The sequence below is a fragment of the Caretta caretta genome, chromosome 13, assembly GCF_965140235.1.
Source record: "Caretta caretta isolate rCarCar2 chromosome 13, rCarCar1.hap1, whole genome shotgun sequence".
NCBI lineage: Eukaryota > Metazoa > Chordata > Testudines > Cheloniidae > Caretta > Caretta caretta.
Genome location: NC_134218.1, coordinates 4960758 through 5032553, shown reverse-complemented (window position 1 = coordinate 5032553; position 71796 = coordinate 4960758). Strand labels below are relative to the sequence as shown.

The following is a 71796-nucleotide window of genomic DNA, read 5'->3' as shown; positions in this document are numbered from 1 at the left end:
ACTACCCGTATAGCTAGAAAAATTTTCCTTATTTCTAACTTAAATCTGCCTTGCTGCAGATTAAGATCAGGACTTCTTATCCTCCCTTCAGTGGACAGGGAGAACAACTGATCACCATCCTCTTTATTACAGCCCTTACCACATTTGAAGACTGTTATCAGGTCATTCCCCTGCCTCAGTCATCTTTTCTCAGGACTAACCGTGACCAGGTTTTTAGCCTTTCCTCACAGGTCCAGCTTTCTAAACCTTCTGTCATTTTTGTTGCTCTCCTCTGGACTCTCTCCAGTTTGTCCACATCTTTCCTAAGGCATGGCACCCAGAACTGGACGCAGGACTCCAGCTGAGGTCTCACCAGTGCAAAGTAGAGTAGGACAATGACCTCCTTTGTTTTACATATGACTCTACATAATAACGGCAATACTGGGTCAGACCAAAGGTCCATCTAGCGCAGTATCCTGTCCTCTGACAGTGGCCAATGCCAGGGGCTTCAGAGGGAAAGAACAGAACAGGTAATTATCAAGCGATCCATCCCCTGTCGCTCACTCCCAGCTTCTGGCAAACAGAGGCTAGGGACACCATCCCTGCCCCTCCCTCCAGACCTACCCTCCATAAATGTATCTGGACTCTCCTGTTACCACACCTCAGAACGATATTAGTCTCTTTTCTGCAACCACCTCACATTGCTGACTCATATTTGACCCCTTGAATTTGCCCCTGGCCTAGTATCACACATACCAAATAGAACAATTCTTAGATTATGCTTGGTCGGCCCAAAGACCAGTGAAAGGGTTAAAGTGCGGTACATGGCTAGCCTGGCTAGCCCTGGGTTTCCTGTGTCTTACCGCCATCCCTCCTCCTCTGTTCCTTCTGACTGGTTGTTACCCCCTCTTCTGCACCTTGTTTCATTTAGACAATAAACTCTCGGCAAGGGCTGTCTCTCATTGTGAGTGTGCAGAACCTGGTGTAATGAGGCCTTAGTCATGGCTGGGACCTCAGGATGCTAATCATTATGGTGTAAACAGGGTCTGAATGGATTCTCCCCTGACAGCTAGCTGGGAAGGGAGGAGACTTCAGGAGCAAACTGTATTTACATGAACATGCCTACTCTGCTTAAACATCCAGCAGTTAGAGCAGAGTGTTGCTCAAAGTGATCAACTTTGGCTGGTGTTGGGTTACAAATCACTTTAGTGCTGAATGCAGGGGTAGTGAAATGCTGTTATCAATATTGTTGTCATTATATGAATAAAGGGGAGCAGAACTGTGCTTAGCCTGTCCCAAATGAGGAGGTTGGTTTGAGCATTGGCCTGCTAAACCCAGGGTTGTGAGTTCAATCCTTGAGGGGGCCATTTAGGGATCTGGGGCAAAAAAATTTGGGGATTGGTCCTGCTTTGAGCAGGGGGCTGGACTAAATGATCTCCTGAGGTCCCTTCCAACTCTGATATTCTATGAGGTCACGCTTAGCTGAAAGGACCTCGTTAAGCCAGGGGCTCGAATGCCAGTGCCCTGTGAAAATAAGAAGGGTGGGGCCAGATACCCCAGCCAGGAGGTGGGGACTCACCCCAAAAGTCGCCTGTCTGGTTTAACCTGTTCCTCCCCACTGTTCAAAGAAAGAGCTAAATAGGCTTCATTAGGAGCCTCTTTGTTATTTTAAATGCGCAGTCAGAGCTGAAATCACTAGTGGTGAGTCTGTGTTTCTGCCCAGCCTGCTAAGAGCTAAAAGTCACTAGGAGACTGACCTGAGCAATCACAGTAGAGAGGCAGGTAGCAACAGAAGGTGACTGATGAGGGGCCGGCAAGCAGGAGGCCGGCAGGAGAGGGTGGCAAGCAAGCAGGCGGCCAGAGTGGCTGCCAAGAGCAACGAGCAAGTGGCCAGTGAAATCAGCGAGCAGGTGGCTTAAAGGAGCGGCCAGCCAGAGCAAGTGCTCAGATGGTGGAGCAAGCAAGGTGCCTTCTTCCCCGGGTTGGGGGGCGAACTCACACAGCTGCACCTCTGAACCCTGAGTCCTCACTAACCAAGGACAACCTCTGTGAGTGGGGTATGGTCAGAGAGCAGAGGGGGGCACAGGAAAGGAACTGTTGGTTGTAGAACTCAAGAACATGAGGCAGAAGGCTCTGTCCCACGCACTCTGGGGTGGGCGTCCTGCTCACAGTTTTATGTTTATGAATCCTACTTGTGGCATTTTCCCTAATTAATGTCAGGTGACTTCTCTCCTTTCATTAAAAGTTTCTTTTCTACACTCAGACTCTGTGCTTGTGAGCGAGGAATATTGCCTCTCAGAGGCGCCCAGGAGTTGTATGGAATTTTCCCAGGTTACTGGGTGGGAGCTCAAGTCGGTTTTGTGTTGCATTGTTGAAAAGGAACCCCTAGATATTGAACCCAGCCCTGGCTGCTGCTGGCTCCACCTGGCAGAAGGGTTACATAATGCAATTATCCTGGGTCCAATTGTACATGTTTCAAGTGTTCAGTCCCCTCACATTGTAATTTTTATTTATTTCTTTATTATCTCTTGGAAATCTTAAAACCCTTGTGTGTGCTTTTATTATTGCAAAATGAGACAAGCCACAATTTATGAGTATTACTTTTTTAAAAGTCTGCTCTCCTAGAGCATTAAAGTGTATCCCTGATTAAATTTTAACTGTAGCAACAAAACCTAAAACGTAAGAGTGCCTCAGTGCTCAGCCCAGCACATGAGCCTGGCACAGGTTGGGCTGGTTTCCATTCCGAGTGAATGTGGAGGCAGATGGCGGACGTTGCCCAGAATGGCAACTAACTCATAGGCTGTGTGTCGTCTGCTGGTTTATTGCCTAATCTCCTCTGCACAGAATCTGCTTGGCACAGCCCAGTGCAGAATGTCCGAAGTGTTTTGCCCCAGTCTCTGCTGCCGATTGTGCGTGTCGCTTGGCCTCTTTCAGTGAGCCCTACTGGTGCTCTTTGACCTATGATGACCACATGGACACCGCCTCTCAGGCTGTAGATGCCAGCCCTGGGTGGTAACCAGCTCTACAGTCTCTTTCCCCTCTTCCAGGACATGCAGGTGATGCAGCTGGAGGGACAGGGCCTCCTTCTGGCTTTAACAAAGCTGGATGGGCTCAATGCCAATCTTACTGGCCAGCTTCTCCACCCAGTGGGCCTTAGTCATGCAGGGGTTTGTGCACGACTACCACCATAGCTAGGTTCACCTCGGCCTTGGCAGAACTAGGCCCTTCCAGCTCCTCCTCCTAGCTTTGTGTGAAATCCCCTTCTATGTAGCCTGCAAATGGATGGTCAAAGCCCATCTGAAGGTCACTTACGTTGGAGAAACCATACCTTTCCCTGTCTTTACTTGCTATTTTGGAGTTGTTGTCTCTGCTGCTCTGTGCCTGCCGGGGATGTGGCAGGAGCACCCCCCAAGAGACCCCCTCTTACCAGTCCGATCTCTTGTCCCTGGTAGGAACCATGTTTCTCTGGATCTTCTGGCTGATCTTTGTGGCAGCCCTTGCCCAGCCAGGGGATGCCTAGCACCAGGCTGGGCTGTACAACTTCATCACCCTCAGCGCCGGTGCTCTGATCACAGTCTCGGCTTCCCGCCTTCTGGAGAAGCAGGACAAGCTGAGTATGTGCCACCCGCCTAGTGCTACCTCCGCTGGGGGCATGGCCATTGGGGCGTTGGCCAACATGATGATCACACCAGCTGCTACACTTCACCCTGGACATCATCTCCTCTTTGGCATGCATCCTGGGTCTCAAGTCTGCGACTCCCTTCTTGACTGGGAAACTCCATCTCCAGCAACCAGTGTGGCATTAACAACCTCCATGACCTTTGTGGCGTCATTGGCACCATGGGCGGGATGGTGGACATCTGGATTGCTTCTGAGGAGATCTATGGCCCCCACCTCTACCAGGTCTTCCCTCTGTGTGACTGGCCAGGTGGCAATGTCAGCTTGGATGCATCCTCATTGGGGAAAGAGACTGGGACGGAGCACCTCAGAGCAGGTTCTCTACCAGGCTGAAGGTTTCGGGGCATCCTTTGCGGTGTCCCTCTTTGGAGGGTACCTCTGTGGGCTGGTTCTGAAACTCCCCTTCCTGGTCCCACCATCTGATCACCTCTGTTTTGATGATGCTCTTTATTTTAAGATCCTGCATCCGACTGAGATCTCGGACACTGTTAACCTCCATCAGGAAGTTCACCTTGCCAATGAATGACAAGGTTTAACAGTCCTCTTCTGTTGGGGCTGCAGACCTGACTTGACCTCCTCTCCAAGCACCAGCTAGATCAAGGCCCTCATCCTCTCCCTGACAGGGAGCTGTGTGTGCATGGCACTTTGAATTATTCAGTGACTGAGGCCTGTACTGGTCCCTGAAGAAGGAGGCGCAAGAAGCTTTCACTGTGTCCACTTGGCCTCTGATATCTTCAGGCCTATCTCCCATGGCTGTATCTAAATGATGCTGCGTCCTCGCATTGTGTCTATCTTGTTCCCTTGTTCTGCTTTAGGTGGGAATGACCTAAATCCACGGAAAGGCAACTTGGCTGTTCAAATCAAAACAGCGTCACATGTGGGCCTGGATTGGATTCTGTCTCATTCTTGACTTTCCAGCAGGGAGGCTTTGGGCTGCCAGAATGAGTCCCACATTGCAACGGGGTCTCAACTAAGCCCCTTCCCCAAGCCTTGGGGAAAGCACCCATGCAGCCAGGCCCACCTGCACTGAGCACACATACAGGCAAGGGGTGGGGAGCAAGGGAACAGAGACAGAGGTATTAGGGCAGACCTGGGGGACCAGTCTCTACCTGTGCTGCTAACTGCCTCTGCACACCCTCCGTGCTTTTTGTCATCTTGTTATGAACCAGAGGCTCACGTGCTCTTAGGGCTGCCGGCTGCCAGGCAAACAATCTCCCAGATCCCTCAGCCGTGAATTGGTGAGACTCACTTGTCTTCCTCCAAAACACCTCACAGTGTCCCTGCACCATGTTTCCTTTGGATTATGAAATCTAAGTCCTCTACTTTTCTTGCCTACCAATCCCCCCTCTCTTCTTTATGGGGAAAAGGACCCATCTCCATTGATTCCTAGGGAGGATAATCTACAAGGTTTGTGAGACTACTCTAAGGTTTGGCTCATATATATGCGCAGTGACGCCCCCCTTCAACAGGCTTTAAACCTGGGACATTCTGCACCAGCGCATAGACCTCTACTGCTTGTGCTAAAGGAGCAGCTCCACGAGCTGGCAGCAGTAGCCAACTGTTATCTCTTTGCGGTCTGGCTGCTGGAGGGAGTCAGGACCCACACTGCGCAAACGTGTTACAAATATCTCGCCTCTGTCCAGTCTTGCTTTTAAACGTCCCCGGTCATGGATCCTCCAAAGACTTCCCTTGCGGAAGGCTCTCTGCCTAAGAGCTCTTGCTATCCGGAAGCTTTTATTGTGCTGATGGCAAACTTTCATTTTCTGTCTTTCGACTTGCTGAGTCAAAGTATATTACCTGGTGAACTCCTGGGTGGGCTGCTGGGGCCTCACCAGAATCTGAATGTGTCAGGGAGGGCTCAGCGGTGGCTAGTTCTCCGATGCAGATACCAAAGAGGGGTCTAGGGACTTTTTTATAGGGGCACAGGCCTGCACCCCTATGGCCATGTCTCCCAAAGTATAACCAGCTGCAGCCCCTCCTCAGCACAGAGCAAGTTTCCTGCTTTCTTCTGCTGGGGCTGTGGAGCAGCAGTTCAGAGTCTGGCCCAAGACAGAAAGAGGATGCCGACTGCTGGGCACAAAGCAAACACTTGGCCCCAGAGAGAGCTGTAAACAGGACAGTACGAGGGGGCGTGCAGAGGGGATTGCCCCATCGCTGCAAGGGGAATCCCATACCCATTACCTGCCCATGACTGTGAAAATTTAGGGGAGAGGAGACAAAAATGTCAGAAAAAAGACACCACTGCAGCGGAGATCCATGTAAACTGCAACCCCGTCCTTGCAGCAGGAGGGCTGGCAAAGCAGCACAAACCTCATTGCTTCTCTGCGGCTTCCTGGTCGCTCTCAGACTGCTCCTCCCGCCGTGGCGCACTTCGGTGTGTGTGTGTTGTCTTTGAGTCTTCCCCAGAAGCGCTGGCTCCTGTTTGAGGCTCCACTTGGGCAAGACACCCTGTGCATTGCCCAGACAGGAGCCCAGGAAGGGGTGGGCTTGGAGAGCCAAGTGAGATTCTTAACTGGTTCTTAATCTGGACTGGACTGGAGGGAAGGGAGCGGCTGCCCACTGGAAGGCAGAGCAGTGGCTCCATGAGTGGCCAACATCCCCCCGAAGGCTCCTGGGATTCAGGGAGCAGCACCTCCCCCTGCCCGCCCCCCTGCACACCCCTTTCTGCAAAGGGCATATGAGTCATGACCCCATGTGGTGACGCTAGTCCCCTCTGATCCTGCTACTGCTGCAGACACAATGCCACAGAGGGTGTTCTGTTCGCAAGGGTGCCCCAAACCACCCCTCCTCCCCCTCGCCCTTGCTTGAGGAGTCTGGAGTCTCTGCATGGCTGGAGGTCCAGAACACAGGGCATCCAGCTGCTGGCCTGGAGCCAGCAGACCCCACTTGATGGATTGCACTGTGAGCATCTCCCCTCCTCCTGGCACAGCGCCATGGAGAGGAAGCACCCAGAGCAAGGCTTGGGAGTTGGTCCTGAAATAATCAGAAACAGGCCCAAGTGCCATGGGGTTCTTTTGTTAATTGTTAGAATAAAAGAGTGTTAAACTCACCCAAAGGGATTCTCCCTCCGGATCCTCTTCCCCGAGAGCAATGGGCCCGTCCAAGTGGAGGCCACAGGGTGGGGTGACTGACCCACTGGGGCTGGGAGAGGTATAACTCAGAGCCGTGTGGGCTCCCTCTTTTCTGTGTCCCATCAACTCCACACGAGGCCCCATGGCTCAGGCCTTTGTCTGAATGTTCCAACAGAACCAGTTTAATCTAGATCCTGTTTGAAATCAATTCGCTTCAACCCAGTGTGGACACCCATATGTCTGTGCAAGCGGCTTATTGTAGTTTAGCTTGATCTTCTCCTAAGGTCACATCAACACTCAAACTGGCAAAATCAATGCAGACTCCTATGTATTTGAAACTGTTTACATGGGTTTCACTTGGCCCCAAGATAAACTGCTCCAAGCCAAATTCAATCAAATTAAGTGTCTACACACAACATTACATTGGGTTCACCTCATCAGTTTCAGCTCACACCTTTAGTTAAAACAGTGTCACTTTGGGTGTAGCCTAGGCCTCACTGACTCAGGGTCACAATTTCAAAAGTGCCCCAGGTCGATCGTCAAAGGTATTTAGGCTCCTAAGTCCCATTGAAAGATCTGGGTCTGAGTGATTTAGGAGCCTCAGTCCTATTCGCTTGCAAAGAGACTTAAGAACCTAAGTCGCTTTTGAAAATTTGACCCTCCAGAGTAGAGGTGACATGTTGGCGGGGCGGGGGGATCATGTGCCTCGTCCCTCCCCAATTTGCTGTTTGGCTTGTACAGAGCATGGTCACATAGACTGAGCATCCCCAATCACACTGCTGAAGCCAACTGCACTTACTCACTCACTCTCCCTCCACACACACACACATACACAAGTCATCTCTGCTCCAGAGAACTCAGTGTATGACAGGGTTGGAGGGAGTTCAGCACCCTCGTGGCCCTTTGATGACTAGAACCGGGCAACATTTTACGACTGAAACATTTTTCGATGAGAAATGCAGCTTCGGCTGCACCAAAACATTTAACGAATTCCCGTCAATTTCTCCAAAGTGTTTTGGTCAGAGGAAAAAAAATCAGAAGGTTTCGTTTCGATCATTTCAAAACAAAAATGCTTCAATTCTTCTATTCGAAACGCCCTTTGGATTCGGAACGTCCGTTCGTTTTATTTTTTTTTAATTAAAAATGTAAAAAAACCCTCAGGATCTAAATGAAACGCTCTGTTCGGCCTGCGGTGATTCCCACCCCCACCCCCCGACAACTTTTTCAGGGACCAAAAATTTTGAAATCCTTTATTTTCGATTCCCCCCGGAACTATTTGGTTGTTGTTCTTTTAACTGTCGGCTCAGCTCTATTTACGACACCCATTTTCATCCGTCATTCAGGAACGCTGTGCAGCTCTGGAGACCCAGCCACCCAGAGAGTGACAGGAGCTCAGGTGTTGGAGAAATTGTTATCCAGCAGAACATGTACCCACTGGCTCCTCTCCCAGTCTGGTGCCTGCCTCCAGGTGAGCAGGTGTCCTGGGACCAGCCCACGGAGAATTCGGTGGGGCTGGAGAGATGGGGGTTGGAGCTGCAGAGATATTGACGTCTCCTGATTTCTGTAGCAGCTGCTCGGGCTGGAATCCCCTCTCTGGTGTGGTTGGGAAGGGCTGGTCCCTTGAAAGGAGCACCCCCCGCTGAGGACATCCTGCTAATGGAGTCCCAGAGCAGGCACGCCAGGGAGGCCCCCACGCTTTGTGGCACTCAATCTGCTTGGCAGATGGCAGGAATATTTGTTGTCATGCAGGAGCCTGGAAACCCAGCAGCAGGACCAGGGAAAGGGGGAGGTTCTCCCCCACCCAGAGAGCCTCTTTATTATTAGTTAGCCTGAGGTTTTCAGTGTGTTTCTTGCTCATGGGCTCAGAGCGCTGCCTAAAGCCTGGCATGGAGCTAACAGACAGCATGAGTGTCTCCAAGCAGCTCTGCTCAGGCACCTCCCTCCCTGGCTGCAGCCCGCACCAGAGACAGCCAGACGCCCTGACGGGCAAGGCACCGCCATGCAGGCCTACGGGATCCCTGCTACTCTAGTCCTGCACGGAGCTGTGAAGAGCACATCTCGGCGGGTCGGGGATTGTGGGGATGGACAAATGTCCTCCAGGGTTTGTGACCTGGCCCCTCGCATCGTGGATTTCCACAGCTGCATTGGATGGGGACAGTCTGCGTGTCTTCCCATTGTTTTCCACACCTGGGGGCTCCTGCCCGCAGAGGAATTCCTCTCCTCCAGCCGGAGCCAGGGAGGGCCTGCAGATGGGCGCGTCACAGGGCTCTCCAAAAACAACTGCTCTCCAAAGGATCGAGCCGTAAAATATTAACCAGAGCCCCTAGCGTTTATCACACTGTAAATCTGGGCTTTCAACAGCTTTATGACGCTGCGCAGAGACAGGGAGAGAACAACACACTGTTCCCATTGTCATACACAGACTTAACATGCCAGGCCAATTCCCTTCTCCCTCAGTGTCCCTCGCTCAAGCTTGTCTGGGATGGGGGGGGGGGGTTGCAGGAGCCCACCTTCCAGGTCTGGCACACCCACAGGTGCTCTGGAACTACAGGTACAAGTTCCAGGGTCAAGTCAACCAGCCTTCCTTTGGAGGCCGACAAAAGGAGCATTGTTGTGGTTTACTCCAGGAAGGGCTTTTGAAACCAAGAGTCTGCCCCATAAGTAAATGCGCCTCCAAGGGCGTTTGCACTCAGCCAAACCTTCACCCCAGAGGCAGCTGCATTTTGGTGGGGCAGAGTCCCTGGCAATTGTGAAGCCCTTGGGGTGAACAGCACTGTAGAAATGTGAAAGATGTTATTAAATCGCATCCTTGGAGGAGGAAATGCTGCAGCGCCAATCCGAGGGGTCCCTAGCGTGTCACCGGACATGGGCAGATACAGGATCAGCTGGTCTGGACGCCATCAGAACCCAGACCCAAACCGCACGTCTTTGGCCATTAGAAACAGTTGTCTTAACTGCAGCTGTCCCTCTCCCTCCCCAGCTTCAACATCCTCATGCTCTCCAGCTCCAGGAGCCCATGAGCTGCCCTGGGATGTTCTTGTGGTGTTTTTGAGTCTCCAGGAATGGGTCCATAACAGGATGACCAGGTTTGTGCTCTTCCAGGCGTGATCCCAGTCTAAGAGTTTTGGGGAATAGCAAAATAGCCAATAGCGTCTTGGCTCTAACCCTTTGGCAGTTCATCCATCAAAGGGGCTGGGCTAGCGCCCCAGGGCTCTCCAGAAGGAACAGATCACTGGACTTCTCCATACTGGGGCATCTCACCCCAGAGCTCCCACTCAATCTAGCCAGGCCTGCATTTAGCAACATGGAAAGGGCAGAGGGAGGGGGCAGCCCCCTTGAAATTGGTTCCCAATCCCCTTGGGAGCTGTGACTTCCCAGGCTGATGCCACGACCTACCCAACCACTCCCTGCTCTACCCCAGTTAGGAGACAGACTCTGGGCTAAATCCTCTGGAGCATCCGCAGGGAGTAGCTACCCCATACTGGTCCCACCCCACTGTTGCTGCTTCCCCGGCGCAGCCGAAGGACGGCATAATGAGTGATAATTACACAACAAGAGCCCCAGAGAAGGAAGTTTGGATTCGGATGTTATCAAGTGCGTGGAGCATATCTGTGACAGCCGTTAAATAGACCTCTGCAACACACACGCATCCCATCACACGCACGCAGACACGTGATGGCCACACACATGTGCTCTTCCACATGCATCGAATATAAAAGACACAGTGGCCCAGGCATGGGCATGGACCCATGCTCACGCCTGCCTGCACACAGACATATAGAAAAGCACACTCAGGGCAATCCCAGACCTTTCCCCCAACACACACACACCCCTCCCCCCACACATATATTTGCGTTTCAAATTCAGCAGCCAGCAGGCAGAGACTGCGCAATCCTACAAAGCGCCAATGCCCCGGAGCTGGGCACCCTGCTGGGTGCCAGCCAACCGCCTGGCACTGCGAGGGGGAGCGGCGACGGGCTGCAAGGAGCCATCCAGGGAGCTGGGATCGGGGCCACTTGCCAGGAGCCCCAGCCGCCGGGCAGGGAGCGTGCGCCCTCAAGGAAATGTGCTCACTCCCGCACTTGGCCTTGCCTCCCTTCTATTTTTATTTTACTTTTCAGGCCCGTTTCCTTTTTCCGGCTGTTTTGCTGCAATTCCACCATCGCTCCAACCTCCCTTTTCCCCTCCCTCCCTTTCGCATTTTCCTTCCTTTCCATTCACTCATCCCTCCCTGATGGTCCATAACGTTCTGCCTGCCCGGTGCTGGTTCTGACCCCCCCCCACCCCCCAGGCTTGCTTCAGTCTCCACCAAGCCCCACGCACCCTGCTCCCAGCTGGCAGGGGATGGCGAAGCTGCAGCCGCATGGAGCAGCGAGAGGAACGGACAGGAGAGGGGCAGGGGTTTGGTGTTTATTAGCCGTTCTTTCGTGCAATCACTGTAAAGCCCTCATCACTGGTGGTGCCATGGTCTCGGGCAGCCGCTGGAAGGACACCTCCTCCCCTGTCCCCGGGGCCAGTGCGTTCTACATCTCGCTTCCCACGTCCGTGTAACCGCCCTGGCCTCTGTCACGTTTCCCCTTGATAACTCAGCCTTTTGCTGTCAGCATAAGCTGCCTGCCAGCTCTGGCTGCCGCTGCTCCCACCCTGCTGCCTGATCGTTCTGCAGCTATCCTAGGTCTCTGAGGCAGGGCCTGAGCCATGACGTCCGGACGTGAATCCAAGCAGCACCCACACGCCGGAGTGCCTGGATCCGAGTTCAGGCCCGTCTAGGCAATGCAAGGCCTTGACTGCAGTTTCCAGGACAAGCAGCAGCCTGGGAGTTTCACGGCCACTCCACGTTATGCGCCATGGGCCAAGAGAATGGCACAATCTGCCCAGCCTTTGCCCTGCTTTCTCTGGGACCATGCTGCCAGTTCGGGGGGGACTTGGCTCCATGGCTCCGGTGAAGAACCGAGCGAGTCGTTCAGACAACACAAGTCACAGCCCGTCCTGTCGCATGGAGCCACCAGACCCGTTACGCTGGGAGCTGGCAGACGGAGGCCCCCAGCCACGTCTGGATCCCCGTAGAAGGTGGAGGGCTATGGTCCAGAGCCCGAATGCCTTTCAGAGACTGGTGGGATTTGTGTGACGGGAACATGCTGCTGTCCCCCGTACGTACAACCCCTAAGCGAACACGCCCCTCTGCCAGGCCCTCGGCAACCGATCTGCCCCCACAGCCCAAACGACGGACACTCAACCCGAGGGCCAGCCGGTCCCACCAGCCCAAGCAGCGTCTCAGTCGTGGCCCTGCCTGCAAGCTGCAAACGCAGCTAGCTGCAGCAATGCATGGGGCAGCACCGGCTAACGCTGCGAAGAACCTTGCCTAAAATAGCTCCCTCAGGGCAGCCTTGAGCCAATCACTGGGCTGCTATGCAACCCCTTGGCTTTTCCGCAGGCTCTGCACCAGAGAAGGGGACAGCGCATGGCACTAGCAGGGACGCCCGGGGCACACTAAGCAGCACCCGCCATCCCACCCTCAGCCTACCGCTGCTGGGAACAAACAGGGAAAACGTTCGCTCCGCGGGACCTGCATGAATCATGCTTCCCTTGGTGCATTGGAAAGGCTGATGGCTGAGCCTGGGGGCAATTGAGGAACCCCTGCCCCGATATTGTTATAAAACCGGGATGTAAATTGACGAAATCTTTGCTATTTTAGAACTCTCAGGGGGGTGGTTGCTAGGGGGCGGGATAGCTGGTCTCTCTCCCCCTCTTCCCCCTCCATTTAACAATTAAAATGCTCTTTGTATCTGACCTTTTGTTTAGGGAAAAAAGCCCAAACCCAAACAATGTTTTCAATGCAAAGCCCCCTGCAGAGCTGATAGAATGTGGATCAGCAAAACAAGCCCGTGTTTGTTCTCTGCACCAGCTACTGGCTCTCGGGAGCCAAGCAGCAAACTCTGCCCACCCCGGCCACCTCCCAGCCAACTTTGCTGGGCTGGAGGGGGACGCCGGGGTAAAGCGCTGCTCCCCGCTGACTTGCCAGGCCTGCCTGGGGGCATGGACAGGAGGGGGCTCTAGGAGTTACGGGCTCCCTGTATAGGATTCACACACCCCTGGGCATAAACTCCACTCCAGTTCCAGGGCCCATGTGAGTCTGACATCCTTGTATAGGCTGCAGCTGCCACCAGGAGAGAACCCCAGACTGTGAGGAAAGGAGACGGACCCAGCCACCATAGACCGGGACAGAGGAAGCGCAGGCAGGCAGGCAGAAGGGGCATAGTACAGGGGCGGGGCTGGAGACAGAGGGTCAGGTGTCAAGAGGGAGCAAGTTTGGTGAGACACCTGGCACTCAGGACGGCAAACCCTTCACCAGGCTGCTGCTGGCCAACAGTGGCCTCTCTGCCCGTAAAGATCTCTTTCCTCCAACTCTGCCGCAGCACTTCCTGCTAATGACACTGGGTCAGGGTGGGGAAGGGGCCTGGTCTCCTGATTTTCCTTAAAGCCCCAGCTCCTGGAGGCAGGTGATTGTGGGCAACGCTCAGCTCTCTCTCACTTTTTTTTTCCCCCCAGTTTCTAGCCATTGCCTACAAACATGAGCCAAGGGTGCCCTAAAGGCTAAGGAACCAGAAGGCAAAGCAAAAGGAGGCCCCGTTTTTTTAGATCTCGTGATTTTTAAGCCTTTCTGGAGCTGGGCTCAGGCTTTCGGAAGGCTCCCCTTGGCGATGCCCCTCCGATTGATGCAGGGACACTTCCTCTCCGGTTACAACGACGTGGCAGCCAGTAGCCAACGAAACAAGGAAGCGCTAGGTCTTGCTGGGGACCGAGCCCCCAGCAGCGGGGGCACGACAGGCCCACGAGGACCCTCCATCCCCCTCTCTGGTGAAATCGCACTGACTTCACTCCGAGCGAGCGAGCAGACGATTTCCCCCGACCAAGAACATAAGGAGGGTGGGGGTGGCAGGCTGGGATCCTCCCCGGGAATCCGAGTTCCACCCTCCAGCAATTCTTTGGGCAGCCCCACACAGTGGCCGCCAGCCACGCTGCGTGGCATAGCTAACGTGGCTCAAATCCCAAGGTCCTGGCCGCTTGGCTGCACAGTCTTTCTCTAGCACAGCCTTGCACAGCCCTCTCCTGCCATCTAGCGTCGTGCAAACGCCAGGAGACCAGGGCCAGGTTCTGTGCTCCACCCCGTGTTGTCTTACGTTGGCTCTCAGGCTGAGATTGTCCAAGGGCCTTGGCCGGGCTTGGTTCTCAAGCCCGAGTGCTCTTTGATGGATGGGCGTCCTGCAGAGGCTGCGGATGGACCACAGCCGTCCCCCGGCCGACACAGAGCCAGACAGGCCGTGGCTCTGGATGCCAATCTCCCGCCTTGCTCCACGCGCAGGCCTGGCCCCAGTGCAACGGCTGCACAAAGCCCACAGCAGCGAGCGGGCCTGGGAAGGAGAGTGACGAGCTGGATTAAGAGAAGCCAGTTCTGCCCTGTCCTGCCCCCATGCTAGCTCACCAGCGTCAGTGGCCCTGACCAGGTTCAGCTGGGGTCAGTGTTTGGCCCCCAGTGCTGGGATCTGGACTCGGGCCTTGGGAGGAGCAGTCCTTTCGCAGAGGGGCTGCGAGCACTTTGCAAACAGTCAGTTTGGCTCAGCCCAGCAGGAAGGGGAAGCTCTCTGGGGCATGGGCTAGGTCTTTCTGGGCTTGTACGGCACTCAGCACACTTGGGATCCTGAGCAGGGCCTCTGGGCACTCCCTGACCCTGAGTATTAAATAAAGAGAGATTAGCCCCATTTCACAGCTCGGAAAACCCAGGCAGGGCACGAGGCAGGAATTTGCCCAGGGTTACAAAGAGGGCCAGCGGCAGAGTTGTGGGGAGATGCCTTCCCACCCAGTCCTCTGCTTTAACCACTAGCCCATGCTCTCCCCCCCTTGCTGGGGGCAGGGAAAGTGCATTGCTCTAGAAGGGAGATCGCTGGCTCTTGGACAGGAGGGGTCATAAGGAGGAGCCCCCCCAAGAGTTTGTTTGGGTACTAACCTTAGCCACTGAGGCAGCCTGCGGCGTCAGGACGGGGAGGGACGTGGGGCTGCCAGGGCACCGCACAGCGGCACGGCGAAGCAGGGGGCAGGAGTGCAGAGACAGAGCGGGGGTGGGGAAGCCAAGGAACACGTGAGGGTAAAGGGACGGGGCAGGGGCTGATGGAAATGGCTGTGGACTGAGCTCCTCTCCAGCCTGCCCCGTTCACCAGCTCCCTGCTGAAGCCGCTCGGTGCACTGACCGCGGGGCCCTCAGGATCGGGCCCAGAGGGGCTGGCTGGAGCCACTGCCATCCTTTTATCACACATCCCCCAGGTGCATTGGTGGAGGCTGGGGGCAGGAGAGGGCAGAGGCCAAGCCTGCCAGGCCCATTAACCCTCTAGCAGCAGCGCCAGCCGCCCCGCTCCGGGCGGGTTTACACAGGGGCCAGTGAGGAAGGGGGTTTTGCTGCATCAGTGATGAGCAGCCCCAAACCAGGTGTTCCCACCGCGGGGGCCCTCGGCCGCTCGCGGCTGTCGCTCCGGTGTTGAGAGAATAGTCACAGCCCTTGCCTGAGCCTGCCTCCCTCACTCGGGCAGCGTGGCGTCCCGGAACAAGGGAGGCTGGCTCCGTTCCAAAGAGACGGGCAGCTGCATGCTGGCAATGGACCATCCAGCCCTAGGTGCCGCTTCTCTGACCTGTCACCACCCCAGGAACGACACATGGGGCTCCCTGTTTATTCACCCTGTCCGGTTCCTAACAGGCTGGCTCAGGGTACAAGCCATCCTTGCTAGAAGAAAACCATCAGAATCATTTGCATGTGTACAGTGCCCTCGAAGGCAGTTGGGGAGAGGTTCACTTAAAACTGATCAAGGGATTTTTTTCACCCTGTGTATAACTAGCCTGCGGACGCCCCTGCCACAAGATAGCACTGAGGCCAGATGATAGCAGGGTTCAGATCAGGACTGGGCATTGATAGGGAAAGGACAGTAGGACTAAAAGCCACCCAGGGTTTTGAAAGGGATCTAAACCTTCATACTTTAGTGCATGAGCCAGCTTCTAACTAACTGAGGTCAGGAGGAAACTTGCTCCATGGGCAGGTTTTCCCATTCCTGCAGGCTGCAGTGTTCTTTGCACCTTGCTCGGAAGCATCTGGTTCTGGCCAGAGCCAGAGACAGGATACCAGCCTAGATTGTCCCCTGGTCCAAGTTTGTATGACAAGTCCTGCGATTAGTATTATACCTGCTTTACAGCAAGAGAAACTGAGATTAACAGACTGGGTGACTCGCCCAAGGCCAGCCAGATGCAGAGTCAGGAACAGAACCCAGCAGAATGATGCCTCCCAGCCCTCTGTTCTAACCACTAGGCAAGACTGCCACAGTTACTCTAGGAACTCCAGCGTCAGCAGCAGTTGAGGTTGTGTCAACAGGGACGGGGCGGGAGGTGTGAGAGGCGTGGGATGTGGCTTGCTCTCCTGTAGCCATGGTGGCTCTGGAGTGGGGGGCTCATAGGCCTGGGAGGCGCACAGAGAGCACATGCCACTTCTCTGAATGCAGTCCTGCTCACCTCTCCCTCATCATCCAGGAGTTCAAATGAGGACTGGGAGCCAGGAGATCTGGCCTCTCCTCCCTGAGTCTGCTACCAACTCTGTGAGTGACCTTGGGCACGTCACTTAGGGGACATCTACCCTGCAAAAAACACCCTGCAGCAGCTAGTCTCTAAGCCTGCAGGCTGGGGCTCACAGTATGGTGCTCAGCATAGCTGCGTAGATGTTCCCACTGGGGCTCTGAAACCTGGGGAGTGGGGGGCTTTCAGAGCCCGAGCTCCAGCCCAAGCGGGAACGCCTGCACGGCTCCATTTAGTGCCTTAGCGTCAGCCTGCGTCTGTAGGCTCGGGCTGTGAAACCTGCGGCGGCAGGCTTTTGTTGGGTGTTTTTTGCAGCGTAAACATAAGCTGGTCTCTCTGCGTCTCAGTTCCCCATCTGCACTCCAGGGATAATAGCACGTCTCTGCTCCCAGGGGTGTTGTGAGGGTAAACTCCTTGAGGCCTGTGGGTGAAGCAGAGCCAAAGATGTACCCAGACAGGTTGTTGCAAAGGGTTACGTTACAGCAGAGGGACCGTACCTGCAAGATAGCCCCACAGAACAACTGGGAGTTGCACAGGATGCTCCGATGAGTCTGCACCACCTCCTTCAGCCAGCAGGGGGGATTCTAGTTTCGTGATAAAATCTGGTCCCCAGACTGAAGAGTATTTTTGCAGCAAGGAAGGGAAAGGATGATAGTAAGACGTAACCGCAGCTCTTGTAGGCCAGACCTGCGCTAGCTTTAATTCAACTGGCATGGCTGAAACCAGCAGCCAAGGCACAGAGGCCTGGACTTCCACTCCAGCTGTACAAACTCTAGAAGAGAGGGGGGAAATCTGTGTTTTCTAGATAAAATATCCAGAATCGGTAAGGGAAGAAGTTTTATTTTCAAGCTTCTGAGAAGCTGCAAACAATTGGGCATTCACACGCAAGAACTGAAAGAAGGCAGAATGTGTTGGTAAGAGAAAATTTGTTATTCATGAAACAAACTATCCAATCCCCCATCACCTGGGGTTTTTTTTTTTAATGATCACCATTATGGCATTTCAACATTGGATACACTGAGGATTTATGCATTTCATGGATTTGAAGGATTTTTGCAGAGGTTTTTGTTTTGGTGCATGGAAAACGCGTTCCTTTCCAACGCTGCTCCTTCGGGCAGGCTCATGTTGAAATGTCAGGCAGCCAGTAAGTAAAAGGATGTTTCTTTACGATCTCTACTCACCACCTGTGACGGTCACTTGACTGCATGAGGCTGACTGAGTGCTTCTCGAAGAGCTGCAGGTGCTCAGTGAATCTCAGAGCAGCTCCTCCTGAACTCAGACTCGCCACTGACAGCAATGGAGTGGCACTCCCTAACTCCAGCAAAGAATTTGGCCCTTGGTGTTGCGTTTCTAACCAAGTAGATATCTTGGCCAACAGGCACCTGTATATGTAGGGGCTTGGTTGCCACCAGTAAGGATGCAGAGTACAACAACGGCATTGTCCCATGAAGAGCAGAGAGAAGGAGATTCATAGATTCCAAGGCCAAAAGGAACTACTGTGATCAAACACTTTTCACTCCACCTGCCACGGCCACAGGGGGATTTGAACCACCGCCCTCTAGCATTGCAAGCAGGAGCCAAGACCCAATGCCACCTCATATAGATACAAGACTGCTCTCAGCAGCCACTGGCTAGGGTGTCCCTGAATGTCCTACTGCATGGCTCAGCATGAATTCACAGCAAGTCGGGCCCTCTGGTGAAGCGAATGGGAGCAGCATTGCCTCAAGGCCTGGAGCCCTACCAGCAACAACTGGTTTTCTATAACGGATGAAAGGGTGAGGTCTGGTGCCTCTCTTCTAGAAGCAGGGGATTTGTTTTGCTGGCAGGAAGAGGACAGTAGTTACAACAACATAAATGATGAGCAACTAAAGGCTGGTTTTACATCTCGGCAGCACAGCCTTCCCCTTAGCACCATGAGGCAACGACCGTTCAGCCCTGACCCGGAGGGAAGAGCACCACTTACTGAGTCACTAACCCCACCTCCGACAGCCCTTTGGCTTTCCCTTGCCCTCTTGCAAGTGTCCATCACAAAGAATGACGCGAAGAGAAACCCGGCCCCAAAAGGAGATATAAGTGGTTCTCAATTGCCTATTCTTCCTGGTTTTTCCAGGAGATGGTAGCAGCTGTAGAAAGTCCATTTCATTCTCCGACCAGCCTGTTGAGCTCAGGTTGAAAGAACGAGGGAGAAAGAGCTAGTTCAAACCCATGGAATATCAGGGGATCTAAGATTTCCTAGACTACTTGCCACTATGGCTACCATGCCCAGCCTTTCGGGAGCTAGATGGCTTTCTTTCCAGCACCTGCTGGGATAGGAAGCCAATATTGCATGTCAATGAACAGTCCTGGGAAAGCAGCAGACATGATCAGGTGGTGCAGTTGTAACCCACACACCTCCTGGGTGTGGTGTTCTGTCCCATCTAGTGGTACCAAGACCACTTAAAGAAAGAGATAAAATGAGTCTGCTCCACAGCCTTAGCTAATAGCCAGTGGGCTTTTAGCTCATGCAGTAGAGGCTCATGGACTAAGCTCCAGAGGGGTGCCAGCTTCAATCCCACCAATCAGGGTCCATCAGCGTTACACAGTGTGAGAGATTTCCTAGCAGACAAGAAGCATTTTCATGATCCGGGAGCCTCTTCTTACCCTATTACCCTCTTCTTTCACTGCCCTGTCCTTCCAAATTCCTAACGTACAGACCCGTCGGAGCCGAGACCTCCACTGTGGAAATGTCCCACAAAGTGTTATTCAGAACAAATGAGCAAATTCTGTCGATGCCACTCAGTTGATTTCAGGACTGTATCTGACCCTCAGTATTTGCTACCTGGAAGAGTAGTAGAGTGGGCCATGAACACAAGAGAAGTCCCTCTCCAATCCCCACAGAGAAGGATGGGATGCAATGGAAAGCAAGCCCCAGCACTGCCTGCTTCACCCAACGGCAGAACCAAGAAATCAGAAGGCAAGGAGTTTCCATGAAATCAGTGTTGCTTACTGGCTAGTATGGAGGTGGTGGTACAATCCCAGGTGCTCAGCACCCATGGGGAGAGCACCATACATGGCTTTCTACTGACCCTATGTGTCCCAGTCCTTTGAGTGCAGAGAGAACAGCTTCTCCCAGCAGGTGACCAAGTTTTCCACCGTTCGTGCTATCTCCTTCAGCTGCTTTCTCCTGTTGCCCTGGCCTCTGTGTCGCGGTTTCTCTGTAGCTGTTGACAGACTCTTCTGTTAGCATGCAAAGAAAGAAAACAGTCACGGCAATGAAAACCATGGCCTAGATACAAACACCAAACAGGACAGAGACCAGTTCAGGGCTGTTCGTACCCCGGGGGAGTACTGGAAAATGAGGGTCCCCAAGCATGCATATAACCCACAGGTAACGGTGGGACCTGTATCACACACACTTCCCAGTGGGTTGCATGCACTCTGCTGGAAACCTGGACACTCATCCCAATGGGCACATGCACATCTGGCAGTACAGGAGAGAAGCCACCTGTGAGGTGTGGGGTTGTACCATTGAGCATCACTCTCCAGAGAGGGTGGGTGCGTTCCAACCTGGTGGAACTTTCCAAGGTAAAACTTCCAATGATGGGGATGGGGCATGGAGGTGTTTCTCTCTATATATATATTTCAACAACAGCCTAAAATCCTCATAAATAATCCCAGCGTTGGATATTGGCTAATTAATGCAGACCACACACATCTAGTATGGAGGAAAGTCACCTGGCAAGTGGAGAAGATACAAGATCTGTTCCCCAGATGACTTGAAATGGTTCCCTCCCCCAGGTATAGGTCTCCATTCATAGGTGCTCTGATAGACTATTCAGACCAGTCAGCCACATTCCCCAATGAGACGACACTAAATAAATTAATTTCTCTGACAAATTGAATGGAGGAGGGGCGGAGCCAGGGATTCCCTAAGACTGCCAGGTAACCTGAGCTCATCGGCAGACTCTTGCACAAGGGCATCAAACATGAATGGATTCCCTCAGCTTGGGCTTTCCCCCGCGACTCTCCCAGGTGAGGAGTATCCGTTAATGAACCCTACACAAGTGCCAGATAGGGAGAGGGTGGTTATCAGCTTGGAGTTTCCCTAAGGTTCTCCCGCAGGAGAAGGCTAAGGGAATTCATTTCAGACACAACAGAACAGCTCAGTGACAGTTCAAAGGCATCATTCCAGGGCAGACGCTGGATCTTGCCCCAGGCCTGCATGTGATGCTCAACAAAGACAAAGTGGGTGAGGTAATATCTTTGATTGGACCAATGTCTGGTGGTGAAAGAGACAAGCTTTCGAGCTTGCATGCACAGACCTGAAGAAGAGCTCAAAAACTTGTCTCTTTCACCACCGGATGCTGGTCCCACAAAAGATATCACCTCGCCCACCTTGTCTCTCTAGCATCCAGGGACCAACAGGGCCACAACACTTAAACGTCTTCACGAATGGCATTTTTGAAAGGGCTGGAGAGCCCTGGAAAGGCTGCTGCTTTCTGCAGCTGTGTTTCTGTAACCCACACACCTCCTGGGTGTGGTGTTGTCCCACCGAGTGGCACCGACACTACTTAGAGAGAGAGATTAAGGAGTCACTGCTACAGCCTTAGCTAAGGGCCGTTTGGCTTTTAGCTCATGCAGTAGAGGTTCATGCACTAAGCTCCAGAGGTCCCAGGTTCGATCCTGCCTGCCAGCTACCGGGCTCTGTTGGTTTTACACTTCTATGCTGGAGTCTTGCTGGAACGTGCATGGTGCAGTCTGGTGCAAGGGGGCAGGTTCCTCTATAGGGATCAGCCTTCTGGGAGATCCGCTCCATGGACCAGCTGCTGGGAATGGCACAGACTCTGGAGGAAGATCACTTTCTTTTTCCTTGCATTTATTTTCTGAGCGGATCAGAGCCCAGGAGCCCCAAGGGCTAAACCTCCACTGGGAGTACTCCTTTGGACTGGGATGCCAGGTGAAAAGCTTGGGAGCTAATCAGACTCACTGAGCAAAAATTTCAGTTGGGAAGAGGTGCCGGACAGCTGCACCCCAGACTCAAATGATGGCCCAGATCTTGGACAATCAGGACTGTGGGAAAGGATTTGCCCACTGCCCTGTACCCCCCACCCATGGCTGCTGTTTTTTGCACTGTCCCAGCTGCATGGCAGAAGAGAAAAGCAAGCCCCAACCTTGTAGATTTTCTTGCAGTTCTGTTTGGTCACAGACTCCGTGTTGCTGACCACCTGCATCACAGCCACCACTTCAGGATGCCTCTGTGGGCCTCTTACCATGTCCCTGAGAGACATGCTCATGGTGGAGATAGACAGCAGGATTTTCTGCTCCTGAACAAAGAAGGATGCAAAATCCAGATGAGCAGAGCCAACTCGAGCAGAAAACACTAGGATTAGTGGATGAGCCAGTGCTAGCTTAATACGAGCTCGGGGTCCCAGATTCTTAGATCACTGGAGTAAAGAGTGCCCTAAAATATAGTCGTTGGCCACCCCTGCCCCCCGCCCCAAATTCCCTTCCCCCACTCTGTGCCGTAATGCCCACTAGAATACAGCTGAGGGAAGCTGTTCTGCTGACCGCTTGGGGAACAAGGCATGAGACAGTGTCACCGGGGAAGCGACACCAGCGTGACCTGCCGCCCACCCACCTGCACTGCCATGTTAGCATTGCTGCTGCCCAGCAGGAGCCACCCCAGCCGCTAAAGAGACCCGCAGCCTTTCCCTCAAAGGGCAGGTCATGGGCACGTCCATTTCCCTTTTTTGAGGATCCCCCCTCACGCACATACACACTTCCCCTTGTTTGAATACAAAAGAAAAAGCCCTCGGTTATTAGCTACACAAAAGCTGGGGGGCAGGGACTCAGAACAGAGCAAACAGCAAAATCCTCAAGTGTTAGCAGCAAACGGTGCGAAAGGTGGGGTGACCAGATGTCCCGATTTTATAGGGACAGTCCCTCTATTTGGGGCTTTGTCTTATATAGGCGCCTATTACCCCCCCCCCCCGGTCCCGATTCTTCACACTTGCTGTCTGGGCACCCTAGTGAAAGGGGCACATATCACAGTGAACTGGCTAGTGCGTCTATGCTCTACTGCCTCCTCCTGGGTGGAATCGTAACTGCTCCAATAGTTAATGGCGGTTCGGAGTCCCAGGGGTTTGGAGTTCGGTAGCCACAGAGCTCTGAGGGGCCCTGGTGTACAGCCCAGTGACAACACTGGCTGCGGACTTGTCACATCAGGGTCAAAGTGAGACGGGAACTTCTGTGAGTCTCAGACACTCGTGGCTGGGCTTTGTCTAGCGAGGGGAGTGTGTCGAACTGGCTAGAGAGCAAGCGTCAGTCACGGCCCTCTGCTGAGTGCAATGAGAATGATTTGGCCGTGTCCCTGCTGCCACGAAATGCTGAGTGGCCCTGGCATGAGGATTAGTCACTGTGTGGCCACTCACACATTCCCACAACAACTGGCTTTCCGGTACTTCCGGGAATGGCGTGGGCCCACCCCATCGGTGCGACCTTGCACACGTGGGGCACAGGAAATCGCTCTGCAGGCTCCATTTTGAAGAGCGCGCCGCTCCATTCCCGCTGGGGTGACCTTGCACACATGGCGTGCATGAGGTCACGTTGCACAGATGACGCCATTTTGAAGAGCATGCCGTTCCAGCCTTGCCACGTGACCTCACATGCACCGGGTATGCAAGGTCACAGCAAGGGCGGGTGGAGCAGTGCGCTCTCCAAAATGTCAGCCCTGTCCAATACTTGACAAAACCACATCTGGTTTTGTCTCAGTCCTGGACAGGGAACAAACCACCCAAGAAGAGGACTCTGCAGCTTAAAACCAGACAAACGGTCTGCCTCCATGCACTGCAGGATAGCCTGATGTGTGACCCAGTATTGTACAGACTCACATCTCAGCCTCCATGCTTTTTCTCACACACAAACACACACCCGTTCAATGGCAAAACCTGTGTGAAAACAGGAAGAGAACGCAGATCACCCTGTTCCACATACACAGACAGGGCTCATTGAGCTAAAGGGAAGTACTGGCTGTTAGCTAGCAGTACAGGGCTGATGACACACAGTTGAGCAGTCCTGATTTCATCTAGTACAGGATGCTGGTGTACAACCCCACACCCCCACCAAAGTACATTGCAGAGAAAGCATTTGTCTAGAAGCCAGCATTTACCTTGTTAGAGAGGCAGGCTAGGCCAGCTCTCCCCCTCCTTGGGGTTCCAGCAGATCCCGTCAAGTTTTTCTGTGTAAAATACAAGGATTACAAGCTGCTCAGCTTTGGGCCTTTCCCCACGGCTCCCCTGAAGTTACTGTCCCGCGCTCTGTGCATAGCGCAGGCTTTGTGCGCTGGGGAGAAGAGATCCACTGAACTGAGCAGAGCACCCCATGAAGCTCTATGGCTGGCTTGAGAGTGGGGAGAGTGCTCCTTACAAAAATCTCCTGGCACTTTTCATGGGGCGGGGAGTTTGCTGTTGCCTTGGCAGCTGCATTCCAGTGGCGCTCTGGGCGCGTGCTTCCCATTCTCAGGGAACACTGTTATATTCCAGCAATGCCTAAAGGCCCAGGTAGGGTGGAGGCCCGATTCTGCTGGGCGCTGTACCCACATCAGTGAAGCCACAGTCCCTGCTCCAAAGGACCGAGGCAGCCTAAGACAACCTGTGCCGCATGGCCAGATAGCTACATTTTTATACCCGCCCACCTGCCGGGGACTGTCCACTCACCAGGTTCTGGAGCTCATCGAAGATCACGGCTTGGTACTGCCGCAGGATTTCCACAATGCTGCACTTTGCCTTGCCCTTGCTCAGCACCGATACGAGCAGCAGCAGAACAGCACAAAGGAGAGTCCTGGGGAGAATCTAGATGGGAAAGAACAACTCAGCTTCCGCATTGTACACTAGTGCCCGACCTGCCTTCCCTGTGCCACAGAGGCTGAAAGGAAGCTGGTTTCTCTTGTGTGGTTTAAAAGCAGGACAGGGAGAGGTCAGCATGGACTCAGACTCCAGAAGTGCATATGGGGAGCTCCTATATAAGAAGTGGAAAGCATTAAGGGTGCATTGGACTGCAGTATAAATAAGGTATCCTCCGGGAATACGTGTCCCTGGGTCAGCTAACCAGATTGTGCAGCATTCCCAGCAGATTTGGGCTTTATCAGACCAGGGGAGAGGAAACTCCAAAGATGAGAGGCCATCCTGGAGGACCTGCTGCTAGCACTTCCTTCTCCCTTTAGAGCAAAGAAGCTTCCGTTTCACCCCAGCTTGCAGCTCTGGCAGCATGGGAGCGATGCAGTCTCAAGTAGGATGGTCCTAGGACATTTCAGGGTCAGATCCAAAGACTTCATTTAGAATTAATGGCAAGAGCATCTCCATCCTTGGAGAGGTGTTTTTATGTGTTCAAACAAAACTGGGGGCAGCTGTCACAATGGTGCATAGGAACAGAGGAGGCCTGAATAGGCAGAAGAATGGCTGCTGTGTGGGAAGCCTATTTTGTCACATTTTAAAAAGGTGCTGAATATAAAATACAGGAGCAATAAAATCCGGTGAGACGTGGTCTCTTGTGCAATTGTTCTGCACTAGGTAGTTCTGCGTCTGCTCCAGTTTTTCAAAAGGGTCCTTTAATCCAGGTGTTCAGTGGTCTCCCACAGGAATGAAACAGACGCTCTTGATGGCTAAATGAGGGGGGAAATAGCCTATGCAGCTCTCTGCTTTCATTGGTGCAGCACGGATCCCTAGTCAAACCTTCAGGCTTCATGCTTTCCACGCAGTACTGAAACCAGCTGTGACATAGCCCTGAAGCCAAAGCTTTGATATCTGAGACTGTTGAGTGGCTGGAGTAAATAAATTTTATCTTAATGCTTGTCCTGTCTTTGAAAAATCCATGATCCTCAGACATGTCAAGGGATGGTCTAGGTTTACTTCCTTCTGCCCCAGCGCAGGGAGTGGAATTGCTATTTGGGTGTGGCAGAATCTTCTCAGATACGCCAGTTCCACACCTTTGTTTTCTCTGTACATTTCCCCAAGAGAAGGGAGATATCACTCCAGAGCAAACTTCAAAACAGCACAGAAGATATAAATAATGCTCAAAGCCATTCATCAAAATGCCAGCTTCGCTGCAAACGGAATATCCCTTTCCACACAGACACCGGCCAAAGTCTAAGGGTTGCTAGTCTGGAAGGCTTCCCCCCAGAGGAAAGAAGGCCATGCCACTTCACTGGAACTATTAAGTAAAGGACTCTTTCCATAAATATCAAATTCCGGAACAGAGCAACACTTGCACCATTTCCAAGCAGCTGGGACGGGTACTACATTTTCAGTACTTAATATGTGAAGAAACACAGTCTGCCATTAAAAAGACAGGCTGGCTACACTCTCAAAGGCCATGACCCGCGATTCTCACAACTCATGTGACCAGCCTGGTGGAGGGGCGCACTTAAGAGATACGCTCTTGTGGAAGGAAGACTCTAATGAACAAATCATGAGAACTGTTTTCTCTTAGTAACTGGCACTGTTCAGAGGTGGGAAAAGTTGTTACAGTTAATTCACATGCCCGGGGATTACTAATTCTCTCTCCATGACCGTGTGAAGGCTTTGTCCCTGGCCCCCCTTACACACACACCCCGCCCCCAACATTTCAAAATCGGCCTCACTTAATGTTTGTCAGTAGCATCCAGGAAAAGTTCATTCTGGGTTTAGAAGTCACCTGGTCCCATGGAAGGACCAGGGCTTATCTGTAAGGTTAAGAACAGGTCTGTGAAGGGCACAGGCAGCTAGGTCGAAAAATTCAGCCTGTTAAATTGTGCTTTGCATACGCCTGAAGGGGCTAGTTTCTTCTTTCCCGGCTTTAATCCTCTAGCAAACACTGACAGATAAGGGAAATCACCAGTATGGACAGCAGTTCCTGGTGGCTCGTGCGTTAACCTCAGCGGCACAGAACCTGCTCCGGCAGAAATCACTTTGCCCCCCCAGTGTCCTGACTTGCACCGCCCTGATAAGTCTGCCCGGGGGTGTGGGCCCTGTAGCTTTGGGTAGCTTGGAGGGCAGAAGGGGTCTGGCTGGCTCTGCCTGAAACCTCGCAGAGAAGCACGAAGGCAAGCCCGAAGGAAATCGGTTTCCACCCAGGGGCTCCCCGCAGTGTCTACGCCCGCCCACGCTCTCCGAGCCAGCCGGCTCCAGCCAGGAGCCAGCACCAGGGCTGCGGGGAGGGGGGGATCCTGCCCTTTCCAGAAACAAGCAGCCGCTGCTGAAAAGAGGGAACATTTACAGGAAAGTCTGGCCCGCGGGACGCGGGGTTTCTCGCTTGGACGGGAACCGTCCCCGGGGGCCGGTGCTGAGTGGGAATTTCCAGTTTCCTTCTCCTGGATCTAGCTGGAATCGGTGCTTCTCCTATGCGGGGGCGGGGGCCCCCCCACATGGTCCCACACGACCCTCTCAGCCCCCTCCCCCAGCAAACTTCCAGGTATCAGCTGCCGCGGGCTAGGATCAAGTCGCCCCCCTCCCTCTCCCCTCGACGGGGACACTCACCATTTATCGCTCGCGGTGCCGATCCCCACTTCTGCAAATGCCCGGGGAGGGAGGCGAGGTGCCCAGCTGCATGGTCCCTTCCCGCCCCTCCAAGCTCCAGGATGCCCGGCGCGGGGGGCCCGTCTCAACCTGTGCCCCTGCCTCCCCTCCGAGCCCCGGCCGCTCCCTCCCCTGCTCCAGCTGGGTCCCAGCATTTGAACTTGGCTCCAGGATCTAGGAGGAGGAGTGGGAGGGGATAAAGCACTGGCGGCTTTAGTCCCACCCTCCCCATCCCCAGATCCTGCCTGACCGAGTTATCCCAGGGGGAGACCGGCACCTGCCCTCCCAGAGCTGGAGGAAGGGAAAAGGGGGCGGGGAGGAGGTGTGGGGGGAGGTGAATCAGCCTCTTAAAGCTTCGACAGGGGGGTAGGATCACGGCAGGAGATTATAACTTGTCTAGAGAGGAGATGGAGAAGCAAGTCTGGGCCTGGGAATGGAGGGTCAGGTCAGATCGCTCTGCTTTACAGTGCAAACTGCTGGGAATCAAGTCCCAGTGGGTGGAGGGTCAGATTTTCAGTGTGCCCCAGAAGTACCTGGTTGAAGAAGGTGCTTTTTGACCTGTATATGGAGCAACCAGGGCAAGTCCCTTCTGGGTTTCAACTGAAATTTCAAACCTTGATTGTGAACTCTTTGGGGCAGGGACCTTGTTCCAGGTATGTAGATTGCAGAGACTCTGAGTCCAGGACAGGGCTACCATACTACAGGTAATAAATAACCATCTCCCTTCCTAAATGTTTCAGAAAGGCTCCTGAAAGCCAATCTCAACCTGAAGTCCTCGGTGCCGGTTTCACCAAGCATGCACAGACCAGGTAAGGCTTCCAAAACACTATGCAACTACTGCTGCTGAAGACAGCCATGCCTAGGCCAAGCTGCCAGAGATCTGAAGATCCTGAAACAAAAGCAAGAGGAAACACTTGCAAGTTCTGCTTTAAAAACAAGGCGTTGGCTCCATCCTTGTTCCCCGAGAACCACCTTTCAGGGCTGAGGATTTTTGCTGTGGGGCTAACTGTGGTCAAAGACCCCGGATCATGGCAAGGCAGACCTTTCCCTTTCAGTTTCTACTAGCAACACGTTTTAATCATTAGCAATTTCTGAAAGTGGATCTAAAATGGAATTAACCTACTTTAGTGCTCATAACTGCACTTTGTCCTATAAAATCTTGCTACACGTTATCAATTTATAGACCTTAGTGGGAGTAGCCAGTGTGAAATGGTTAAGACACTTTAGCACTGTTTACACACAAATAGAGGTTAAAAAGGTACCTTTGTTGGCCTCAGACGAATGAGCCCAGAATCGTATTTGGAGTGTGAAGTCAGCTAAACCTAATTTAAATTATTTTCACCATGATTTTTACAGAACAAATTGTGGATAACTAACCTAAAGATTTGACAGCAACCAAAAGCATGCTTCGCCCTTGGGTATTAATAAGACATGGCCCATGCCCCAACAAGTTTACAATCTAAGTTCACACACGATGCAACAAAGATTAATGGACCAACAAAGGAGAACTGGGTTAACAGCAATAAAGAGAGTTACTTGGCAAAGGAGAGGGCACAGAACCATGAAGCAAAAATGTGTGGCTTTTCGTAGGATACCTGAATAACCCAACTAAATTCTTATAGACGTCTTGGCAGAACTGTGCCTCCCAGAAGGGAACGGTCTACTGGATCATTGCTTGAAGCAGGAGGAACTATGTATACTCAAGGACACACCACTAAAGGCTGGATCCAGACATGTTTATTGTGCTCTATGTGCCCATAAATCAAATTTACAGGTTCAAAAATCCATTTTCAAAATTTTAAGACATCTAAAAACATTAAGCTGGTAAAGGGAAGGGTCCATTTTAAAAAAATAAGCATCAACATTTAAGGGCCTTTTGAAAGATAAGGTGAAAGGCAGAAACACTGGGTGGCAAGAGGAATTTCATGCTCTCAAAGAAACAAATCCACATGCTGGTACATCGCCCTCACATCGTGATGCTTTCAATACCCCATTCTGTGCCTCAGCACTGGGAGAGAGAGTACATTTACCCTGAAGGGTGAATTTGTGTATTAGTATGTTGCTACATTTTATGCTCTTTAAATTAGGGAAAGTTCACTCCAATATCACACAAAGCCTTAATGAACGGCCTTTGTGTTGGGAACAAAGCAAGGGAAGGGGAGGATGGAATTCAGCCCTCAACCAATGGGCAGGGATGCACTGTGGAGGTCAGAGTCCTAATCCTACAACCCTATCTGGGAGTTTCCCAGACATTGGAGCCAACAGCCCTTCCCCAGCCCATTTCAAAGCAGAGTGTTAAAAACCTCACTGTGTTCCCTCCAACACAGCCTCACTGCAGGACTTAAGTGCCATATAGGGCTTCACAGGTCCTCGGTACCTGGGTGACCGTGAAGCCCAAGCTTGCTGCCCTGATTACTATTGTATGTAGATTGTCTAGCACATTTCCAGTACTATGGCACTTTCCAACCAAAAGGAACAGTCCCCTCCCCTTACCACCTAAGATCTTACCACCTAGAGAGACAAAGGACAGATGAAAAGACAGGGAAGGGATACCACCAATAAGCAGAGGGGTCAGGATAGGCCCCACAGGTACTCAATATGTAAATGCCATTTGTTAATATATGCAGTAGCCATATTGGTCCCAGGATATTAGAGAGACAAGGTGGTCGAGGTAGTATCTTTTATTGGACCAACTTCCGTTGCTTTAAGCTTGTCTCTCTCACCAACAGAAGTTGGTCCAATAAAGCATTACCTCACCCACCTAGTCTAATTTGTTAACAAATTTTTTCAAGCTGACCCTCTGCAGAACATTAGTTTGACCCAACTCTGGGAAATCCTACTTAAACTATCCCCTTATCTATACCCTCCCCATCCCAACCAACAAATGCTCCTGTCCTCTCTCAGTACGGTTAACCCAGACTCAGACTCAGCCCCTGCATCCCCCATGCAGAGAACCTTCACTCTCCCTCTGCATCAGTCCCCATTCTCCAGCGACGGAAGGAAAGTCACTGTTGGTGGTGGAGAATCTCTTGGGATACTGGAGGTCTTCCCTCTTCATGCTGCTTGCCCTAACAGCTGCAGGCCTGAGCCTTTGAAAGCTTACAAGCCCACAGCACACCAATGCGGTATACTTTTCTTAATGAAGGTGCAATTGCACATGTTCTCACCAGATACCTGAGAGAGAACACATGGGTTTCATTTCGCATTTATAAACCTGGAAGAAAAACTTTCATCAAGAGTGGCCACTTCTTAAACAATGTGGCACTTAAAGCAAAAGAACATGAGAAAGCTTGGCAGACAGATACATTCCTCACAGGGGCACCATTGTAAGGAGTGTAGCTGGCCTTTTATAGGATACCCACCCACTAGTCAGATCCAACCACCCTGCATTTAGTCTTTGACACGCAACAGTCAGTGCAATGGAGGAAATGGTGGTCAAATAGAATTCAAAGCAGAACACAAGACAGTTGTATTTTATAGCATCCCATTACATCTGTACAGTTTTCCAGGCAAGTGACAGGTTTTCTTCAAGCAACATTCTATGATGATACATACTTAAAAAAAATCACTATATCCTAATATACAAATGCTATTAAATGAAGTTGGAGACATTTGTATCTTTCAGTTGGTGAAGAAAATAGACACAATCTCTCTGGAGGACATTTCTTTTCACTCAAAGGAGGATCAAGAGACCGAAAGTCACCCCTTTGGGTCAAAAAATGGCACTGCTCATAGGTTTAGAAAACCTTACTCATGAACCTAAGACAACTTACAGGGGCTACAGACACAGAGATAATCTATGTGCTCCAAGATCATCCCAGCAACAAGCTAGTTTCTCCATTTGAGTTTGGAGAAGTTTTTCATATCCATCCATCCTGGAGGTCATCTTTAGTTGCTAAAGCACATGGCTTCTTAATGGTTCTAAGAATAAAGATTTTTTCTTTAGAGAGCCTCAAGTTGTTTTTACCATGTTGTTTTAACACTACTGCTGTAGTATTACAGTGAAATTATTCTATTAAAATAATATGCTTACATTATACATTTAAAAATTAGAGAAAATATCACTAAAAATAGGTTCTGGTTATTGAATTTCACAAAATGCTCAATTATGAATAGTTTTCCACAAAAATCTGACCAGGATTCTACCCCAAAAGTTGAGGAGGTAGTTCCAGTCTAGTTTTGTCACACCAAACACACATTTTTGCCTTCCATTTCTGCCACCATGCCCTTCTTTCCACCCCAAAATTCCAGGCATGTCTTCCACCGATTATTGTTCTTTGGTTCCTCTATTTACTTTAAGCCTCAGTATGTTTAAATATCAAGGAGACAGCTTTGTTGACAATGAGTCATCATTAAATGGGCCAAACACCAAGATACTGAAGGCCTGGCTGACAGGAAGAGAACTCGTGCCAGGGAAGACACCAGAGGAGTTGCAAGTCATCAGAAAGTGATCAAGTAATAATTAAGGTTTGAATTTACAGAATGGGTTCACACATCCGAATGAGAATGCCTATCAAACCTATGCAAAATTACTCAGCACCACCACCTGCCAGCAATGTTCACAGAAGACACCATAACACAAATGTATCTGATTATGCCACACCAACGACGTCAATGTGCAGTCTCAAGGGCTACCGCAGAAGTGGAAGGGACTGTCTCCTCATCTTAATATTTTTTTTGGAAAACCAGGGGTCCTCCTTTGTTCCACCAACTTCCTTCATTCACTCTACGCAATTGTGTTGCTGGCAGGGTTGGAAACGTATAGCAAAGGGGCCCGTGTCCTCCAGGGGTGATTGATGCAGCTGAACACAGCATACTCTAGAAGGCATTTTTAATTTTGGCTGCCACAACGACTAGGATCTCTCCAATTTTCTTCTGCCAGTTCTCTATGTCCTTGGACACTTCACACCACAGCTCTCCATGGCGGGGCTCAGCATTCTCACAGCGCTTTTTCACCTCTTCCTGCTGCTCCTATGGAGGAAGGAAAACAACAGGCTGGGACTACCTTAATCCCCCAATTCTTTCCCCTAGCTGAGCAAGAAGGTCTTCAGATCCTACCGTTCCTCCTAACGCACTGGTACATTGGGCCTATACAAACCATTAAAAAAAGAAAAAGCGGTGGAAATCAGGGTTAGGAATAACTGAAGGTTAAAGATTGGCAGAAATAGCAACTGTTCTGCTTTGCAAAGCAGCCCAATGGCTGACAAACTATTTTTGGTTTTCCACCGTCTACCTTTCCCCACATTCTTTACATAGTTGCTCTTCACAGAATCTAAGATTTGTGGTGAGAGAACACACAAAAACAGATATTTTGCGGAGTTATGAATCTAATACGGTGCTCTATAGCCTAGTCTTAGTAGGCTGCCAGACAATGAAACCGTTTCCCTAATCACAGTTCAGGCAGAATCAAAGCAACTGTGGTGGACGCTTTCCTTGTGTTGCCTAAACACATCACGCATATCGAGGGGGACTCATCTCCCTGAAGCTGAGAAGTCTCACATCAGCTCAGTACCAGGTTTCTCATGAGCATTACATAGGAACTGCCATACTGGATTAGAACAATGGTCCATCAGATCTGATATGCTACTTCCAACCGCAACCCATATAGATATTTCAGAGGATGGGATAAAAACCCTCATAAGGGGCAATTATCCAGCAACACCTATAGGGAAGCTTCTTACTAACCCCAAGCAGCTAGCGGATGGCTTACGCCTTGAAGAATGAAGGTTGATCTCATACATTTTTGTATCTGCTAATGTAACTGTGGATGGCCAAGACAGGCTGCCAACTGTGTCGCATTCTTTGTGGTGGTTTTTTTTGTGATATTCACTCCTGGTGGACTGAGTGGAAATACTATCTTTGGAGGACCACACAGAAAAATTAGTGTGCGTGGGGTCAGTGCTCAACAATGCATATTTTACTGCAGCTATTATTGGGGTAGCAGTTTCTAATTTTTAAAATCTATATTATTTTTCCATGCTGTGATATCTAGTGAAATTGGTAAAGGAACACCAGAGCGCGCATGTAGAGAGAAGTGCATATTCGGCCTAAACGTACAAGAGCTGTGGCATTGCTAACTGATCCTGAAGAATCCCCCATCCTCTGCTTCAAAAGCAGAAACTACACACTTCAGTTTAAGAGTAGATGTGCAATGGCAGTGAGCATTCAAGATGGTATTTGGCTTGACAATTACCATTTCCTGCAGAACCACATAGAGAACACAGATGGGGTACACTAGACTTACAGTTGCTCTGATCTATAATCAAACACTAGGCTTGCACACAATTGTTTCCCAGCCACATAAAGCTGTCTGTAAAGATACATAACCTTTTTTGTTTAGAGCTTTGAGATAGCTGTTCTGAAAGGTTCTGGATTCATAAAATGATTAAGTCATTTGTAGGTTTACATTTTCCTTTTGTAAAGGCAGTCAGTTGGCAATTTCTGAAGGTGAAATCTAAAAAGTAATTCCATCTATTAACAATGCTGGTTTTAAAAACATCACGTTTTAAGTCACACTGCTCATAATTATCTAGTTAGCAAAAGCAGTCTCAGCCTCTCACTCCTCAGGCCAAGTGTAATGCAGAGCAACGCACTCTCTGCTAGGAACAGGGTGCCCTTAACGGCTGAGCAGTAATTCCTGTTGCTGATTAATCTGTAGTGACGATGGGCTGCAAAAACAGTCCTGTTAGCCAGCGGAAGATGGGATGGGCACGCCACACCACTCCCCAGGAGGTCACGGCTTCTTTCTAGAGAGAGAGACACACTCTCTTACCTCAGTGCCATGCTGGAGCTCGAATTTGTAAAAGAAAGCCCAGGCATCCCCCAGGTCTGAATCTATCTTCACTGTCCGATGGAACCATTCTCGGGCCTTGGTTATTTTACGCTCGCTCCAGAACAACCTGTTGTGGGAAGGAAAGAGAGAAAAGCAGAAGTGGGCAGTTGGCAGGTCACTCTCTACTTGCAGAGACAACTGGTCATCTGACACGGTTTAAAAAGTTCAGCTCTTGGCTCTCCCAGAACAAAGGGGGCAGCTATGCAAAAGAGATCCTTCTGCTTGGGAAGGTGGAAGAGGGACTACAGAGGTGAAATGGAACACCCACTGTTTCCTTGCTGATTGCTGAGTCTAAAAGGGTAAATTAGCCCCCAACCCAAAAAGGAAGCAGGTGGGAGAGTCAGATGTTCTGAAGAAAGAATGTTATTACTTTCTTGAAACCCAGACAGAATCTTCCTCCCTCATTTGCTTATTGTCAGTCAATCATGCTGCCCCAAAGTCAGAAAATGACAGGATTAGGCAGGCAATCTTATCTCCCACCCCCACGTTCTTAATGTTTTGAGATGATCTTGTAGCGATCTAACAAGCTATGTACAATCTTTAGATATTTGGAGCTTATTTAAGTCCTGTACCTACAGAAGTGTGTCCAGATTTACGAAGGCCAAACTCTAAAGCAGAACCCATCGTACCGTGCATGTATATAGTGAAATACTAAAATCTACTGAAACAGATGTACATTGAAAATCTATTTCAATGCAAAAGGGTAGGAGTGGGATTTAGATGTTTAAACCCAACTTTTGCACTCACATTGCCTGTCACCATTTCTAAAATTTTCTCATGAATTTCAAAACTTCTCCCCCCAAGAACTACTCAACTGTGTCAATATTTTATGGGTTTGGTTTCTGTACATCAAATAGAGTTCAATTAAAACTAGCGAGGTCTTTATGAATAGGAGGCTGTGTGATTGGCTAAGCTGCTAAGTTGTATAATTTTATGGTTTGATAACATGATTGATTTTTAAGCCTTATGATACTCTTGATTGTTCGGTGTTAGATAAACCGTGATTTAAAGAGCATGAACACTGATAGGAAACAGACAAAACACCTGCAAAGTAACAATTTGCAGTAACTTATTTACTTTTAACAAAAGCTCTTCACAATCATGTTACAGCCCTAGGTATCAGAGATACATACATAAGACTCATTATGGGAGGCGGAAGCAACTTGTGCTGGGTTTAGTTTAGCTACTAAATAGTCTGAGGCTGTACCAGAAAGGGCCTGGAACCAGTTTCCCTAAAGCGAAAGTTAAAATTCTTCTCCTTTGCCGACAAATCTGAACAAGTCAGCTGTCATTGTCTGGCAGACCCTAGTGCCACAGTAACTGGAGTGAATCCTGTATGATTTGCTTTGGCTTACAAGAAAAGTTGTGAAAGAGTTGGGCACTGTTTTACACACTTCCTCTATTAAACTCTTCTGGTATTTACAAAGAAAAAACAGCTGGTTTCAATCACTATTGCACTAAAATCAGCCCTGCACTTGAATGGAGGCCCTTAACATAAAAGAACAGGAAAAAAGCCATGAAGCACAGTGTATTAAAGTACTAGTCCTTCAACATTCGATAACTCAAAATTTGGTCTAGGCAACAAGAGAAAAAAGGTATTTTAGTCTTGTTTCAATTCCTAAATGGACATTTTCCTGCTTCACAGAAGCAAATTCAGCACAATTGGCAGCTTATACACAGGAAATGCCCAAAATGAAACAGCATGGGATGACGGAAGCAGAGCTGGAAAAGCAGAATACAGCAGGTCAAGATTATGGGCCACTGGCAGAATTTGGAGACTAAGAGGGCAGGCGGGGAAGAGACGGAGTTTAAATAACCTGTCCACATTAAACTGGCACAGTGGCCAGCACAAGCAGCCCCATGCTTCCATGGGCATGAACAACATATCCTAAAAAGTAAAAGCAATGACAGCTTGTCTTCAAGTCTTTGTCAAAGTTATGTACCAAGGTATCTCCTGCTAGTGATGTTTTCAGTGTACATAAACCTAACACTAGAACAGATCTCAGCATGAATCCACTGTGTTCCCCACTGTACTCCTACACTTCCTAGCTGACATTAGTACTCTGAGAAAAGGCAGACAGCTTGTGTTCAACCAAGCGAAAGAAGCTGATCTGCACTGATGCTCTGAGGCAGCTACACAGATGCATCAGTTGTTCCTGGATTTGAGGCATATCAATACTGTATTGAAGCAAGACCACGTGATACCGATCTGCAGCAGTGTTTTTGTTGTGTATGTGACCTCAACTTGTGTACAGAGACAAAATGTCTATTTTTATTTAATTAAAATAGGAATAGCTACTCACTTGGCTACAGCCAACAGGACGTGAGGGTCGTGCTCACACTTCTTCAAGGCATCCACACTTTTGGTCTTTCGCTGTGGTCTTGCCTCAAGGAAAATTGCTTCTGACCATAGGATTCCTAAAAACCAAATAGGAAGATTCCAATTTTTGTTAAATCACAGATTAAAAGGCCACATTACCAAGAATAACGAGTATGATAGAAGCTTAAATCCAGAATGGAGTGTCTTTACTGTCTCAGACTTTCAGGCCAGAAGGGACCATCATGATGATCTAGTCTGACCTCCTGCATACGGCAGGCCACAGAACCTCACCCACCCACTCCTGTAGTAGGCCCATAACTTCTGGCTGAGTTACTGAAGTCCTCAAATCTTGATTTAAAGACTTCAAGATACAGAGAATCCACCACTTACTCTAGTTCAAAACAGCCAATGACCCATGCGTCTCACTCTGAAGAGGAAGGCAAACTCCCTCAGGGTCTCTGCCAATCTGACCTGGGGAAAAATTATTTCCCAACCCACATATGGCAATCAATGAAACACTGAGCATGTGGGCAAGAACCACCTGCCAGACACCTGGGAAAAAATTCTTTTTAACTCAGAGCCCTCCCCCTCTAGTGTCCCATCTCTGGCCAGTGGAGATATTTGCTAATAGCAGTCAGGGATGGGCCATAGGCCTTTGTAGGCAATCACACCATCCCCTCCATAAATTTAGCAAGCTCAGTCTTAAAATAAGTTAGGTTTTTTGCCCCTACTACTCCCCTTGGAAGACTGTTCCAAAACTTCACTTTTCTGATGGTTAGAAACCTTCATCTAATTTCAAGCCTAAACTTATTGATGGCCAGTTTATATTCATTTGTTCTAGTGCCAATGTTGTCCCTTAACTTAAATAATTCCTCTCCTTGCCTGGTGTTTATCCCCCTGATGTATTTATAGAGATCAATCATATCTCCCCCTCTACTTCGTTTTGTTAGGCTCAACAAGCCAAGCTCCTTAAGTCTCCTCTTGTAAGATAGGTTATCCATTCCTCTGATCATTTTAGTAGCCCTTCTCTGCACCTGTTCCAGTTTGAATTTGTCTTTCTTAAAGACAGGAGACCAGAACTGCACACACTATTCCAGATGAGATCTCGCCAGTGTCTTGTATAATGGTAACAACACTTCCCCATCTCTCCTAGAAATACCTTGCCAGATGCATCCTAGGATTGCATTAGCCTCTTTCACAGCCGCATCATATTGGTGCTTCATAGTCATCCTGTGATGAACCAACCTAATGCTCAAATAGCTCTTACCAAAACTCACTAACTTTGTACTGAATGTTTCTTTATTTTGTGCTCTGCAGTATCAGCTGCTATTCCCTGAGTACTGAGACTCCAGCTTTGAAGAGTTTCCACAATACACACTCTTAGCTTTCCATTTTTTTTGGTACTTCATACACTAGGTATGTGCCGGTCCCAAAGACTTTCAGCTGAGACCACCACACAATGGGAACAGTGCAATATAGAACTATCCTCAAACCTCTTCTGGAGACCCTGCATCATGCAACACACGATTGGTGTTATGTGGTGGCCATTGGCCATTTATGGATGCATCTGTAAGCAATGTTTGAACACGGTTATCCCACAAGTGCAGGTAAATGTTTTAATTGTACAGACAAATCACATGCATTTGCCTACATACTAATTCAATTAATTCATGAGTGCCAAAAGGTGGGATACACTCATCAGCTTTCCAGTGGTTAGCATGAAGGGATAAACGGTCTGATGAAACTTTCCACAGTTCTCTTCATGCACACAGTATATTTCCCAACACCACTGCCAACAAATTATTAGAAGCAAAGCTAAAATGCCTTGAAAATATATACATTTCTAGTAGTCTGCTATGAAGGGGGCACTTAGTATGAAAATAATAGACCACACTAAGTCATTATTGGCAGATTGGCGGTAGCTAAACTTGAACCTGGTCTATACTACAAAGTTTTGCCAGCAGAGTTGTTGGCTAGGAGTCCGGGGGAGGGTGGAAATCACACCCCATAGCCAACACAGTTATGCCACCAACACCCTGGTGTAGATGCAACGATGCTGACAGAAGAATGAGCTGGAGCAGCTATGCCTGCAGAAGAAGAACTTCTGCCAGCTTATACTGCATCTGCCCTAGAGAGCTCTGCATCTGCACTAGAGAGACAAGCCCATAGTGAACAACCCGGACCAAAAAGGTAACCAAATCTCTCAGATAGGCAGGAGTGAAATTGTTGAGTATGTAATTTTAATTGTACGGGACACACTACATCTATCTCTTCAAAGTGAATATGACAGGTAATTACCCTCAGGAGGAAAAACATTAAGAAGCTATAAAACATACCACCTAGAAGTAGTTGGAAGAGTTTGATGAAGAACGCTGAAGTCCTCCCAATGATCCTTACTGTACACTGCTGCCAAACAGGCCAATTACAGGAGGCCCAGAAAAACTGCTCTAAATGCCCACAGAACTTTAAGGTTACACATCCCCAGAGAATTTTTCTTTCATTGCCAAAAGCTGAAAAGGAAATCTGCTCAAAGGAGCATGAAATCTTCTGGTTCACATGTCAGCCAGCCACACCTGTGGAACACTCTCAATCTATGAAAATCTTTAGAAGTCTTACATCTGTCAGGATTCCATCAGGTGGTTCAGAGCAATAGCTTCCTGTAAGTGGTAGCCATGTATGCATCATAGGTAAGGATACGATTCTGTCACGGATATTTTTAGTGAAAGTCATGGACAGGTCACAGGCAATAAACAAAAATTCATGGAAGCACTGACCTGTCCCTGACTTTTACTCAAAACATCCCTGACAAAATGGGGAGGGAGGAGGGTCCAGCACTCTGCCCCCCTGCCTGGGAGCTGCAGGGCCGTTGGGGGTGAGGGGAAGGGTTCAAGCGGTGGCAGTTGGGGAGCTGTGGGGGGGCCCGTCAGCAGTAGTGGCCAGGGAGCTCTGGGGTCCCCGTGGTGGCTGGGAGCTGCGGGGGGGCCCACCGCCATCCACGAGGCTCGGCTGCTGAGGCAGTCCCCTGCTGCTTGCAGCAATTGGTCAACTGCAGGGCCCCCAATGTCACGGAGACTCTGGAAGTCATGGATTCTGTGACTTCCACGACCGCTGTGACATAATCGTAGCCTTAACCGTGTGTGTGTGTATATACACACACACACACACTCTCTCTCTCTCTCTCTCTCTCTAACTTTGTTCTGATTTCACTGATCGTTTAGAGCAAGAATTTTCCCTTTGTCTCTTTCAGGGCTTCCCTTTACTTGCAGGGTATATTTGTACCAGTGTAGAAAAGTCCATGACCTGACCATGTGTTTTATGACTATTGTGGTATTCCACAACAGGGGGAAAAAAAGATCCTTAAAATAAAAAGCTTTTCTTCCTCAAGATTATTTACCTATGTAGTTGCTACAGGGCTGTTATACAATTGTGACTAGGAAGAGAACTCAGCAATCATGAATGGCAGGGAAGGAGGTTCAGGACGAAATACTTCTATGTGGTTCATGCTACAAAAATGTTCAGAAACTCTTGACCTAGTGGGAGGGTGGGAGTCAGAACACTTGCATTCTAGTCCTGGCTCCAACACCGATCTGCTGTGTTATCCTTAGCAAGTGCACACAATTAGTTTTCCCCATCTATAAAATGGAGATAGTATTTATCTATCCCATGGAAGTGTTGTGAAGGTGCCGACAAGCTACGATATAAGGAATTCTTATGAGTGCACATCTCGTAATGGAAGATGCAAAGAAATCTCATAATTTTTCCACTAAATCATACCCTGCTGAATAGTTCTACTGCACAAATGATCTCTGTTAACCCAGAGTGCTTTCATTCAATCCCAGAACTTATCACCTCTTTTAAACAGGAGACATCAGTTTAGTTCTCAGAGGAAAAAAAAGTTACCCATGTCCAAGATACTCTCTCAGGAAACCAGGAACCACAAACTGGACACAGGCCTGATATCACAATCCAAGCAACACTGCAGAAAAACTGAACCACCTGTGAACAATCCATGCCCTTTTCTTCAGGCAAGAGTCAAGACCTCTAACAGATCTGCAACACTTCTTCTGAAGAAGGAAATTACCACCTCCTACAGCATATCATAATCTGACCGGTACATAAGATGACATGTCTAGTAGAAACATCTTAGAGAGATGAGGAACCCTCTTATCCACCAAGCAAAAATAACTGGATTTCAGAAAAATCAGCTCCTCCTTACCTGAGTTGGGACATTCCTGCAATGCCTTGGCCATCAGCGTATTAGCAATGTTCTTTAGTCCAGCTCTGTATTCTAATCGCACGGACTCTAACCTGGTGTGGAAAAGATAGCATTGTCAACATCTCAATTCAGTATCTAAGAAAGCAGGAGCCCACCAGTGAGACATTTCATTTGAAGGACATGGGATTTGTTAAGAACACATCTACCAGTGCTCTCTGCACAGCTTCCAGGAGACTAATTTTGCTCACTCTCATAAGCTCATTGGGCTAAATGTGTTCAGTAGGAAATCATGGAAGAATCAATGACTATTATAATTTTTCCGTCCCCTGGGTTAAGAGACAATTGTGACCTTTATTTTATAACTGTCATCTTAGATAAAAACATTTAGAGGAGACTGAATTAACATGGAAAAGGAAAGACCTGGTTTCAGAACGTTAGTTTAAATTAATCTACAGTTTCCATTAAAAGAAAACAGCTGGCAACCAACTGCATTCCCCAAACAAGTAACATGATGGCAGCTGTGTCCTAGAAGAGCCCCCCAGAGGACTGCAGGTATTCAGAAGGGAATTGTTGTCCCCAAAGCAAAAGAGTGAAATACCCAGGATTTCCTTCTGGCTATATGCGATAATTTGGATAGAGAATCCATGCTTGGATGGCAGGAGGTTGGGGAAGGGTGAAAGGTGGTCAGCATAAAAAATACATTGCCCTTATTGTTCATGTGTACTCAGTTCAGCTCTACACTACTCACCAGAGGTCTGGATTCTTTGGATTCTTCAAGCGAGACTTCTCCAAGATGGCTCTTGCTCTGGTCAGTTGCCCAACTTTCTCCTCCAGCCTGGACAGCAAGAGCCACAGGGGCGTGGAATGGGGGCACTTCTTCAACTGTTTAAAAGAAAGCAAACAAACCATGGTTTGGGGCAACAGGGAGAGATGACAATGGGGAGTTTATAGAATTGACTACTTTTTATGCCAAAGCTGCAGAGCAACTTCCAGAGAAGCGAATCCTTAGTGAAACTCTGAAGTATGGGGAGAAGGGGGAAATGTGAGTCACTGGTGTCACTTGATATTTTTCACAGCCTTTCTGGTGAGTTTTATGATAGGAATCCCTGTGAAAAATAATTTTTTGTCTTGTCTCTTGAAGTTCCAGGGGAAAAAAAGGGCAATGCACTGTATATTACTGAGCTGCCTCATGGGTGTATTCAAAATCTGTGTCGCCTTGAGATGGAACATAAAGTGCTGCATCAGCAGAGGAGAACATGGCATCCAAATTTAGGTTTCCTTTGACTTTAAGGGACTTTAGGCCACTTTTAGCCTCCAATTACTAACATGTCTCCAAGTCAGTTTCATGGCTAATTTTAAGAGCATTCACTCTCTTATTCCACATCACTCCCAAGACGTGCCCCAAATATATTTGGGGTATATGGCAGCATGCACCTTTTTGGTGGCTAATGAATCTCTTTGGACTACATAAGCTCTCTCCTTGCACTTTGTTCCTCATAAAACCTACCAACGGGTACTTTTTTTGCTTTGGTAGCCATTAGAATATTGAATAGAAAAAGTAAATATTTTAAAGGGGAGCTTGAATTCCCCCTCCCCCCAATCAAGAACAAGCATATGGCCAGCTTCCTCTTAACATTGTCAATACAACTGAAAGAATAGGTAACTCGGTTATAGCATAACCATAGTCAATCTACTTGGATGTGTGGTTTGATGTTTATACTACAGAGCATGAATGTGTGGCGAAGAAGAGATTAGCCTCTCATTTTACACAGACAAATCTGAATGCACCAAATACATGTAACTTGGAAGGATCTTGGAATGAATATTACTCTAGTGGAGGATAAATTCTATCCAGAGACTCTGGTTTAGATGTTCATACTTTGCTCAACCTCTTCACCTAGCTATTCCTATGTGATCATTCTACCATTTTAGCAAGATGTCAGCATCCAGCCTACCAGTTTGCCAGGGACAGATTCCTACAAGTTATGGCTTTTGCTTTGAGGAAGACAGTCAATACACAATTTCCTCATACTGGAGGCATGAAAGCAGAGATGGAATCATATCCATTCTTACCCCTTGATTATAGGCTTCCCGAGCTTTTTCTATTAGCTCATCTTGCTCCTCGATCTGCCCTTTCATCATCCACAGCTTGGGGAAGTCTTCATAGTGCTTCAGGGCTTCCTCACAGAGTTCCTGGGCAGCAGCAATGTTCCCAAGCACCCATTCCAATTTCACTGATTTCATAAAGACCTAACACCAGACAAGAAGGTACTTTATCATTAGCAGTTATTGATCCAGTAACATATCAATGCAGTGGATTCCTTGTTCCACAAACATACAGCTATTACATTAGCAGACTAGGAACAGACTTCTGAAAACAGGAAAATTAAGGCTAAAAAAATTCTGGAAGTCAGCAACAGCTAGAGATCAACACAAAAGTTATCCAGGAGCTGGAACAACATGATCAAACTTAACCTTTGCCGCAACTATAAGCAGAGTGCATATAAGTGATATTAAAGAAGTATTCCAGGCACAAATATTTAGGCAGTAGAAGAGCATATGAACATGAGTTTGCTCACCGGCTTTCCTACCACACCCCACTTTCCTTTACCAGGTCTCTACCACAGTTGTAAATGTGGCTCCCAGGACCTCTTTCCCTCCTTCCCCACACTCCAAAGCTCTGAACTAGAAGGCTAAGGACTGCCACATACTGCTTGCAATTCTTTGCTTTACCATTTAGAAGGGCCATTGTTGAGAGGTAATGTGCTTCTTGCTGGTCCAGATTGTGAAAGACTAAAACCAAAAATCAAATACAGACTGCAAGACATTTAGATACTATTAGCTTCCCACATCTTTGAACACCCCCAATAGCCCACGCAAGGAGCAACAGCATCGAATCTGACATACGAAAGTTTCACAACCCTGACTGCCAGGTAGAGAGGAATGTTGAAAAGATCAAGGATGAGGGGTAAATTTTTTAAATTAAATTTTGCTTTACTTGCCCTATTACAAAGACTAGATCTATTTTCTTTGAGGGGTGCGGTGGGAGGCTGTTTTAAAATGGCCCAGTTGAAAATTGGCAAAATAACTTCTGCCTACACATAATATTGCTAGCTAAATCCTACGGATTGACACACCAGTGTAGTTTTATATCACAAACCAGAAGAGTCTGGCCTTTTAGATAACATGCCTGTACTAGGAACTCAAAAAAATATGCATTAGAAAGTCTTCCCTACAAATAGGATAGTTTCATTTTTAAACGTGAGAAATGAAATGCAAGACATGCTTTATGTAACATGTCTATTACATAAACTGTCCACTGTAACTGGGAATTTCTTGACCTTTGCCATCTGTGTAACATTCTAAAGTTTTATTTGATCCTAGTCTTTTTTCTCCATAATACGTTTACTTCATGTTGCAATGCGCTGGGGAAGCACTTTAACAAATCACTCATGTCCCGGCAAAGCACAAATAGCAGGATGCCATCTGCCAAGTCTCTGGGGCCAGGAAAGTGAAGGAACTTCCTCTTCTTCCCACCCCTCTCCCCCACATCAGAAGAAGACTGTCGTTCCACCCATCACATGTTCTTACTCTGGCTGTGGGGGCACTGCTACGCGCTTTTGCCAGTAATCTCCTCGCTCTTTCATATTCGTTGTTTTCAGACTCCAGCTTCACAGCAGCCAGCCAGATCTCTTCACTGTTGGGATTGGCCTACGAGAACAGAGTGAAATATATACTCTGATTCATCAGAAGATTTAATCCTTTGTTTGGTTCAGATTAAAACTGTAATCAGGCCCTTGTCAATCTGCACCAGGATTCTTTCAGCTCAAGCTCTTCCCAATCATCTATGGCCTTTTAAGGTTACAAAGAGTTCTCCCAAACAGACCCACAATCCAAGGATCTACGCCAGTTTAGGAATTGGACGTTTAATTTCTAAACTGCACAGAAGAGTTGGTCCTTGAACCTTCTTCTGAACCACCAATTACAGTGAAAAGATTATAACGCTGACGCAGGGACTTTTTTTTTATTACCCCTGAACACAGTGCCTGGCAAAATGAACCCTTGATCCCTGACTGGGGTCTGTAAGTGCTCCTGCAATACAAAATAACTTCAGGGCATCAATGTTGGAAAAGGTTCAGAGCTCTAAGAACAATTAAAAATTCCAAGAACCTAGCTGTGGAATCAAAAATCAGTCACCTCCAGTAAGAACAAGTCTCTGCTGTCATTCAGTTTTACTACCACTCTGCTCTGGAGGCCCCACTCTCCTCAGCATCAGCACTATGGAGCTCCCCACTCCTTTCAGTGTCTAGAAGATAATTTCCTTCATTATGCAGTAGGCTGACTATATTGGTCCAGGCTACAGACAATTACAGGGGGCAAATAGGAGGGCACTGCACTATCTGTGGGTATGATCCTGGTTCTGGAACCCAAACCTGTACATTTCAATGAATGGAGGAAGTAGACTAATTCATCCAGAGGAACCTGCTGATAGTGGGGAGACTGCTAATCGGAGAAACTGGGCTGGGAGTGGCAATTTTGAAAGGGTTGCAGTCTACTGGGTTCCTTCCAGCCTGTTTCTCTTTTCTATCTGGGAAACACAGAAACAAAAAGGAATGTGAGTTTTGCCATTTTGAAAGGCTAACTTTGCTGCTGCGGGAGCTCAGAGCCCTCTCTAGAAAGGACCTACTCACTTGCTTTGCTCTGTTCCACCCTGGCAGTAATTAATTTATGCATCTGTCAAGTGCTCAAGTCTGTTAAATGAAGGCTACACCCACCTGGAAAGCCAGGGCCAAAATGCTTCTGGCTGCAGGCACATCTCCAGCCAGCCACTTTGATTTGGCTCCCATGAGCCACAGCACTTCTGCTTTAGGACAGTGAGCCACCGCTCTCTGCAAGAGAGCCTCCAGCGATTCCCTGAAACGAGAAAATGTGAGCTACGATAACTCGAAGGCACAGCTATAAAGCTGAAGTGCCAGACCCTACTTCAATTATTACTCGATGTTATAAATAGTTATTGTTGCAAAGTCCAATGCTGTAAACTCTGATAAATCATGTCATAAGGAGAAGGGGATGGGTTCTTTTTCCATGAAGTTTCTAAAATCAACTTCTGAAAAGGGCTCGACAAAAAATGAATCGTTGTTAAGACACCATCATTTGAAGCAAGGGTTTATGGAGAGACCTCATATACAGCTTGTGTGTCTTGGAAAGTGCTGTTCAGCCCAACAGTAAACCGTACTACATATGGGGGCAACTGACGAAGAAGTCTTTTCCAGCAGTATCAGCTGAAGTAGCCTGGATCACACTGATAAGAAGTTATGTTTTCAGTAGAGTAAAAGTTTATATTACAAGTGAAATGCGGGGGTAAAAGTCAGTCACCACGAGGAAACTTGAAAGGCAACTGACAGCAGTGGAGGAAAAAACAAACAAATGTGCTGAGAAAGCACTCAAACATTAAAAGTTAAGTCTCAGATCCCGCAATCAGTTACATCTGAGTAGTCTCATTGGCTTTAATGGGATTACTTGCGAGTGTGTATGTGTTTGTAGGATTGTGGCCACAGGCCCTTACAAGTTTAGCCCCTCTTCCAAGCTTTCTAAGGAGAAAATATTAGATGCATGTGACACAGCACAAGCTTTAGATATACTATCTGCAGTGGCTTTTCTTTTCTTTTTAAATTTAAGTTCAAGAGTGATCTTAATCAGAACAGTTATCTGATACAAATTAGCAAACTTTGTAATTAAAACCTGACGGAGGGCCTCCCTGCACACACACTGGCTCACTGACCACCCAGTGTACTTGGAGAAGTTTAAATGAAACACATGCTAGATTTCTAAGTGACTTACCATCCTACATTCCCACCATTTCTCAGATGTCCCATTCCCAAACAGTTTAACACCACGTCCATATCATTCCCACATACCAGGTAGCCCCAATCACCAAGAGGATTTTTAATGACTTCACACCAGTATTATGTGCTGTCTACCACCATAAGAAATTAAACTCATCTCTGCATACAATTCCAATGGGTTTTCATCAGCTCAGAGACTTTCTAAATCCTGTTATTCAATAGTTTGTGGTTAATTTATTAGCTTCTTTGCTTACAATAACCCCAACCCACACACTTTAGAACTGTAAGAACACCCTTTTGGTAGCGTGAGAAACATGCAGCATACGTACCTGGTTCCATGGTTCTTTTCAAAGTAGGCTGCTCGCAACCAAACACTTTTCTTGCTTGGGAAAACTTGTAAGGCATAAGCATAAATCGCCCGAGCACACTCTAGGGCATTGTGAGCAACACACTAGAGAAAAACAAAGGGAGGGGAGTAAATCAAAAGGGAGTCAGTAGAGGGCCTAGAGTATAAAGTGCAGGATAGAATGACGAACATATCAATGGTGACACAGAGCTCAAGGTTTTGCAAGAATTCCGGTGACTGGTATTTACCAAGACCATATATTAGCAACAGGACAAACATCTGAATAACAATCACTTAGCGGAAATTAAATATATACTGGATTCGGAATAATGTTTAACTCTAAATAAGGTGCAATGGTGGGATTCTCACAAGCACCAAGGAGTCTCAGGAACATGAATGCCATTGATTTTCAATTAGGCTTGTGCTCTTAAATCACTTAGGTGATTTTTAAAATCCAATGTTTTTAAAATTGGTCCTATATGCTTGCATATGCATTGCTTACCTACAGAACTCACTGGTGAGCATGATTACATGTGCACACATGGCTTTGTAGGCTCAATTCAAGGTTAACATATTGAAAATGTAGCTTTGGAAGTTTTATAAAAGTAATACTGGTAATTTAGTTATCAGTGCATATTCAGTCTGTCCAGACTGACAAAGAAATCCAGTTAGATTATGTAAACATTTGAGCTAGAATTTTCAGAGGAGCCTAAGGAAGTCTGCCACCTAATTTCCTTAGGTTCCTTTGAAAATTGCCATCTTGGCCTACAATATTTACTCCTATTACTGCAAAATTTCTGCGCAACTAGCAGTCTCTAGAACAGGAAGGTTGCTGCAACTAAAATTGAGAAGTGCTGACAGAACTCAGAGACAAGCTTGCACAGAGTCTGTTGGTATCTGGCCAGTAATATCAGCCCTTCGGTTTCATAAAAAACAGATCTACCTTCCCAATTGTCAGTCCGTTTCCCCTACTATAATTCAAAGAGAACAGAAAGGCCATAATCGGACATACACTATCTGCATCTTCCATCCAGGTATGTTTCCGATCTTCTTCTTCAATCCCAATCCCAATCACAGCTCGCATAATAGCCTGACACGTGGCCACACTCCCAGCTTTATCACACTCCTCAGCATCCTAGAGACAATGAGAGCAACACTAAGACAATCTGTTATTTCAGTCTGAAAAGCCAGCAAAGGAGACAGCACATTCTGTAGCATCCTTTGAGCAGGAGAAGACTGACAAAGCATGACCTCTCCAGCCTGGAAGGGTACTCTATTTCACAGATTCCCTTTGGACTGACCCAACTGTGGATTTTTCCAAAATAAAATGCTGAAAACTATGAAGGGAAGTGAGGGGAGAGAGCATGAGAAGATAAGAAACGTTCCAAGACAGACTGAGCCGTGAAACCTAACAAAAATCCTGTGTGAAATCCTGTGTGAAAACATACACAAATTGAGGATGGTGGCATCAGTGCTCATAACCTCAAAATTACTGATCTTCCTTTACATTTGGCTTGATTCTCAGATCTCAATGTTTAAATAAAACGCTGTCGGCCACCACCAAGTTAAGAAACATTTGGCACATTTATCAGAATTCACAGGAGAAAAGGTTTGTTTTAATATACACAACTCAAAAAAGGCTAAGCAGATTTTCTTGAAACCTGAAAAATAAATTCTGCTTCTCACAGGACATCCAGCATGGAAAATTCCAGCACTACAGAAATCTGAGGAGGAGGACAGCAGGTTTATAATGGAATTTTAATTTCAACCCTCATTAGATTGGTTCCTATTGCTATAAATGAAGTTGTATCTGGTTTAAATGATAATGGGAATGGTAGTTTTATAATTCAAAGATATAGTTTCCTTACTGAAATTCTTTTGAGTGGTGTGCCAATTGTGCAATGCACAGGTGAAGAAAAGCTCTGTGTAGCTCAAAAGCTTGTCTCTTTCACCAACAGAAGTTGATCCAATAAAATAGATTACCTCACCCACCTGGTCTTAGTGCATATATGAGATTAAAGTTAACAGGGTAGGCTCAGACACTGCCTTACTTGAATTTTAGTTTGCATTCAGAACAAGAGCGTAGCATATGAAAACACTTTGCTGCCTTCATGCACTCCACCAAGTGCTTTAGGCCAATAAAATAAGTTATTTTAAAATAATTTTCTGCCTTTCAAGTACAATTTTTTAAACAGAAGGATTAGAATATTAAGCCAATTGAGAGGTACATTACAGAGGCTATTGCCAATCCAGGGGCTTTGCAGGCATTATTGTTATCCAAAACATTCAGATATGGACACTGCACAAAATCGCTCCCCTACTTTTTGCTCTCCACATGCAATCAATTACACCCATTTCTTGTGATGTGTTGTTGGAAAAGGTCTCCTTTTGGTGAGTAGAGGGCTCTTAAACCAATAAATCCAGGTGTAGGTAATACACAAAAGCACAGCTGGAGGCTTGTGCCCCCAACATCCCCATACAGCAGCTGCTTGAAGTAGCACGGTTTAAAAAATAAAAAATAATAAAAAAAAAAAAGATGTAAATCTGACTACAGTAAAGTACATTCTCCAGCTTGATTGCATGTTACTCCCAGACATACCACTTAATCATGGCACTAGCCTGGTTCCTTCCAGCTCAGATAGTTACTGATCAGAAGTGACTCAGACATGGCTCACGAAAGATCATGCTCAAATAAATTGGTTAGTCTCTAAGGTGCCACAAGTACTCCTTTTCTTTTTTCAGACATGGACACTGGTTTATATCAGAAATGTTAAGTTCCATATTATTTAGCATCAGTAGACTTCAGAGCGGGAAGAGAATGAATAATCTGAAATGTGACTGTAGTTCAATACTAGGATGCACAGAAGGGTTTTTTAAAAAAGGGAACACACACAAGTACCTGGATCCACTGCTCCCTGTTGATTTCTACCCCATTTGCCCTGAGGGACGTGATAGCTCTGTCAATGATTTTCTCCACCATCTGAGTGTTTCCATTGGCTTCCTCCAGTTTGGCAGCAGTTATCCAAATGTGACGGTCTGTTGGAATGTTCTCACGGGCTTTGTTTAAGACTTTGCGAGCATTCTCGTATGTCTCCAGCCTTGCCAGAGCAAGCCAGAGCTGGACAGCAACAACAAATTATATATTAAAACAAGGAGACGACAACACTTTATACAGCAGTATCTGCCCAGTCAACAGGAGAGAGAGAGAGAAGACTTTGGTAGATTCTCCCCATCCCACATTGTAGCTAGGCTGCAAGATGCCAATATATAAGTAATAAAATAATCAGCGTTTACCACTGGCCTTGAAAATTCAATACCTCTTATTCCAAATGTGTGAATATGTTGTCTCTGTTGGACTTCTGCAGTAATATCTTCTGTTGTGCTGTCAGTTGGATTTATAGCTCAATATATAGTTCAATGTTTTTAAAGTGAATAAAACAGTGGCCTAAGTAATGTGTGTGTGTGTTTGTGCAATTATCATAAATGCATGTGCAAATTAGGTAACTGTGCAAGCAAATATGCCTAACTAGCCATTTATGGGTAGAATTACCCAATTTACATGTCAATTACAGTAACAAGTACCCAACAAAATGAGGTGTAAAAACATGCTGAAAACCACCACCTGAGGCGTGCAAATTAACCCAGAAAGATACTGCCAGACCTGTCTTGCTGGTCAGTTAAAATGCCTGGTAAATCCACACATTGCACTTTACTGTCAACTTTGTTTTTCAAACCTTGTAAACATCAGATCCTTTCTATAGGAACATCCTTAACCTGTAGCAGAGAGAGATTTGTTGACTTACTTCCACACTGGTTGGGCAGCATTCCACTGCTCGGCTCAGCATTATCCTAGCATCTTCAGGTTCTTCTAACTCCACTGCTGCCTTCCACAAGCGTACTGAGTTCGGAACATGCTCAAGGGCTAGTAAGGTGAAATAATAATATGAATCTTGGTAAAGAGAGAGAATGCTGTACTGGCAATAATCACTTCTGCAAATATAGCTATCCCTTTTCTTTCATAGAAGTAGTCAAAAAAAAATCATTAAAAGTTTTGCTCACTGAAAAATAAAAGTGGAGTTGGAGGGGAAGAAAAAGTACTGTTTGTCCAAACCAGAAGGTCCTCTTGTTTCTCTTCAGCCAGTACAAGAGATGGAATTGGAGCAAAATCTAGCCTGAAATTCCACAGGCTGCAGAAGTCTTAACTGGTAACATCTGTTAATTCTTTCAGAAACTGCTTCAACAGTTGTCAGAACACAAAATCAGGAAAGCAAGGAAGCCATAAAGCACTGTTTCCCCAATTCAAGCCAAACAAAAGTGATTTTTAGACAACTGTTGTGCAAGTTAAAGGCTTTTCCATTTAATCTTGGCTGTGCCCAGTTTGAGATTTTAGACCTGTTAGATATTACAGGTCTAAATAGGGTTCAAATCAATTTTAGAACATTATGACAAATGTTTTAGCTCCTTAGGACAGGCATTTTGTTACTGCGTCTTTCACTCAGATATAAAAAGAAGCACGCAGGGATTAATTCTGACAAAGACAGATATGACAGAGGGTGTTCTATATTTTATTTACAATCTCTCGCTCCTGAAGTTGGATTAATGTACCAGACATATATTACTCCTCCTCCTCCATCCAAACAAATCTTATCCACTACAGCATGAAACCCACAGCGTCCTAAACCCTCCTTGTCTCTGCCATATAGACATCTTGGTGTGTGAGCATATGCAAAACACCTTAACATTGAAAGTTCCTATAAAAGAGTCATGCATCCCAGAGAGTATAGATTTTATTCAATAATAAATTTGTTCACCAGTACATCATGCATTAGACACCATCGTGTAATAGGAAGAGAGCCTGAGATACAAGTCCTCGTATTAGAGGCCTGGTATGAGACTTGAGCGAAAGTAGTGGGCACCTAAACCTGGCCGGGCACCTTTGCACCTTCACGGATCTTGCGGTCATTGGGTGATTTGCTTGAGGTCTGCTGTGCTGGCTGTCTACGCAGAGCTGGGACAGCACACAGGGAGATCACACACACGCGGCCAAACATCTAACAACACATCCTAATTGTCAAAACCATCCCTCAACAATTAAGCTCTCTTTTAAGCATTTGCTGACAGTTTAATGGACAGTGGTTTAACTTTCCCCAAAGCGATCTATCAACATATTACCCAAAAATATATAAATTATGGTTTTGGAAGAGCTTTGAAAAAAAATGTTCCAGGCCAACACTAAAAATATACAAGCCACTAAATTCTAAGTGTCCTTTCAGTAAAGATTCCATTTAACCAAGAGCTTTTCAGCTTATTTTAGTCTTGTCCAAGCGGTTTTTATCCTTGATAGAAATGCATTCCCAGCAGATTTTCCTGGATGAAACATTAAACTTCAAAACAAAACTTTTCTCAGCTCACCTTTTGATACCTTGGAATTTAAAGTGACACTGTGAACTTAAGAAAAAAAAAATCAAACTTTTTTTTAAAATCTTTTCTTACTACAAGCAACACCAAAAGATAACAACAACAGAATATTTCTCTACTTTTCAGGTGTTTTTTATTTGATGCACTTCGTGTACATTCAGTTTCATTGTTTTGCCTCTCTGGTTAGTCTTTTCCATGCTTATATGGGAATGTTATAGCAACGGGGAAGAGAAACAGTTTTAAAACAGGAAAACGTGATTGTAAAACCACAAAAAAACTGAAAGATGATTCCAAGGCAAGTGTAACATCTGAAATTACTTTTAAACTCAGTTTTTGAAGTTGAGCAGGTTTCAAGTTAAAGGTGTCCCTTTAATTGTTCCAAAAAAGGTCCAGAGAAGACAAAGATTGTTATCCCGAGCTTCTCTCAGACTCAAAACCAGTGGGAAATACATATAGAAAATTATTATGGTATTCTGACTAGCTGGACGTTAACTGTTCTTCATCAAGTTTATAGTGGCAGGAGCTTTTCTTAAAGTATTCTAAATGAGTAATGTGAGCCTCTGATAGCTTTAAGTGCTACTTGGCAGGAAAGAGCATTAATTTCTACACCTCAAAATGGATTCTAGCACTCAGCTTGCTGCCTCACTAGAGACGATAAAAGCATTAGAAGCTCTAGAGTGTTTGCTGGGTGATAGGATCATACAACCCACAGAAACAAAAGAGAAGCACATTACAGGATCATATTTCAGTGCTGTTACTTGGCACTTAGCCCTGATTATTTTCTGGTAAATACTGGTTAAAATCACCAGTCCTCACATGATTCCTGATCCAAATACCTCCAGGCATCAATTTTGTGCTGCACCATAGGAAGCAGTAGCCTAGGAACACCATGAAGCTGATAGTAACGTGTGGAAATTAGAAGCAGCATGATAAACTTGTATTCTTTTCCACCTACATAAACAGCTATACACCAAACTTTTTACCAGATAATATTCTGAACTGAAAACTAAAAGCTTCTCACAGAACATACAAACTCTCTAATAATTTAAACATCAGACGGAAAAAAATAACTTGTGTACTTAACATGCTGTAAATCATTGTTATAATCCAGCTCACAAGTCAGATCCAGAAATCTATCACTTTCTCATATGACTAACATCTGTTTTTCTATTTAATACTTATTGCAACTCTTATAGGCACACACACACACAGTTTAATAGCAGCAGCTGTGCTTAGCAGCACATTGCAGAACAAATTCTTTTGCAGCATCTAACCCGTAATTAAAAAGCCACACACAAAATAAATATCTGAACTCTTGCAAGTTCCAGAACAACAGCTGCAACCCTGAAGTGCAAGTCTTTTATTCAAATGTTGGCAAGTACAACACAAGTGTCATTTCATCACAGATAACTAACTAAGTTGCAACAGTTAGGTAGGAGGTAATTTACTTCCCTTGGTCCTAATCCTTGCAGCAATCATACTAGATGCTATGCAGTCATTTAATACTGTGGATTGATGCATATTGAAGATCTACAAAAACATTAAATCCTTAACCTTCTCCCTAGACCTTTAGAACCCTGCAGTAACTCTGAGTGTTTGTTACAGAATTTAAATGCTAGGATTCAGCAGCTTGACAGGGAGGTAGTTTTAGTCTCTTCTGAAATGGGACTAGCAGATTGACTTCAAACAGCCAAAGAATTAATGCTGTGGTGCCATGGGCAAGACCTCTAATTTCAGCACACCAGGATGAATGGTCATGAGAGAGAAGTGCCAGCCATGCTGTTGTGTGCTAGTTAAGGAACAGGCATTATGAGTTTGAAGGAGGCAGTACACTTCAGATGGACGAGAGCTGTGATGGCAGCAGCATAAAAGACGCAAGCATTTGAGTAAATAATGTAGAGAAAAGCTATTTGTCATAGGAACATGGAAATGTCCATACTGGAGATCTATCCAATCCAATCTCCTGGATCCTCTGACCAGATGCCTCAGAGAAAAGTAGAATACCTCACCCCTTGTAAGCCTCTAATAGTTAGAGGCTGGCTTAAGTCCTGAAGCACAAGGTTTAATATCCCTTCCAAAGTTTTTGTTGTCAAAACTATAACTCTATATCCAATCCCATTTTGATCCTGTTAAGTTCTTAGCCTCAACAACTTCCTGTAGCAATGATTTCCACAGTTTAATCACACATAGTGTGAAAGAATATGTTCTTGCTGACGACATGAACAACAACATTTAAAACCCCAGGCCATGCCCTAAAGAGTTTGTGTTTTATTATATTTTTAGAAGAACGCTTGCAGGAAATTGAAGGGTTAGTTGTTATAACCCTGTAGAAGGTCTCACCTTTCCTAAGGACACGTTTCTTTGCTCGTATATCTGTCTCCAGTTCTGCTGCTCTGATATAAATCCGGACAGACTGTGGGAGGTGGCGGACTGCCTGGGCCACCACAGCCTTAGCCGTATCTCCAGGCTGCAGCCGGGCAGCTTCTAACCAAACATCTTCACTCTGTGGGTCAGCAAACAGTGAAACTGACACCCTTTCCATCGGCGCAAACAGTGGCAAAAGTTCCATAACACGTTTAAACCAGAGCTTTTGGATAAACACTGTTCCAGCTCCTCTGATAAGTTACAGGAGAGGTTATATTAATCTATACCAAGAAGCTTAATGGATGAAAATATGCTTTTAGTAAAAGAGCTAGCCATACTCTTTTCACAATTTTTTGGAATAATCAACAGGGAGGCAAAACAACTCTTACCTTGGGGCACATTTCTGTCCCCTTCATGATGAGGTTTCGAGCTACTTGCAGTTTGCCAGTGACCTCTTCCAGGCGGGCTGAAGCTATCCAAGCTGGTGGATGATGAGGGTTGGTCTCCCGCACAGATTTCAGAAGTAAACGAGCTTTCTTGATGTCACTGGTAAAGGAGAAAATACAAACAAAGCTTTTAGTAAGCTAAGGAACAGCTTTCCTTCACCAATAAGCTCCCCACACCCAGTTCCTCACAATCACACTCAGATGCACATTAACTCAGACCTCAGACATTTTTGCACACAGGTAAACACATTGTATACTACCACTATACCTTTGTGGAGAATATATTTTATGTAACTGAGGTCAATGTGAAGGTTGTGTATATTTAAGTGAGATTTAACCCATTTTGGCCAGATACATTAGAAATATAAACTTCCATTTACATGCAGAAGGGTGAACCATTAATAAATGCCAAACCACTTCACCCCAAACTAGACTTACTTGATATCTCCTCCATGTGTAGGTATCATAGAATTCAAGTCTGTCAGATATCCTTTTGGGTCTACCACAGTTTGGCCACTCACAGAGTCAGACACCTGGGAAAGTAAATCCAAAGCTGATGAAATTACCAGTCAGAGCACTACAGTTTGGGCAATGAAAAATACAGTAAGAGTGAAAACACACAAAAACTGTTCTCTCTTAATTTACATGGTCATCTGATATGAAAACCAAAATGGAGTAAACTGGAAAACTTTGCACCATCTTTACACAATTAAGCCATATTATCAGAGTTTAAGCAAACAGAGAGGGGAATTAAGAGGCTTAATCAAAAGCAGAAAAATGTATGCAAATGAGATTAGAAATTAAAGGGAAAGTTACTGAGGTAAAAAGATCCAGAAAGGGTGCTCCAAATGGCAGCTGCAGAGAAGACTGCTCCTTTACAAAGTTACTAGTTTTGGTACAGAAGCTGAGAGGGGAGGACTGAGTAGAGAAGAAAAACATCTGTGAAGCAGGATGGAGCCAGTCCACTGAGGATGCTTTTTAGCTAGACCCTGTTACAATCAGAAAATAGGAACTGAAACCAAGGCAATGCAATCAAACCTCTCTATACGTGAGAAACTAGGCAGAAATAGCCTGCACATGCTGTGTAGATATGTGTAACTATGACAGACTGAATTTCCATGTTCCCGCTGAATTCCGATCTTGAAATCTGGTGCACTTACTATGCAATGCCAATTACAGAAAAATATTTACATTTGATATTTGACACACATCACCAAAAGTTTAATGGTGTAGACTTACAAAAAAATCCCATTAATTTCTTCAGTGAGCTGATCACATTAGACATTAAGACCTTCAGTTTTGAGAAGTTAAGGGAATCTAATATGACCTGTCCTATTGACTGGGTTTCATTCAAGAGAATTGTCAAAGGCACGAGAACTTGCTGCAGGCACCAAAGCTGACAGTCACCCTAGCCATGAACTGTTATTTGTTAATATTACATATGCTCTAGTTTTATGTTTTAAAAAGTTGGCAAATGCATGAGAACTGTTGATTTTACAAGAAATGGCACTGGTACCAGCTTGCAATTAAAGATAACATGAAGCTGGCTTGCTTAGTTAATCCTTTCCTGGGATTTCCTTAAGAAATTTAGCTGAAGAGTAATGTAATTAAATATTTGATTTTACTGGGGAGAAGGGACAATTAGAGAAAAAGTTTTTGTAATGTTGTCTACAGAAACATCCCCATGATTATGTCTATAATAGGCATTTGCCTTTCATGCAGCTATTCATTCAACATTCTATGACTATGTAAAAACAAACATACTCTGTGTATGTATTCAATCATATCTGATGTTAATGATATGGTGCATTTTTTACCTCTGTGACAGCACTGTAGAACTAACACAGATACAGGAAAGGAAGACCGATTCTGTTCTCTCACCTGAATCAACAGGACTGTTAGTTAAGTTCCAAACATCTGGCCAAATTTTGCCTTTAGTTATACTGTGCAATCCCTCTCAGATAATAGGTTGGCCAAGCAGAACAAAAGGTGCAATGTAGCCTGACAAATCTTTAATATTTGCAAATATACACCACAGAGTCAAAAAGCACACAGCTTGACTCAGATCCCATGGGAGAGTGTAGTGCTGATAGTTAGAAATGCCATCTTTTCACTTCGGAAGCACAGGGAAATTTGCTCTTCAAATCACTGAAATAAATACAGAACTCCATGATACCATTTCAGAATAAGTGTTGTGTACTGAATGGTTCACTAATTAAGATAAGAGGAACAACCATCGCATCAAACTAAAAACTGACTCTGTAGGTCTGATGTTCATTTCTGCCATGACTGGCATGCTCAACTCCTCTGTGATGATCCAGAATGCAGACCCATCTCCCAGAGAATTCCTCTAGAACAGGCCTGTAGCTAAGGGCTGTAGGGTATTCTTTTAATTATTATTGCCCTGCTTTTCAATGTTTTTTTCACTATTTAATATCCCAAAAAGAATAAAACAATAGTTTTTCAAAACCAGGCTTCATTACAAAACAGGTACACCTTTCAGGGTTATGGTGTTCCTGTGCCCTTACCTGGCTCAGTCTCATATCCATCAGGGTATTCCTGGCCTGCCCAATCTTCCTCATATCTAGTTCACCTGTCCCAGGTGTCATTAGCCCAGGTGTCATTCCTCCTGGATATGGAGTGTTCAAACCCCCTGGATACGGAGTGTTCAGACCGCCAAATTGCTGCCAAAAAATGAGACATCATGTTAAGGTTTATGCTGAGATTTACAACAGAACTCAAGGGAGTTAGATGCTCAGCTCCTATGGAGTTTCAATAGGTGATAGATCAGGGGTGGGCAAACTACGGCCCATCAGACGTTTTAATCCGGCCCTCGAGCTCCCACCAGTGAGTGGGGTTGGGGACTTGCCTCGCTCTACCCACCCGGAACTCCCCAGCCCCTGACTCCCAATTCCCTTTATGAGAACCACCTTCTGGCACGCAGAGCCACACTGCGCAGGCGTGACTTCACTGCGCTGTTTCCAGGATTGGAATCCTGCCCCTACGCGGCGACAGCCCTCCCTCCCACCCCGCATGCAGCAGCGCGCCCAATCCCCTCCCAGTTTCCTATGACCCCACCCTCGAGACCCTCGAAACTACCCAAGGGCCGCACCCATCCCAGCTAGGGTGCCTCTGCCCGTGACTGGTACAACAGCCTTGGTGTCACTGCCAGCAGGGCCCCTAGGAGTCCCCGGTACCACCCTGTAGAGCCCCCCTCCCCAGTAACATCCCTTTTAGATCCCCCCATGCTAGACCCCCATCGAGTTCCCCTCCCCCACAGGGCATTCATGGCCCGCTATACAATTTCCATACCCAGATGCAGCCCTCAGGCCAGAAAGTTTGACCACCCCGTGCTAGATGTTTATGAGTTTGAAAATCTTTCCCATAGTACTGCCAGTACAAGTTGAACAATTGCCGCCAAGTCACAGTATGAACTGTGGTTCTTATACTGGGAGTTGAATAACTTCCTATAGACTATCAAGTGGTACTATTCAACAGTAAAACATGAGAACAGGTATGTTCTCAGATTTTTTTCATTAAGAGTCAAAAGATGATCATGACAATATTAACTGAAAGAATATTAGCAATAAAATCATGTAATCATTTGGTGTCAATTTAAGTCCAATAAGTTTTCTCTTCTATCAGCTGATCACAGTACTCTGCATCCATTTAAACAATTAATTATGATCCAAAAACTTCAACCATTGACCTGTCAACTGAAAGTGAAATGTCTTAATTCTAGAAGAAATTGAATACAGCAGCCACTAAGGGAAGTTTAGATTCCGCTACGTGTTACGTATTTGGAAAAGTTTCGGTCAATAAAAAATACAATGTTGGTTTACTGACCAAAATTAATTCTGGACATCCCTTAGCCAAACGGAGCTAAAACAAAAGGATTTTTAGAAGCTTCCGATGTTAAAACAAAAGGCTGTCTGATTATTCTTGCTCAGATTCTGCTCAGCTCCAGAGTTTGCCGACTAAAATAGAAGTTTCCAATAAGCCTGGGACTGCAACACACAGCAACCTCTTCTAAAGGCTCTCATACTAAAGAGGTCTTTCCATATGCTATTCACTTAAGAAAGGGTTATAAACCTAGTGCCTTGTCTTTATTTTAAATGGAATTGCAGGATGTGTTCTAGGCAAAGAATAAGGCACATTTCACAGCCAAGTACTTGTCTCTAGCTACTATTAAACATTTTCTCCAATTTACCATGAGTAAAGCGGTAACTTCTCCGTGTTTGTTTTCATGCTCACCGTTTGCCGGGGGTCCACAGAAGTGTGATTCTCCCCAGTCTGTAAGTGTTTAGCAAAGAAACTATCAGGAACAGGAGTCAGTTTCTCATAACGTGGGTTCCTCTGACGTTTGTTCCTAGCATCACCAACTTCTGGAATACTCAGCCACTCTTCCTCTGTGACTTCCGCTAGCTTCCTCTACACAAACAAAAGCTGTCACTACTAATTTTAGAAAATTCTGCTTTTAAAATTTACAATTTTTCTATTGTTTAGTGGACTCTCAATCCATTGGTTTCAGAGAATTCAGGGTCAACTGAGTCCCATTTTGAAATAAAAAGTCAACACTAAAGAATTTCAGTGCACAGGGGAGTTGTATACTTTTAATAGGAACCCTCTTTGTACAGACTGGGCTCTTGACCTGATATTTTTATACTTTTGCCTTGTTAATTGGTAGAAATTGTTTTTAAATTTTAACAGGGTGTTATAAATATGTAGTTTAATCTGACTAACTGCAATGTCCATCTTGAAAGCGTTGAGAGTCAGGACTGAAATTTTTCTTCCTCCACATCAGTTATGTCAATCCTGGACATTTTAATAAAGCACAGTTGCAACATAGCTTCTCAGCTGGGTGACCGGACCAACCAACTCTCAGGGTGCAGGGCTTGTTTATACTTGTGGAGCCAAAAAGATTGGATACCAAAATTTGTGTATATTTCAAAACCCTAATATGCCCATTTGGAATGGCAATGATCACATACACCTACAACTAAATGGCTGGTAAGTATTTAATCCTACCAGTCTTGAGAGTACATACACACACAAACTACCAATAATATTGATTTACTGTTAACGGCATATACCAACAGTACTCCGGTTTAAATCAATACTGACCAGTTAAAAAAAAAAAAAAAAAACAACCTGTGTCCCCAATCCAAAACCATTTGCTGAAAATCATACTACAAGACTTAAGACATTATCAGCCCCAAATTGGTTTCTGCATCACTAGCTACTACCTTCATACCCATTCTTGTCTATTATTCAATGGAAATCAGTTCTAGTCTTAAGGCAGGGGACATGCATAACATTCTTAACAAAATACTATAGAATAGGAACTGTGCAAATAAATGCCCAAAGTCACGTCCATCTCTTCACTCTTAAAATGGGCTATTTTCTTCATAATGTGTAGGACAGTTATCTCCTTACTTTTAAATCTGAGAACTGCTGCTGAATTTTGGGACGTTCCATACGGTACTTTTCAATCTCCTCTTTCTCCCGTTGTTCTCTAGAAAATAAAGAGTGCTGAAGCCAAGCTCACTGAAACTCTAAATCTAGTACCATTATTAAAGAAACCTGTTTGTCAGAGCTCTTAAGGCATAAGCCTGTATCAGAGAACTGTTAACATACTGCATATAGCAAGTTGAAGTTATTTATCTATTTACAGAAGAATATTAAATATCTAGTCAAATAAGACATATTTCAGGATCCTCAAGCAATAATACTATAGAATAAAAACTGAACTTTGGATCCAGGTTTAGTCTTAATCCCCAGCTCCCTATGGATCTGATAAAATACTCTGTTTTTAGTAACGTTTGTTAATAAACATACAAAACGTCCAGATTAGAAGACTTTTCTAACAATATCTCACTTGTTGTGTGATGCATTTAAGTTCAATCATATTAGTTTTGGATTAGCATCTCTCTAAATCACCAAACCTCAGCCACTTCAACCATATGCAAGAAAAGCTAGTCAATATTAGCATCTGTTCAAGGTGTCATGCAAAAAGCACTTCTGAAAATCAGACCCACCATCTCTCACATTGGCTACCCAAAATCAGTGGCTGCTTTTGAAAATTTTTCCTTTAGAGATTTGCCCAAGAACACAGATTGAGACAGTGGAAGAGCTGGAAACAAAAGTCACAAGTTCTGACTCCTAGACCCACTACGATCAGCAAATAATGCCTCTCTTGACAGTGCAATAATTATACCTTCTCTCTTTACGCCGTTCATCCATTCTCTTATCCAAAGCTGCATAAATAGCATCAGCTTCCTCATCGTCTTTTTCGTATGGACCACTTGAGAACAGGCTCCCAGCATAGCCGTTAAACTGAGAATTTTAAAAACAATAACTTCAGTTTAAAGATGCTATTATATATCTAGCACAGTTATCAACATCATTCAGGATAAGGAAAAGACCTCAGCAAGCCACTTCTAACAAGAGCATCCATCTAACACAACCCTAAATAAAAGCAACCCTTCCCTTGCCCATACTGTATGAATTTCAACAGCAAAACCTTTTAGTAAATAAAAATTCCCATAAGGTAAAACCATTTCCTTCAATTTTGCCTGGTTCAACTCAAGAGACTATACAGTCCAAATAAAGACAATGACACGTCAAAGGGCAACAAAGCTCAGATTTCACTTCTGGAGGCAGACGAAAGATGTATCCCACAAAGTACCGAGACTAATGTTTTATTTATAGATCCCTCTCAAGATACTCAGGGCATGATATGGACAATTAAACCATAACAGACAAACATCAAAACAAAAACCACAAACAACACTGTGGCATCTGTACAAACAAAACGTAGTGTTAAGTGACTCTACAAGGAACTCTGCCCTGGTCTCCTCTACTGTAGATCTGCCACGATTAAGGGGGTTGGGGTGTGCGTGTGTGCGCGCGCGCGCAGGGGTAAAGGGGAGCAGAATTATAGACACCTCCCTCAGCCAGGAGGAAAAAGCTAACAGGAATGCTACAGTTACATCACCTCATCATAATTGGTGTCATTCAGATCTTCATCATCATCATCAGCCTGGTTTTTCTTCATCTGGTCCCCAACAGTTCTCTTCCCTGGTGGAGCATGACGATCATCCACTGGGTCATTGGCATCTCGAGCTGGGCCAATATCAGAACGGGTGGTAAAACCCGTGGCACTATATTGAGAGACCGGTAGCCAGCATTTAGCCTAGTAGAAATAGTGCTACAATATACAGATGTCTGTTTTAATCACTCTGAAAGTGAGCCATTACAAACCTTAGAATCATAGGACTGGAAGGGCCTCGAGAGGTCATCTAGTCCAGGCCCCTGCACTCATGGCAGGACTAAGTATTATCTAGACCATTCTTGACGGGTGCTTGTCTAACCTGCTCTTAAAAATTTCCAATGATGAAGATTCCACAATCTCCCTAGGCAATTTATTCCAGTGCTCAACCACCCTGACAGTTGAGAAGTTTTTCCTAATGTCAAACCGAAACCTCTCTCGCTGCAATTTAAGCCCACTACTTCTTGTCCTAGCCTCAGCGGTTAAGAAGAACAATTTTTCTCCCTCCTCCTTGTAACAACCTTTTATGTACTTGAAAACTATCATCATGTCCCCTCTCAGTCTTCTCTTTTCCAGACTAACCAAATCCAATTTTTTCAATCTTCCTTCATAGCTCATGTTTTCTAGACCTTTAATCATTTTTGCTGCTCTTCTCTGGACTTTCTCCAATTTGTCCACATCTTTTCTGAACTGTGGCACCCAGAACTGGACACAATATTCCAGCTGAGGCCTAATCAGCATAGAGTAGAGCGGAAGAATTACTTCTCGTGTCTTGCTTACAACACTCCTGCTAATACATCCCAGAAGGATGTTTGCTTTTTTTTTGCAACAGCATTACACTGAAGACTCATATTTAGCTTGTGGTCCACTATGACCCCCAGATCCCTTTCCGCAGTACTCCTTCCTAAGCAGTTGTTTCCCATTTTGTATCTGTGCAACTGATTTTCCTTCCTAACTGGAGTACTTGCATTTGTCCTTATTGAATTTCATCCTTTCTGCTTCAGATCATTTCTCTAGAATATTTTGAACAAACTTGTAATTCACAGGTATGTTACCTGGCCCCCATAGCTAAATGATGTGATATCATGCAGGAACAACTGTCCTCTTAAAGAGACAGTTTTGTGCAGGATGGACCCAGGTTTTATACAGCCATGTTCGCCCACCAGCTATTATCCCAACACTGCCACTCCTCCAGGTCCACCTCCTTTTTAAAAATATGTAAGACCGAGGGCAGGCTGTTGGCTGCTCAGAAGCCCTAAGTCCCCTGTCCCTAGCCTTTCCCCACTCTCCCAATGCTCTTTAACTGCATTAGAGTTTCTCACACTGAGCTCCTAAGGCCTTGCCCACATGTGAAAGTTGCACCAGTTTAACCGACGATGTGAATTTAAACTGATTTAGGGCTTGTCTACACTTACCCGAAGAGGCTAGCTACACTGATTCAGGTAACCCACCTCCCCGAGAGGCGGTAGCTACGTTGACAGAAGCGCAGTCTACTGTGGTTTCAGAGGAACAGCCGTGTTAGTCTGTATTCGCAAAAAGAAAAGGAGTACTTGTGGCACCTTAGAGACTAACCAATTTATTTGAGCATGAGCTTTCGTGAGCTACAGCTCACTTCATCAGATGTTTACCGTGGAAACTGCAGCAGACTTTATATACACACAGAAATCATGAAACAATCATGAAAAAAGGACAGTGGGGTGGGAGGAGGTATTGTTTCATGATTTCTGTGTGTATATAAAGTCTGCTGCAGTTTCCACGGTAAACATCTGATGAAGTGAGCTGTAGCTCACGAAAGCTCATGCTCAAATAAATTGGTTAGTCTCTAAGGTGCCACAAGTACTCCTTTTCTTTTAGTCTACTGTGGGTCGCTCAGGAGTGTGGATTTTTCAACCCCTGCGAGCAAGGTAGTCTAGCAACCACAGTGTAGACACTTCCGACGCAAATCCAGCCCCGAGCGAGGAGTTACCCCAACCCAACCCCCAGTTTAGAGCGGGAGGACTTCTACCGCCGCTCCTGGAAGTGGAGTAGGTACCCCATTTAAATCGGTTTAAATTCACCCCAGGGGTACAACTGTCTCATGTGGACGAGACTTAAGGGGCCAGCAGTGGGGCTGTCTTTGGCCTCCCTGGGACCCACGCCGGGCGGCCCCAGCGCCCCCCACCCACACGGGGGACGGGGGACGCGCCTGCACGCCCACACAGCATGGCGGGGGGGGCACACACCCACATGAGTTGGGGGCGGGAAATAGGGGCGCTGAGCCCGGAGCGTCCCGGCTCTCCCGGGCCCGCAGTGCTGGGGAGGGACTGACGGAGGGGGGGGGGGGTCCCCAGCGACGGCGGGGGGCCCAGGCCGCCTCTCGCTCACCCGCGGCCCAGGCCCGGCACGTAGCCCAGCGGCGCCGGCATGCCCAGGAACGGCTTCTTCTTCTTGTTCATGGTGCCGGTGATGGAGGCGGTGAGGCCCGAGGCCCCGCCGGGCCCGGCCGGGTTGGAGCCCCCGGGGGGCGCCGCGGCGGAAGCGGAGGCCGAGGCGCTGCTGGCCGCCATGTTGGGGAGCCGCGCGAGGGGGCGGCGCTACCCAGGCGAGCCGCGCGGCCGGGAGGGCCCGGCGGGCTCCGTGTCGCTCCTCAGGCCGGGCGTGTGTCACACACACCACACACCCACCCCGTGTGTCACACACACATTCATAGACATACACCCGCAGTGTCACACTCACCCCGTGTGCTACATACACCCAGAGTGTGTGTCACATTCATAGACATACACCCACCGTGTTACACACACCCACCCCGTGTGTTACATACACACACAATGTTACTCACACACACAGTGTTACATTCATAGACATAAACCCACAGTGTCACACACACACCACGTGTTACATACACACAGAGTGTGTGTCACATTCATAGACATACACCCACAGTGTTATACACACACATACACACACACCGTGTGTTACACACACACACAATGTTACACACACACACACACAGTGTCACATTCATAGACATAAACCCACAGTGTTACACACACACACACACACAGCATATGTTACATACACACACAGAGTGCTTGTCACATTCATAGACATACACCCACCGTGTTACACACACCCACCCCGTGTGTTACATACACACACAATGTTACTCACACACACAGTGTTACATTCATAGACATAAACCCACAGTGTCACACACACACCACGTGTTACATACACACAGAGTGCGTGTCACATTCATAGACATACACCCACAGTGTTATACACACACATACACACACACCGTGTGTTACACACACACACAATGTTACACACACACACACAGTGTCACATTCATAGACATAAACCCACAGTGTTACACACACACACACACAGCATATGTTACATACACACACAGAGTGCTTGTCACATTCATAGACATACACCCACAGTGTTACACACACACACACACACACCATGTGTTACACACACACAATGTTACACACAGTGTGTGTTACATTCATAGACATACACCTACAGTGTTACACAGTGTGTTACACAACAGGCACGGTGTGTTACATTCATAGATATACACCCACATTACACATACACAGTGTGTGTTACATACCCAGACACATGCAATGTGTGTTACATACACACGTGCGATGTATGTCACATACATAGATATACACCCACAGAGCGTTTTCCACACAGATACACACAGAGTGTGATATGTAGACATACACCCATATGGTGTGTTACACAATTTTACATGCACACAGTCATACGCCGGGTTACATACAGTATTACAGACATGCTACAGACACAATATTATGTACATAGACATACACAGAGTATGTTGCATACACACACAGTGTTACATTGACATACACACACATGCACAGTGTTACGTACACAGACGTATACACAGTGTGTTACATATGCACATACGCATCTGGAGTGTGTTACATATGCACACAGAGTGTTAGATACATACACATATATACAGCGTGTTATGCACATGCACACACAATAATTACCCATGCATTCACACAGTGATATGCATGTGAACACCCAGCATTACATACACACAGGCACACATAGTGCATTATATACATACACACACAATACATTATTTATATACTGTTACCCCCATTTTGACCTGAATGGCTAGTCAGGACTTTGTAGGTTATTCCAGTTGGGAGCAGAAATTGACAATGAAGTTTGGTATTTTCTTTGATGCAATCTTGTTTATTTACAAGGTATGTACAAGATTCTACTTCTTACCAGGAGGAACCAAAACCAGGGGATAGCTTTTTTGCGTACAAGCCCAAACTTCATTCATCCATCATGTGTGACCCAAAGCCTCTTTCTGGACTTCTTCCAGGGCCACATCATGCTTTGACGCTGCTCCGTGGCTTTCTTGCTCTGCCTTTAAGTCTCTCTCAGTTTCATGTCTGCACTCCATCTTCAGCTTGTTTTTTACACACACACACGCTGGCCCAGTGGCGCCCTCTGCCCATGTGGTGTTAATTTCTGAGCAGACTCCATTATAGATTGTTTTAGGTAGGGCCCCTTAACTGTCTCTGACAGGTATTTTACATGAAGGGCATGTTCACACCCATCAGTTTCAACAAGGATTTAACCCAGCTCATTACAACAGCACACTCTCTCACAAACAGAGCGTGTTACACACATACACATCCCCTCAGTATGTTACAGAAGGAGGCAGCAGCCTTCCTAAGCCCAGGCCTGCGAAGATCCCTATTGCACATGCAGAACCTTTCATCCCCAAAGGCCCCAGGATATCTGGCAAACTGCAGATGCTGCTTCTGCCATGAGGATGCTGCATCCGCCACGACGAGGGGATCTTTTGAATGAGGAAGCCAGGACCTTGTCTACACTAGGTCTAATCTTTTTTTCTTAAATTTCCCACTGTTGCTACTGCTCTTTTGGGCCGGCAACTGGGAGCGCGAGCGCAAACAAAGCTCCAAGTGTCCACTAGAGTTTCACGCAGTGTGGGTTTCTCTACACTAGAAACTTGCATCGGCGCAGCTACACCTTATATACGTAGTTACACCGAAGTAATCCTGTAGTGTAGACCAGAGCTGTGTTGCATAGACCTGTGCTGAGTATGTTGGGTGGGGCATTATGAACAGATTTGTTTTTCAAGGGGGCTGTCTTGGAGGCCATTCATTGGTAGCACAGAGTTCAGGGAGTACTTGAGATGCAGGGGTCTTTGGGCCCAAACCAATGGGGATATGGGAGAAAGTAATCTGTTAAGGAAGTGGAGTTGCAGCTGCATAGTTTCCTTTCTGGATCTGGCCCTCTGTTCATAAAGTACCTCTGAAGCACAGCTGAGGTTTCCCACTTCATCAATGTGGAGAAGGCGGGTAGTCCGGAGAGAGAAAAATGGTACATTGTAAAGTTAGGGCATTTACTTCCCGTTGTTGCCTCGGCACATCATGATGCAGCGTGATAATGGGATGTCTGTACGTCAGCATGTCCTTCGCATCGTCAGAACATCACTGCTACTTTGCTTTGCCTGGTTTCCATTCACCCAGTAAAGCTACCCAGGTTCGCTGGAATGAATCTCAGCCCTACTTCATAAAAATGTCCTTGGCAGAACTTTCAACATATTCTGGAGTGAGTGACAGATTTATAGCAAGTATCAGAGGGGTAGCCATGTTAGTCTGGATCTGTAAAAGCAGCAAAGAGCCCTGTGGCACCTTATAGACTAACAGACGTATTGGAATATAAGCTTTCATGGGTGAATACCCACTTCGTCGGATGCATGACGAAGCAAAACAGGCAGATTTGCTTTAAAGCTGCATTAGAAATATTACAGAGCTCTACAAAACTCCACTGCATTGACTCAGCTCTCAAGTGGCTACTCTTCCACTGTGAGAGACTTTTAAGAATTTGTTGAGGAGTAAAGACTTTTCTCTGTGAAATCTTGATGGTTCCTGATGGCCTTTGCTTTTTTGTTTACCACCAGATGGAGCACTTTACACATGAATTTGTCCATCAGAAATAATCATCTTACAGATGCATAGTTGAAGAGGAAAAGAAAGAAGCTAAAGGTTCTTTCTACATGTCCACACTTAACATTCAAACCCACCTTTCTGAATGAAAGCACATAAAATCTTCACACTGTACTTCTTTCCAGAATTCATTCAAAACTCAAGGGAAAAAAGGTCTTCATAGCTTTAGTAAATTTCTATTTACTCTTCATCCTAATGATTACAGCCTAGTTTTGTACATCAAGTGAACTGGTGTCTCATGTAACAGATCTTTATGAGAAAATTAATGCCATATCTTAGCTCTCCATATGAAGTTAAGTTTAATCTGTGTGGGTGTATTTTGCTATATTGCTTATTTAAGGGATAATATGCATGGCACTGATATATGCAAAGCAAATAATTGAGCTTGTCGTTGATTAAATGCTGAAGTGGAGCAATGGCATTTAATCAACGGCAAGTGCCATTTATTGCAAACATCATTCAGTACCATGACAATTACTGCCATTGTACTATTAGAGAGCACTTTTAGGAATCTATTCTTATTTCAAAAGGGTTTTCAACTGGTGTGTTGCTATCACCATCTTTGTAGGACTTTACAGTGATGTTTATATCTGGGATAGGTGGGTGGAATTAACTATTGCTGCTGGCTTTTAGGACCCTCAAAATAACTGTAGCCCTCTGTCCCACTCCATTCCTAGTAAGCCTTAAATTGCAAAACAGTAGGATATTTTACATGGGGTGTGTTGCTGTGTCAGTGCATTGATTACAGGGGGAGGGGGAAAGGAGATTGAGAGGGGTGCAAAGAAAGATGGATTGAGGGGATTTATGGGGCATGTGGAGGGAAGACATTATGAAGGCCCTGATCCTCCTAAAAAGTCATGCTGATGTCCCCCAGAATCATAAAACTGGTTCCATTAACTACTGATGAAGTGCAGGACAGAAAGTGCATAGCTGATCAAGGGTGGGTCTTTAATGTGAATAATTGATCCAGGGTGGAAGGCATGTGTGGAGAAAGGAGTGAAACCACTGGAGATAGGGTCTGAATGTCAGTAGTGGTTTCACTGTCATGAATAATGATCGTGCTCTCTCTTTAGGACTCCATTTGGCTGAGAGTGTTCTTTTCTTCTAGACTGTGCTCAGTGTCATTGTTATGAGTTATTATTTGCTTGGCACTGGCAGCGTGCTCAGTCTTTTATCCCATGTGCATGCAGCAACCTGGGGCAGCAGGAAACAACAGCAGTGGAAAGAGAAATCAGATACATATATACTTTAGCCCAGAGCCACAAAATTACTTTGATGCCTAAACCCCTGACTTAGGCACATGAGTCCCAGTTTTAGGCACCACTACAATTCACAAAACCACTGCTTCAGCGTTGCCTAACCCTGGAGGTGCCTAAACTTCCACAGGTTCCTATGTTCCTGCCTCTGCGCATGCTCACAGCTGCCTTCCTCGCCACATCTAGATACCTATATCCTACTGAATCCCTAGCCTGAGCCACAAACCAGGGGGAAGCTAGGTGGAGGAGCACCTCTCACCCATGGGGCACGATCTGATAGGTGTGCTCATAGCCTGCCCACTAGATTGGGTCCCATTCAAAATCTGACAGGTGGTGGTTTTATAATTTATAAACCCAGTGGTTAAGGCACTCACCTGGGATGTGGAGACCCAGGTTCAATTCCGATTTCAGGCAGAGGGGGGAGAAAGGATTTGAATAGGGGAGTCCAACACCTCTTGGGAGAGGGGGGTGCTAACCACTGAGCTATTCTGTTGTAGGTCTCCCTCACTCTTTCCTATGGAAGATGTTGCATTGTGGATTAATAATTAAAGAATCACTGGAGCAATGGGACAGGAACATGGGTCTTTCACCTCCTAGGTGGGTGCTCTAACTAGCAAGCTATAGAATCATTCTTCTGCTGGCTTGCCCAACAACTATGATTATTGCAACACATAACGCCCTTTGCATCCGATGAAGTGAGCTGTAGCTCACGAAAGCTTATGCTCAGGTAAATTGGTTAGTCTCTAAGATGCCACAAGTACTCCTTTTCTTTTTGCGAATACAGACTAACACGGCTGTTACTCTGAAACCTGTCATAACGCCCTTTGTAACTCTGGACCCTTCTAAAATGTTTCCAAAGCTGTTTGACCAGACTCCATGTTACGTTTTGCTATTACTGGATGTTCTGTGAACTGGATGTCCTGTACTTAATGCATCCTTGCATATACTTACTTGATGTTTTGCTTCTTTGCCAAAATTAGGACAAGTACCCAGAGACAGGACAAGGCTTTATGGTTTTTCTATTTCTTCCCCTTGGCACAGAGCAACATTTTCAGTTTTGGCTCAGGGCAGCAGAAAGAGCTTATCCTCTGGCAATTGTAATTCATTTTGTACATGCCTCTTAAAATATTTTTATTGTGCAGTTATTTCATTTTTACAACGTGTGTGTATGATACTGTAAAAACGAAAAGTGAAGTATTGCACAGGACTAGCGTAGCTGAACTTAATCAAAAGCAACCCAAATAAGTCCTTTGACAAGGGCTTTAATATCTCTTCAGCACTATTGCTTTGCGGCACCGCAGTTCTGCTTAGAAGATAGAAGGAGATCATAATCCTGGTCACAGTGTTGCATGGACAATCCCTAATGGTATAAGTCCACCCTCCCCATCAATATTGGCCCAAGGTCAATCATGGATGGTACAAACTGCCCAACTACTTCACAAATTATTCCTGTTGAGGCAAGCCCTGCAATAGAGACTGAAGCAAGATCAGTGGCATAAGACACCCCGTGGAAACTGTCCCTGGACAATAGCTGGAGCATTTCCAGACGGTTCCGGAGAGTGCTTACGAAGGACAAATTTTAGCATCCCCAGCCATGCAATGAAGATGGCTTGATGGATGGACCTCTTTATATGTGGTAACTATGAGTTAGGCCATCCAGGTCTAAATAATAGCTCTTGACCTCCATTTCATCCCCAAACATTCATCCCTTTGGTATATTCCAAATTTTAAGCTTTTTCAGGAGCTTTCGTAAACATAAAGAAGGAGAGTCTGCGTTGCCTAAATCTGATTTTAAAAAACCCCTCTCAGTGCCGCTCGCTTTGCTACATAAAAGGCACAATAACTGAAAATAAGTATATAAGACTAGATCCTTACCAGGTGTAAATCGGGATATTTTCAGTGAAAAAAAATGGAGCTGTACCAATTTACAACAGCTGAGGATCTGGCCCATAAGAAAGAGCAAAGCAATTTTCCTCCCAATTTGTGTCTAATAATGAGAAAATCCTAACAGATTCATGCCATACTGAACAAAAGACATGCACATGCATTTAAATAACTTGGATCTTTTTGCTGATTAATTACAAATTGGGTTCTTCTTCTTTTGATTTCCAATTAAGAGTTGGAACAGATGGTGAAAGCTTAATTTAAACTTATATATCCCTTGAAATAATCAGAATCTCTGTGTGCTGGGGTTTCTGCTACATCAAGAGGCTTTGAAAAGAATCAGGACTATAGGAGAAGTCATCTTTTATTAGAAATTTATGATTGGGTAAGCTAGATGAGCCAGAGGTATGCTAATGCTTTGTGTTGTCTTTTGCCTGTGTGTCACCAGTTCAGATCCACTCCAGGGTCGTAGACTGAAAGTTGTTGACATCAGATTGGTTGTGTGGTAATGACTTCATCTAGTTTCTAAGGGACAAAACCCATATGATAAAAATCATCATCAAGCTTATGCTCAAATAAATTGGTTAGTCTCTAAGGTGCCACAATTACTCCTTTTCTTTTTGCGAATACAGACTAACACGGCTGCTACTCTGAAACCTATCTTCAAGATTGGCACCCTTGCAACTAGTTTTCATCTTAGCATATGCACAATGTGCCTCAGGTGGCATGTGACCAGGATTCATCACCGCATTTGGTCCACTGGTTGGATGCTTAGCTTCCCTGGTCCGGGCCAGGTACTGACAAGAAGCCCAACAGGAACATTGATCCGTGCCCTGCCTTGCAATCAGTGTTGGGCCATAGTTACTGAGTTACCCTCTCACTGCCACTAGGGCCTGAGCAGGCAAGTTGCTGAGCTTCCTGACCTCAG

At 46.5% G+C, this 71796-nt stretch overlaps 2 protein-coding genes across 2 annotated transcripts; both read right to left on the bottom strand.

Annotated features, from left to right (window-relative positions):
* Nucleotides 1-17246: 17246 nt before the first annotated feature.
* On the bottom strand, nucleotides 17247-27034 carry C13H20orf204 (chromosome 13 C20orf204 homolog). Its single transcript, XM_048819637.2, has 5 exons — nucleotides 26828-27034; nucleotides 24032-24166; nucleotides 23485-23553; nucleotides 21488-21640; nucleotides 17247-19553 (listed from the first exon to the last, which is right to left on the bottom strand). Exons 1-5 carry the CDS (start codon nucleotides 26828-26830, stop codon nucleotides 19404-19406), a joined length of 510 nt encoding a protein of 169 aa, XP_048675594.2. The 5' UTR covers nucleotides 26831-27034; the 3' UTR covers nucleotides 17247-19403.
* A 3277-nt stretch (nucleotides 27035-30311) lies between these two features.
* On the bottom strand, nucleotides 30312-64279 carry PRPF6 (pre-mRNA processing factor 6). Its single transcript, XM_048819635.2, has 21 exons — nucleotides 64070-64279; nucleotides 61652-61817; nucleotides 60872-60990; nucleotides 60091-60169; nucleotides 58909-59085; nucleotides 57183-57338; nucleotides 55093-55187; nucleotides 54598-54754; nucleotides 54185-54347; nucleotides 50230-50348; nucleotides 49326-49544; nucleotides 47439-47561; nucleotides 46410-46531; nucleotides 45010-45148; nucleotides 43826-43945; nucleotides 42308-42484; nucleotides 40983-41116; nucleotides 40235-40326; nucleotides 36002-36116; nucleotides 33639-33765; nucleotides 30312-31837 (listed from the first exon to the last, which is right to left on the bottom strand). The coding sequence occupies exons 1-21, from the start codon at nucleotides 64249-64251 to the stop codon at nucleotides 31685-31687; spliced, it is 2934 nt and encodes a 977-aa protein (XP_048675592.1). The 5' UTR covers nucleotides 64252-64279; the 3' UTR covers nucleotides 30312-31684.
* Nucleotides 64280-71796: the final 7517 nt, after the last annotated feature.

Bases quoted from the DNA above. Each gene is read 5' to 3' on its own strand.
- C13H20orf204 (XM_048819637.2), bottom strand. The intron at 21,641-23,484 runs GTAAATGCTGGC...TTCTTTGTTCAG, and splicing joins TAGCCTGCCTCTCTAACAAG to GAGCAGAAAATCCTGCTGTC. The intron at 19,554-21,487 runs GTTGGGGCTTGC...GCATGCTAACAG, and splicing joins ACTGCAAGAAAATCTACAAG to AAGAGTCTGTCAACAGCTAC.
- PRPF6 (XM_048819635.2), bottom strand. From the start codon at position 64,251: ATGGCGGCCAGCAGCGCCTCGGCCTCCGCTTCCGCCGCGGCGCCCCCC. The intron at 60,170-60,871 runs GTATAATTATTG...TTTATTTTCTAG, and splicing joins GAACGGCGTAAAGAGAGAAG to AGAACAACGGGAGAAAGAGG. The intron at 57,339-58,908 runs GTGAGCATGAAA...ATTTTTTGGCAG, and splicing joins CTGTGGACCCCCGGCAAACG to CAATTTGGCGGTCTGAACAC.